Source organism: Triturus cristatus, chromosome 4_1, assembly GCF_964204655.1.
Source record: "Triturus cristatus chromosome 4_1, aTriCri1.1, whole genome shotgun sequence".
Taxonomy (NCBI): Eukaryota; Metazoa; Chordata; class Amphibia; order Caudata; family Salamandridae; genus Triturus; species Triturus cristatus.
The window spans coordinates 632223508-632295596 of NC_140585.1; positions in this window are offsets into that span (position 1 = coordinate 632223508).

Sequence of the window (72089 nt, forward strand, 5' to 3'; positions counted from 1 at the left end):
AACACTTTCAGCCAACTAAATTAAAGCCTTTTTATATAAGGAGTTAACCATGTTATTTTTCTGTTTGATGGCTTCATCTTATTACCTGATATTACATTCTCCAACTTCGATTATACTGCTGCGTCTTATCTTAGAATATATATGTATACAATCAGAATAACCAAGCTCTTTTGTTAGGCAAGTTGACTCTTTGTCGATGTACCAAGCACCATGGGAAATTAAAACATTTTATATGATTAGGAGATTCACAGTACTGCTGGAGTGAAAACTCAGCACATTAAATTAATGTTATTGTGTGGTAACGCCCCCGTCTCTGCTGTGCAGTGAGTCACTCTGGAATGCCGAATTATTTTGTGGATTCAGTTTTACATGGAAGCATTCCACACTTTTCCCTGTTGTGAGGAGATTAATGATCGCATTTACCACCTGCCCTGAGCAGGTGGTAAATGTGAGCTGGAGGGCAAGTCAGTGAGGGTGGATTGAGAAGATGAAGGAAGGAAAGTGGGAAAGGATGCGCTGGCAGTGGGGAGCATTCCATGTGCCCCCATTGCCAAATACAAATGCTTGGCCATGGATGGGGACAGAGACTTGGCTTTTGTTGCAGCCAAACTCTCAGGCAATTTTACCAGCTGTGTTTTTCTGGGTGGTAAAATTGAGATCTGGTGTTTCTGCAATTGAGAAATCGGGGGGGGGGGGGGGGTAGAAACACAGGCCCAGCTGTGATCAGTCAGAGAAGAATTCTACACGGCAATTCCACTCTGCCAGACTAGTAATCGGGGCCTTAGTATCTTGTTTCAAAAGCTGGCGAGCCCTTCATAGTCACACGAGAGAGACTCACTGCTCTGATACGCATTAGCTCCCCTGGTTCATGTGAATGAAAAGACTGAAGTCTGCTGATGCCAACAAGCTTGCCACCCTTTCATCCATGTACAGGCTTGGACGTCAATTGAGAGCTTTCATTACGTAGCAAAAGAAAACACCATTGCCTTGCTGTTTGGTACCCAATTCACTGCCCTTGCTAATCTTGGTCTCCGGGGTCTGATATACTCACAGCAGTTTTCAATCCTTCCACATTAACTCACTCTTCAGTACAATACTATGTGAGACCAAAGTGGGAAAAGTTATCAACTTTGTGATCACACCAGAAGGCAAAAGGTGCCTAATGCCACTTCTATGAACTCGGGCAGTTCAACAAATTGATGCCCATGCACATAGGCTTGTTAAGTCTATACTTGGACTAGTGGGGTAATTAAGTACTTCACAGGTCGTGCATTACACGAGCGGGAGGAGAACAAACAATTCTTGCAGGGAGCATTTGTTTCCTGTTATCACAGTGTATTTCCCCAGGCAAAATTCTGGACTGCAACAAAGCAAGGGGAGATGCAATAGGCATTACTCTGAACGCATTCCTCTCGAGGCCTAGCTCTGAACGCAGGCACTTTGGTCTATAGTTATGCCCGACATGCACGACATGAGTGCACAGATACACGTGCGTGTTTAACACAAAGTGTACACCTGAAGCTCACATCCGATAAGAAAATTCACAATGCACATTCACAAAATGTAGGCTTTCACCCATCTGCACAAACGCTGAAGGAGAAGACATTTTTCGGAAATCTACTCAAATTTGTACCAATGCATTGCACTCTACAGAAACTCAGCATTCACACTACAATCGACAACTACCGACAGATACACAAATTAGTGGTCTGAAGACAGAAACAATAGTGTAGCACTAGTGTTTCACACATTTACATAATTGTATTCTTCCCAAAAATAAAAGGTGTCTCAACTATACCATAAAAAAAATCAAATCAATTAATAAGGGCACTGGAAAAGCTATCCTCTGTATACAACTCCAACTGCACCTGGGACCAAGTGATTTCACAAATGTTTTTCAGATTTAGGCGTGCACGTCACATTTTCATGCAGATTCCTCACAATGCCCCTTTTCACCTACATACTGCATACAGTTATTGTGTGTATGCTTATTGCCTGTGGATATCGATATAGATGATAATTCACATACAAAGTACCTTCTTGTTGTTAATTCAATAGTCAAACCTAATATTTCACCTATAAAGCGTGATAGTTTATTTTAGAATGTTTACTTAATATAGGGTGCATCACAATATGCGTATTAGCTTTGTTAATGACTCGGACAACTTTTAACAAAGAACTGTGTTTTTTTTATTGTAAACCGGGCTCCGTTACACTCCTTTATTCTGAGATCGGTGTAGGATATTAAATAAAAGTACGGTATTTTTTATTTGACCATTTATTTCAGAGCAGATGCCTTCCAGATAATCCTCCTTAATTCTGTCATTTGGGTCCTTCACTTGTTGGTTACTTCCTTATCAGAGATACCAATAGTCGTATTTGTATTCAAATGTTATTAGCTTGCCATTGGTTCATGAATTCAACACTATTAACTACTTTTGAATGAAAGCAAATTTTCTTTAAATCATTTCATACAGAAAATCCTATTACAAAGTTTAACGACTAGTTTCAACCTTTCTATGAAAGCAGAACATAAATAAATATGAATGTATTACATTGTCAGAGATATTAACCCTCTAGTTACGGTGAAGACTCCCTTTCCATGAAACATATTTTTGCTGGTTTTCCAATAACTGTGGCATCATTTGACGGATGCAAAATGAGGGAGATAATAACTTTAAGTGACTATGCTTTGGTAACTGTGCTAGAGTATTAGCTGCAAAGTAGGCTTACACCATTTTTGCCTTGAAACTAGAACTTTACCTAGAATAGAGCCTTTTTTGTCGTTTGGTGTAAATTCACGAAATCTTAAATTAATTTCATACCATATCTGCATAAGTGTGCAGTTTCCAGGACGAGCCTGGTAGCAATCCTGACTTATGTTCTTTGGAAGAGATAAAGCAAGACTAGCAGAGGGAAGCAAAATTACCATGATCAGGATCAGAGCAAGTACTTCCCTTGGACAGCAAGCACCCAACGGGTCTAACTTTAGACAAAAAAAACACAGCATCCATTTAATGTGAGACATTATTTCATATTTGTTGCACTTAGATTTTTGTTTTTTTTCATCTTCAATGTTCTTTACAACTCTCGGAAGCATTTAATTTACAGCCTTTTCTCACTTTCATTTGTATGGTTCATAAGTTTTACATACAACATTTGGGCCAATGATGGTGTGCAAACACAGTATGATGATTATACATGATGAGAGTCGTGAATTAATAGAAGAACAGATGCAGTGCAATTAGTAAGCACAAGCTTTTTATTCAAGGCAGCAAGCAGATCATAAACATTCAAAACCTGTGTTTCTTCAAAAGAATATAATGCAGAGCAATTGTACTTTATTTCTTTGAGATATTTTTCAAATGAGGGGCCGTGGATTATACAGTGTTAAAACACATTGTTCCTCTAAGGAGATGAATGCATATGATATAAAAGGAGCTTAGCAAAGATAAAGCACATTTCTATATTGAGGTACTGTGGGTAATTGTGAAAAGAGGAAGCAGTTAATTGTGAAAAGGGAATGCAATTAAGATAGGAGCCTTTTAATGCAAACTTTGTTGAAACATGGGTCTGTTTTTAAATCTGTGTAAAGCCATTAAGGTATTGTCTTTCTTTGGTGACCATTATTATAGCCAAGTTACTTCTTATATCTATGAATGTATTATGTGCCAGAAATGTCTTTGAGGATGGACAGAGGACTGAAATGTGCCATATTGCAGGTTGCAAATCAATTGAATTAGAGGTAATGCAATTACAAGGCTGAGAGGGGTCTCCATTTGATGACATTCTTACTCCTCAATGCGGGGGGAACCAAGATAGACATATATTTCAAAGTAGTGGTCGTCATTGTTTGGTTAAGAAGAGTGTTTTTTGTTTCGCTAATAACTTTGGTGCCAATCTGATGACACTTCATAAAACTTTCCCAAAAAGACAAAACATTCATCAATATCTGCTCTTTGCTCGAATGTTTTGTGCAGATCCTTTAAGACGGGGCCAAGAAAAAAGGAAGGTCCAAACATTGATTTACCATGTTTTAAAAAAATATATTTTTGTCCTCATTTGCCTCAAAGCCCCAATGAACAAACACGTTGTCCGTACCAATTCTCAATGGCTCTGAGAAGAATAGGCTTTAGATTGGAATCTCGTGAAAAAGCCCACGTAAAGGTACTTTGACAAACTTGGATGTCACTAACCCCAGAAAGGGGCAAGGGTAACTCTTTATCTAGGCCCACAAGAGCCTGATGTACCTCATCGTTGGCAATCAGGATATATGGGGGTGCCCAACATAGTCCAAAGAGTATCCAAGAGGCATAATCATAGGACCCCAGAATAATTAAACCAAAGATGTGCCTCTCATTTAAATTAGGCTCTTCTCCACTTTAGCAGCAGGTCCCAGAATGCTGTATTTTTCCTGCTACAAACTCTAGACAAGTCCATCTTGGATGTTTCAAATAGCAAAGCCAACCACTCAGAATGCATAGGAGTGGAGGATTCAATCCATCGCTTACATATTTGTCTTCTGGCTAGCAAAATAGCATAAAATAAGAAGGATCTCGCTGGTCCTGTGACCTATTCGGTGAGGCCAAAAATGATTAAAGCCAGGTCTATATGAATTGGGAAGCCCAAAATATCCGCCAAAGACTTCCCAACTTCAACCCAAAAAACTGCGATGGCAGGACAGTCCTTGAACATGTGTATATCCGAGGCTGGGACCAACCCACATTTCTCACACCTGACAGGAGTCCCCCTCGTGAATTTATTCAATCTCAGCTGAGAGAGATAGGCCCTATGTACGGTGAAGAGGTGGTTTCTCTTTAACCAGGCAGGTTTTACTATACCAAAGAGAGTCTTAAATGAATCCTGCCATAGTTGCTCACACTGTTCATTTGGTAAGAATTCGCCCATTGCTCATCTGCAAGCTTGAATTCACCATCCACGGCCTCCTCCATAGAACAATACTAAAAAGAGACCACCCTTCTCCATGGTGGCCTGGCAACTAAATGATGTCCCAGGGTGTTACCCCAGCCAATGGGATTCTTCAGGCTATGTTGTGTTTGGACCTAGCTCTGTAGCTGAATATACTTAAACTCTGAAAGGCCCTCACCCACTCGTTCTCTAAGTTGCTCCCATGAGATACGTGTACCCTCATAGGCCAGGTCTACCCACCCCATCAGACCAGCTTCTCCGAGAGGTAAAGCAAGTGTGGCCCTCAAGCATTCAGGTACACCCGGTGAATCCCAGAGTGGGGCTAAACTTGAGAAGTAATTAAGGCCTACAAGATGCTTTAATCTGGCCCATGTTCAAACCATTGCCTGGAGGACTTTGAGTCTAAACTTCTTGAAGAAATTGAGTTCACCAAATTCAAACAGAAAGCCCTCTTCAGGTAGGCCAGCTCCCCTCAATATAGCCAAGAACATACCTCCAATCTCAGTGCTCTCTGGCATTTTTAGCAGCATCCGAGAGTGTGATAACTGGAAGGCCCAGGCATAATATTGCATAATATTTCTCTCTCCTACGCCTCAGCATCTTCCCGACTATTCTGGTAGTTCTATATACCCAGACAAAAGAATTTATGGCCTGCTGAAGTTTATCAATAGCTGATTTCTCAAAATGTAGGGGGATTGAATTAAAGAGAAAGGTTATCTTAGGGAAAACCACAATTTTAACCAATTTCACCCTCCCAAGAATAGTTAAAGGGAGATGTGTCCAGGATTTCATCTGTCTCTGACACTCCCTTGACACTTGTGCTAAATTAACTTCTGATTTTTACCTGTGTCCTGGACAATTCTAACACCTAAATATCGCATACTGGGGCTGACCTGTAGCTGACTCCCCTCGAGGTTCCACGTCATGACCTCAGTCTTCCCGGCATTTACCTCATACCCAGAAACCTGCCCGAATTCCTGTGCCAATCTAATCACCGCTGGGAAGGTTGCAGCCAAGTTTGCGGAGAGAACTAAGAATTCATCTGCATACACGGCCACCTTCCTTTCCCACTCTCCTTATTTAAAGGGCGTGATACTAAGATCTTCCCTGAGCCTCTGAGCAAAAGGCTCGATATAAAGATCGAAAAGGAGAGGGGAAAGGGGGCAACCCAGCCTGGTTCCCCTAGTGATCTTGAAGGGTTTGGTCAGATTGCCATTGACCAGCAGCCTGGCTGATGGATCTTGATATATCAGCCGAATGGTCTGACAAAACTTCTTGCCCAAGTTAAATATCCCTAAGGCTTCCAACAGGTATACCCAATTGACCCTGTCGAATACCTTGGTAGCATCAAGTGTCAAGGCCGCAAGAGGAATTGAATAAGTAGTGGCAATATCTATCGCTCCGATAAGGTTGTAGGTAAGATCTGATAAATGCCTACCTTTAACAAACCCCTTCTGATCGGTGTGAAGGACATCACCCACCACTGACCCCAACCTAGTCGCCAAAATCATAGTGAAGATTTTATAATCTGAGTTCAACAGCGAAATGGGCCGATATGACCCACAATTCACTGGATTTTTACCAGGTTTCAAAATCAGGAAGACTGTAGCGTCGTTCCAAGACTCTGGGGGCTTAAGGTCGTCTGATAAGACCTTATTAAATATTTGAGTCAAGACCGAAATTATCACCTTGCCCAAGGACCTACACAATTCAGCTGGAAGCCCATCGGGCCCTGCGGCCTTCCCTCTCTTGTAGGCAGTTATAGCCTTCCTTACTTCTTCCTGTGTGATGACCTGTTCCAGTTCTTCCTGCTGTTTAGGACTCAAAGAGGTCACTGTGGTCCTATCCAGCCAATCTTTAGCCTTGGGCCTGTCCACACTGCGGTCTTCTTGATATAGATCTTGAAGGAAGTTAAAGAAGGCTTCGACTTTTTCTTCATCAGAGGATAAGGCCGGTCCCCCATTATCTACAGTGATTTCCCTGATCTGATTACGATGCCTGTCCATTTTTGCCTTCCATGCCAGAAGTTTTCCTGCCCCTTGCCCATACTAAAAATGGGCGATCTAGTTTGCCTCTCATCTACGCATAAGCCTTATTTGAAGAATACTCTCCAACTGCTCCTTTAATTTACTACGTTTATCCAGAGCTTCTTGCTGCCTTCCCAACTCAACCTGACCATTAAATTCCATCTCTACTACCTTCATTACTGCCTCTAAAGATGCAATCTCCCTTCTTTACCTTTTGTTCCTGAAGATCACCCGACTAGTAATAAGGCCCCTTAGGAACGCTTTGAGGGAGTCCCAGACAGCGGTAATCATGGCTAGCCCAAATTAACCTTCAGGAAGTATTCAATCTCCTGGGTTAAAAAGCACATCTCTTCCTCCTCAAAAAGTAACGTTCGGTCAAACGACCAAACTCTGGGCTGCTGGGCGTGCCCCCAGTCAAGGTCTAATAATATACCTGAAAGGTCTGAAAGATGTGAAGTCAAATATTTTATATCTTTGACCTTGCCCTTTAAAAGATGACTAACCAGAATATAATCAATTCTTGATTTGTGTCGATGCTTGTTGTTACAGTATGAAACACCCAGCTGCTGACCTGATCTTTCTCTCCAAATATCACAAAGGCCAGTTTGCGCCATCATGATCTGTAAATATGTTCTAGATTTAGAAGGGACGGCTGCTCTACTGCTTACAGATTTATTGAGAATTGGATTCAGAACTATATTATAAGCACCGGCCATAATAACCGGATCAGAAAAATCAAGAAGATGTGAAAAAATGGTATTAAGAAAGGAGGGGTCATCTTGATTTGGACCATAAAAGCCAATCAAAGTGAGCAGGAAACCTATTAAGGTGACCTTCACTATTACCCATCTGCCACATGGGTCTTCCAAATGGTGTACGATCTGGGCATTTACTTGTTTTTTTAAAGAGGATAAGAACCCCTCTGATGTTAGCAGTCTGGTTTGTACAGATAAAGGAGTCCACTCATTTGTTATTAAAAAAAAAATCATTAGTCTCTTCCTTAAAGAGATGTGTTTCCTGGAGGACAATGAGCTGCGCGGATGAGTCTTTTAAATATTGCAGAATCTTAGCTCTTCTAGATCTCATGCGCAGGCCATTGACATTCCAGGACAGTATCTGAATTATTGTCATGGTGGACTAAATCTGAGACCCCAGATCCACCCAGAACCGGAAAACGACCAACACCAAGTCCATCTAAAAACAACTATCTGGGCTAATTTTGAAGCAAATTACGTGTTTTTTATGTTTTTTTGCCCCCGTGCTCCCCAAAGAACCCTTCCCCCATTAATCTGGACATATATAGTCCAGGTGTTGCACCCTGGAACGACCTATCTCTGTCCTGTCCTAGTGTATATAAAATTATATAAATCAAGAAAAAAGAAATTTGAACCCCCCCAAAAGAAAATTAGTGCATCTTATAAAAATTATGATAAACATGTAGTACTTTGGTCCTCCTCTGTACCACTAATACTAATTTTATTTAGAAGCAAAAGAGAGGAAGATTCAAAGATTCAAAGATAAAAGCCAAGCTAGTCCTCCCCCATTCCCCAAGGAAATGGCTAAGGAACATTCTTTCTGATGTTATGAAGCAACTCGTCTGCCTCCTGAACTGTCCTTATGTTATGCATTTTATTATTATGCATAACTTTCAGGAAGGCAGGAGATTTCAGCTGAACAACAGCACCGAATTTCTTAAAGTCATCCATCTTCCTGCCTAATTCCCACTGCCTTTCAAGAGTAGCTCTAAAAAGATCAGACCGAATTTCAAAGGAGAAGTCCCTGGCCCTTAATGACTTTGCCTTCACCGCCAAAATGAGGATCCTCTCCTTAAGTGAATAGGTAAGGAAGTTGATAAGAATTTTTCTTGGTTTGGTTCTGTTAGGATTCCTGCCAAAAGAGCCTCTGACTCTTCGAGCTGCAAAGATTCTTTTAGCAGTGTAATGATGTAAAATTTAAGGTCAGCCCCTTCGCTCCCTTCTGGAATATTCAAAAGGCGAAGATTATTCCTACGAGAGTTGTTCTCCAAAATCTCCATCCTATCACGGAGGGCTAATTTCTCCCTTTTTAACAGCTGAATGTCAGCTTTTGCAGACCCAAGGTTATCTTTTAGATCCCCAACAGTGCTCTCTATGGTCTCAGTCCTGGTGTTTAAGAAGTCCACCTTCCTCTCTAGTGACTCGCAAAAATTTCTTATCTCCCCCGATTAGCCTCAGACACCTTGAAGCCTTTCTTTATATCCTCTGATAATGTAGAGAATAGAGCTTCCAATGAGGCTACTGAGGACCCACTAGGTTCCTGAACCCTAGGGCTTTTATCCACTCCCCTGCTATCTTGTCCGCCAACTGCCTCGTGACTCTGAACAGCAAGGTCGATTGCTTTGTCCAATACTGCCACAGGCGCACTCTCACTGGCGATACTCGACTGACCTGCCTGGGGGGGTGAACCACTTACGATCGCTATGTCCAATGCCGCCACAGGCATACTCTCACTGGCGATATTTGACAGACCTGCCTGGGGAGGTACACCACTTATGGGCTCCATATTAGTAGTGACCGAAGTTTTGGTGAGTTGCCCCGTAGAACCGGTACTCAAGGCCTCACATTTCCTTGTAATGTCTAAAACCTCAGGTAATACCCTGAAATATGAATGTAAAGAAGGGGTGACCCTGATTTTAATATCCAAGGGGCTGCTTTTGGCCCTCCCGGGCTTAATACTTCTGCTTTTAATATGGTACGTTTGAAAAGCAGAGTTATTGGTGATTATGGCTGCATTTGTTGAGCTTCCTGAAGCTTGATTATTAGATTGCTCCTCAGCAAGCTGTTTACTAACATTTACTCTCACCTTTGCTTTCCAATATCCTGGGGTGCCCCCCCACGCTTCTTGCTCTTCTTGTTGCACCCCCTTATCATCCCAGCAGAAGCCGCTCTCACCTGTGCTGACGGGCAAACCTGAGCCTCCTGCGCTCCCTGGGTGACTCCCAGGATTACTGACTCACCCCCCTGTGACTGTCCAGAGGGGATCTCCAGCACAAAAGAAGCAACGGAAGGAACGGTAGATCCAGAGTTCGGCTCTTGCTCAGCCCCGTCATGCCTCGTAGGATCCAGGGAGCGGCTGGTACTGACGCTGCCTCCCCTGTCCCGGAGGAGCCCGCGAGCTTCTGCTCTGCGGCCCCGCCTAAGCTCCAGGGCACCCTCGAAGCAGCGCGGTGGGCAAGATGAAAAGGAAGTCCCGGATGCACCCGCACACATCCCCAACTGACGTACCACGAAGGCTCAGAAAACTATCTCTGGAGCAATATGTTTGGCAATATATTTGGCGATATGCCTGCGGCTCAAACAGCCCAGCGGTAAGGTGATAAATCGGGAAAGTTACGAAGGGTGAAAGGACGGCAGACAAGCGTTCTGGGTGCAAGTGGCTGCTCAGATAGCAGTCGCCATGTTCTCCCTTTGATTTACCATGTTAATTCACATAGAAATCATCTGTCACAGAAAAACAACGGAATGGAATCAGATCAAATTTGATAAAAAACTAGAACTCTAGTCAGAAAAGTGCTTTTCGTTACTTTGTGTAAATCCATACAGCTGATTGAGGAATTAGCTTTTAAATAGTTGCTTGGGGTGGTCATGAAGAGGTTAAAAATGTAGATATGTCTGGATGGTTTGTTCCACGAGAGTTCGCGGTACCGCAAATTAAAGAAAATAGGGCCTCTAATTGTCCAAGGGAGCTTTTTCTCCCATTCGCCCTTTGGTACTGTGGGACCAGTACTGCAACACCATACAATTTGATTGGCCACCTGCAACTTAGAAGAAAATGTTGTGGGTGGCCATTACAGAGAGTAAGGTACGGATACCCTAAACCCCAGGCACTTGTGTGGGAATCTAGATGCACACCCCTTCCCCGGAGACCAAAAGTAAAACTTAGGATCTATGAAATACAACAGTACTCCCACTGGAGCAGCTGCTTAAACTTCGAACCTATGCTACTTCGGAGTGGAGATTGTATGTCAGTACTTCTATCAATGATTTTGATACTGAAGTATGGATTTTAAGTATGAGGTTAAGATTATTCCACACACATAGTAGGAAGAGCCTGCAAGAAAGCTAGAAATTACTGTTGTGACTCACTACTTGAGACCATACAAAATCACATGAAGACACATTTATCTGTGTAGAAACTGTAGAAACTTATGCACAGCGACAAATTTGACTAAAAAATGAGAAGTAGCCAATCACGGATCTTGTATTCTAATAACTTTGCCTTACAACAAACAATGTTCACTTATTAAAAATCAGTGCTAATCTTATGCACATTCTGGTATATACCAAATCTCTTGAGAAAAAACAAGTTCCAGAAAAACACTTTGGGTCTTGCCCATGAAAGGGCACCAACCATGTGGCAATTGTAGCATCTGCAATCTCACAACTGCTACTAAATAACATTGGTCATATTTACTCCAGAGTGCTAAACCAACACACCACATCATATCAATACATATGGTATAAATTATGTGGGGATGACCACCAGAAAAGTTAAGATTACAATTGCTAAACACAGGCGCAACATATGGTGGAAAAAGTTAATGACCAAACTAACAACCATTTTTTGGAAGCCAGTCACACTAAAGAACAGACCCTGTGGGTAGTTCTGGATAAACCATCAATAGCAAGTGATAATAAGAATGTGAAAAACATTGAACTCAAACAAGAACATCGTTGCATATTCAAGTTAGGCACACACCTGACTGGACTAAATGGTGAATAATGTTATTTAATCCATAAGATTATAATACAAGAAGTCATCTATCTTTCATTGCATCTGAATTTCTACATTCTGAGAATTTCAATATTCTATAACTATAAGAACCTGCGTAAAAGTTTCCGTCTCCAACTACGCTAATGTAGACACTAATGTATTTATCAGCCTTCCTAAAATACATATTCACTAATGCCTAAAAAGACACAAAAAGATGAGTCCTGGCAGACCACATCAAAGCTGGCTTCAACCACATCAAGGAACTCTTCAGCATCAACAGAGTTTTTCTGCCTGTCAGACACCGAGAAAATGATCTTCCCTCTCAGGAACTGTGCAACACCCTGGCGGACTACTTCCACAGTACGATTTCCACCATCTACAGAAACTTCAGACCCCAACCCACTGACCTCTACAGCATCCTCACACAAAAAGACACCACCCACAACCATCTGCTCACAACATGGGAACAGCTCACCACCCATAGCACCACAGCCATCACGAAGTCTATCCACTCTGGAGCAACTCAGACCCATGCTCCCACCACTTATTCAACCTAGAGAACAAGGAAATGAAATGCATAGTCACCTCCATTCTCGACACATCCAACCACCACAGGTGCCTTCTCCCATCAATGGAAACACCTAGAGGTCAGACCCCTCCTCAAGAAACCCTCTGCCGAACCCAGCACACCCCTGAACTACCACCTCATCTCTCTGCTCCCCTTCTCCACCAAAGTCCATGAGAAGGCCATCAACCGCTAACTCACTGAACAACTGGAGAGCAACAATCTGCTGAACATCTCCCAAACCGCCTTCCATGCCAACCACAGCGCAGCGACCGCCATGATCACTGCCACCGACAACATCAGAACCTTCCTCAACCAGGGAGCTACAGCAGCCCTGATACTCCTCGACCTCTCAGCAGCATTCGATGCCGTATCTCACCACACCCTTATCAAGAGACTCCGCCACATCAGGATCCAGGGAGATGCCCTCAGATGGATCACATCCTTTCTCACAGGAGGAACCCAAAGATTCTGCCTACCAACCTTCACTTCACTTCGGAACCCAAGAGCATCATCTGCAGTGTCCCTCAAGAATCATTCCTCAGCCCCACCCTGTTCAGCACATGGCCACAACATCATATCCTATGTGAACTACACCCAGCTCACACTCTCACTCTCAGAAGACCCCCCACCACTAGGACCAACTTCCACAACTGCATGACAAGTGTTGCTGACTGGATGAAGACAAACCGCCTGAAGCTCAACACTGATAGGACAGAAGTGCTGATCTTTGGGAAAAACACCTCCCTGTGGAACGACACCTAGTGTTATGTTATATGTTATGTTATGTTATTGTGTTTGTAAAGCGCTCAACTCACCCTGGGGCATCTCGGCGCTGACTGATAGACTAACATCCTGAAACAAGCCAGCAGAAAGGAACTAGATGAAAGTTCAGAACAAAAAGGCTTTAAGCTTTTTCTTAAGAAGTTCGTATCTAGGAGTTGATCTCAAAGCATAAGGAAGCTGGTTCCAATATTTTGGGGCTAAGTATGAGAACGATCTGCCTCCCGTCCGGAGAAGACGGAAGCGGGGGACCTGTAGTAGGCCGTGAGAGCTAGATCTGAGATTCCTTGATGTCCCCCCCCCCCCCCCTCCCCGAAATTGGACCAAAACCCACACCAACAGACCAGGCCTGCAACCTTGGCATCATCCTGGACAGCAAACTCACAATGAAATGCCAGATCAGCACAGTCTCCTCTGCCTGCTTTCACACCCTGTGCATGCTCCAAAATATCTTCAGATGGCTTCCTGTCAATACCACGAAATCTGTCACTCAAGCCCCAGTCACTAGCCAGCTGGACTATGGCAATGCACTCTATGCAGGAATCACCACCCAACTCCTAAAAAGACTCTAGCTAAGCATTCATCTGCCAGACTCCACCTCCCCAAATGGACCAACCTCAGCAAGCTCCAATGTCTCCCTATCCAGAAAAGATGTCAATTCAAGATGCTGATACACTCCAACAATGCCCTCCACGATAAGTGACCTGCATGCATCGACCACTGCCTGAAATTCCACCAAAACTCCAGACACCTAGGCTCCGCCTTCTTAGCCCACGCTCCCACATCCGCTGATGCTACAGTGGAGGACGCTCCTTCTCCAACCTCGCCGCCAAGTTCTCGAACGACGTTCCCCTTCACCTCTGAACATCATCCTCTCTTCTTGAATTCAGAAAGGGACTCAAGACCTGGCTTTTCGACTAATCCCAGCAAGGACCTAGCACCTGGAAACCCTAGCGGGTTATTAGCCATGCTCTACAAATCCAAGGTGATTGATTAATTTTATTTGTTACTTTTCTCTTTTTCTCGATGATACTAATCATCTTTATTTATTTGAAAGAATTATATTGAATAAAGGTTTTTACATTAAACATTTAGACTCAGAAAACAATCTTTATCTGCAAGATGCCACAATAATTTGATATACACTTATACATCACATTAATACTATGTTGTCTAGTGTAGTTTAGTTCAGTGACATCCCCAGGCACACGTACATCACTTACATGATTCCATGACACTATGACGTGAGACGTCCGGAAAGCCATGATCTTGCTACGTTGAGAGCTTTGAATATAGCAGAAAATGGCAGAGGGGTTGACATAGCAACTTTAGCGGCATCTGTCCCATGACGAACTAAATGGGGGGATTTATTATTTTTTAGCCCGATTAGAGCACAGCAGGTTATATAATTATTATATAACAAATTCAATTATAGCTGGTAACTCAAACACATTGGGCCCAAAATATCTCCTACTTGGTTTTCTATCATTTATTACATACTAGGACTTCAACACAAAATGCCATAGACTGATGATATTGTACTATCTAACAGTTTTTAGTGACACAACCTTGGTAACCATTTACAACTCAATATCATTCTATCTTATCAATGATTATGATTCATTTGGGATCTATAAATGTTTCCATATAAATCCTTATGTATATCAACCTGCCAAGATTGTAACTTTACACGAATGAAGGTGATCTTTAAAAACAATTGTTTCCCCCAACACAATTTTGGACTACATGGAGATGCTCCTGTGCACACCCCAGGTTTAGAAATAACCTTTAACTACTGGATAAGTCTGGTATATGACTACTAACTGTCTATATCAATCCTATCACAGTTCTTCACATGTTGTGTGCAGTGCCTCATGATTTGCTATGTCTCTCTTTACTTTAAAATAATATTTCCTGGTTTAAATTTCCATATTTCAATATCTTTGTCCTTTGCTGTCATTTATATGTTTTAACATTTACTTGTCATGCATATATTGTTTTCCACATAAATAAAATCCAGTGGCTAAACTAAAAGCGACTAACTACTCTTGTTTGTCTTTTATCAGTGTTATGACTCTCAAGAGTTGGAGTATTTTTGGGATCTAATGCCATGATGAAGGTGTTGTCCTATTTCAGGCAGGAAAAATCAGCCAAAATATTTTGACTTTGAACAGATTAAAGGGTGATAATATCCCAGGACCATCTCAACTGTAATTCCTAATCCAGTCATGGGAACTAGAGAATAAATCAAGCAGGGTGGGTGTACACAATAGACAGTTTTAGCCCCAGTATCATGGTCCCCAAATGCAATATATTGTGCTCTCAAGTACTGGTACTGGTGGGTGTGAAATATGCCCTATGATGCCATAAAAAGTGGGTGAAGGCATTTCAACAAAACTAGGGGGATCTTTGATAATATGAACCATACCTTCACTCATTCATATTACTGTGTTAAATGATTAAAACAAACCTCAAATTCACACAAACAACAGAGGTTAAAGTGACATTATAGTTAGGTTATGGTAATGAGATCTTCCCTTATGTTGCAAAAGCTTCACAAATTTGCTTAAAATAATCAATGGTTAAAGTGACATTATAGTTAGGTGCTGAAATTAAACAAAATTAATAATCAAAAACACTGAAATTCACAAGTTATAGCTGACAGAGCTTGCTCTGCTTATGACTTCACGTCTTGCATCATTCATGACATCTTGAATTACATAACTGATGACATCATCCAGTCATTCTCACAGCATCCTAAAGGGTTAGTGAGTTTTAAGCAATTCAACATGGTACATCTACAGCCAGTCACATTATAACGGACATAACCTTTCACCACATGCTGGACACAGAGCATACCTTTCAAGTCATCCACATTGGATTGATGTTATCTTCTTTTAGCCGGTATTTACTGGGGTAGCATAAAATGTTTGAATTCTAATCAGTTTATCAGGATCACCATTGTTAAAGGTTCACATGGCCCAATATTTTAAGTTAAGAGGGTGCCAGGAATGCATGTGCCACTAAAAGGACATCTTCTGCCAGACCCTCTGAACAATTTCTGTAGTTCGGTAAAATGTACCATACACATTCTTGAGGTGGGCACAGTGGTCTAACACCTCAGAGCTAGGTTTGCAACTTCAGTGAGTGATGAATCATTTCTTAGTTGGATGCACAATTTTTACTTTATTCAGTAATCTGCGGTGCATCAAAATTTTCTGAGAAAAACATCCACACCTTATATGCATCCTTGTTTTATAGAATCTTTCTATAGCACTGTACTGCAACTGTTTAAGTTATGTTGTGCCCAGATATACACTGGTCGATATTCTATTGCCGCTAGTAGGTAATTATAGGTAGGACCCTGTTTCCATAGGAAAAATGTTTTTTGACTTGACTATATCTTCATGGCCATTTGACGAATCTTAACCAAATTGTCAGGAAAAAGTCTCCCAGTGATTCTAGTTGTGCATGAAATGTTTTGGGGTGATCCGTCGAGCGGGAGCCAAGAAAAAAGGAGGGTAAAAAAGGGTGTGTCCCATGGTAATTCCCATAGGAACTTCAGACACGACTACAGCCTGAACCACTGGATGGAATTACAACAAATTTGACAGAAGGCTAGCTCTTTGTCCAGAAAGAGCCTGATAGAAATGGGGGTCTCTAGTTGACAGAGGTGGGTACCTTTGTCCAAATAGGGACCCTTGCCTATAGTCAGGGTAAGGAGGATACACTCCTAAAATAACCCCTGCTCACCCCCTTGGTAGCTTGGCATGAGCAGACACTTATCTCTGTCTAGATCAACTTGCTCCTCTGCCTCTCTCTTTTCTGGATCTGTTAGCGCCAAGACGCCGCGGCATTCGTGCGCTCTACAAATACTTCAATCAGTCAGTCAGTCAGTCAGTCATCTCAGAGGCAGTGTGTAAAGCATTTGTGAACACATACAGTAATACAGTGAAAACACTACAAATGGACACCACACCAGTTTAGAAAAATTGTAAATCTTTATCTGAACCCAAAAGACCAAATACGATAAAAGTCCAACATACAATACTCTTGAAAAATAGTACTTGTGAAAAATAACCTTTTAATTGCAGGAAAATCAATAAGACACAGTTCTTCTGACTCGGTAGCTCCTCCTGGGGCTACAGTGATAATGAATACTACAGTCTGACGATTCCAGCCGACTGCGTCGATATGGGCCAGCTAAAGCGTCAACAGACTCGGACACAGTACCCTTCTTGTTGCGATCAACACTTTGTTGCGAGTCGTTCCGGGCAAACGTCACGGTTGTGTTGTGAAGCGGAGCATTGCGGCGGCCGATGTCGTCACGATTTGGTGCAGGCAGCTGCTCGTTGACGGAGTCTGTGAGACTAGGGCCTGTGTTGAAGGGTGAGACGGTGCTTGCTGCGGTGCTGGCAGGTCGCGGTGAAGCGACGGAGCCGGTCGATGTTCCGGTCGGGCAGCAAAGGAGTCGGTGACGTACTTGCAGCATGTAGCAAGCGTTGCGGAGTGCGGTTCCCAAAGGACGTGGTGCAAGCAGCGGCTTATTGATGGAGTCGGTGAGACCAGGGTTGTGTTGTGAAGCGAGGCATTGCTCTCGGCGGTGCTTTCAGGACACGGAATCCTGCGACGGACTCCATGACCGAGTCGGTTACCCTTTTCTTCTGCGGCGACGATCAGAGACGGTGCACACCGACACGCTGAGGTCTTTGCTGTTTCTGAGAACTCTAGAACAGAGGACAAGCTCAATTCAAGCCCTTGGAGAGCTTTTCTTCAAGCAGGGGACACAGCAAACAGCAAAGTCCTTTTCTCCTTTCCTTGGCAGCAAGTAGCCAAAGCAGGCCAACCCCAGACAGCAAACAGCACAGGGGCAGTATTCCTCCTCAGATTCTCCGGCTCTTCTCCTTGGCAAAGGTTCTTCTTGAGTTCCCAGAAGTGATCTAAAAGTCTAGGGTCTGAGACCCTCTTTTTATACACAAAAATCCATTGTTCTCTGAAGACAGAGAGTGTCTGTACCCAGCCAAAACCAGTTCTGTCCTCACTGGTGCAGCTTCCTGGCAGGGGGTGGAGACAGCATTGTTGAAGGCAGACCAGGCCCATTCAGGTGAAAGAAAATCTCCTCCCTCTATGCTAAATGCAGCCCAGGTCTATTCAGCCCAGCCCTGACTCGTCAAACTTCTGGAGCCACTGCCCCTCTCCAGCCCCTGTCATCCAAAATCCAGACATGCAATACACAAACCTAGCAGAGGCACACTGGATGGTTAGGCAAGAAAAAACCTACTTTCTAAAAGTGGTAATCTCAAACGTAGAATGTAAAAATCACCTTCACTAAAAGATGCATTTTAACATTCTGAGTTCAGGCAAACTAAACTTTATTTTTCGACCTTGTTCCCAGGGCCAGTTATGTTTCTAAGATGCTATAAACAAACTCCCCATTCTGTCCTATGGGAACAGGTAGCCTTGCAATAGTGAAAAACGGAATTGGCAGTAATTCACTATCAAGACATGCGACAAACACCAGGGTAGGTCCTACCTTTCACATACACTGCACCCTGCCCACAGGGGTACCTTGGGCCTACCTTAGGGGTGTCTGGCATGTAGGAAAAGGGAAGGTTAGGGCCTGGCAAGTGGGTGCACTTGCCAAGTCAACTTGGCAGTACCAGACTGCACACAGGCTCTGCAATGGCAGGCCAGAGTTACATTTACAGGCTGCTTCTGTGGGTGGCACAAACAGTGCTGCAGGCCCACTAGCAGCATTTGATTCACAGGCCCCTGGGCACACATGATGCACTGTACTAGGGACTGACTAGTAAATCGAAATAGCCAATCATGGAGACACCAATTCATAACAGTAATTTACAAAGGGAGCACTTGCACTTTGGCACTGAACAGCAGTGGCAAAGTGCCCAAAGTGTCTAGACCAGCAAAATGGAGTACAACACATAGCAGAAACACAGGAGGTAAAGGTATCAAATGCAGGGGAGACCCCACCAATGGTGCCAGGTCTAACAGAGCCCTGCTTGGTCTTTGGTGGAAATCTATTGAGTGGCTTTAGAGTTTTAAAAAAACTAAATTTGTATATATAGGGACACAAAGGCTCCGTAAACCTGCCCGTTCTCGTGCTGAGATCTGATTGGTTGCCATCACTTCAACCATAAGTGTTGGCAGCCATCTTGGAACTCTGTCTCAGCTGAGTCCCAAACAAAAAGATAAAACAAAAGAGAAGGTGCAGGGTTGGGCCCCTGACCACTAAGCCTTGGTTCTGGGTTCTCGCAGGTACCCCACCAGGACAAAGAACCTTTCTTTTTTGTCCACCAAAAATCGCGAAGGATCCATGACTTTTTAAAAAACAAAAAATAAAAACAAGCATGGGCTCCCGTGCTTGTTTTCAATTGAGCCTCTGTGTGGGACAGGTCCCGGGGCATTAAAAAAAAGTAGGAGGTCTATTTGAGCTCCAGGGACCACCATCTCCCGGGGCTTTATTTTTGTAAAAGGTGGAGGGCCGCATGGATCCCCCTAATGGGATTTGTAAAAGCCTCGGGGACTACCACCTCCCCAGGGTTTTTTTTTTTTTTAATAAAAGGAGGGGGGCCATGTGGACCCCCCTCCTGGGCTTTGCAGAGGCCCTGGGGACTACCACCTCCCCAGGGTGATGAGAATTACAAGACTGGGAGGAGGGCCATGCAGCCTCCCCTCCCAGGCCATATACGGTCCCGGGGACCACCGCCTTCCCAGGGCCAGCCTGTGAACACAGAAGGAAGGAAACCACATGGCCCCCCTCCTGGAGCCAGTGATGGCACTGGGGGACTGCCTCACCCTTTCCCAGAGGGCCAGCTCCCTATGTGTTGAGGAGCCCATCCCCAGGACATAGCTTTTTTCTCTGACTTGGTGGGAGTTTTGACAGCTCCTACCTAGTCAGAACAAACACAAACCCCACTCCCAGCAAGCAGGAGCTGTCAAACCACTCCTGATTGCTGGGAGTGGAATTTGAGTCTATTTCCCTGCCCACTGTCATGCGGCAGGGAAACAGAGAAAAGGATTGCTCCCACACAGAGGGAGCTGCATATTTAGCAGCTCCCGGTGTGTGGGACCAATGCTGGCTCCCGCTGGAGGTAGGGAGCCTGCAGGGACCACAGGGACAGTCAGGCTCCCCCCGTGGTCCCAAACGGGACAGTCTGTGTGCCTTGGGTGGGATCCAGGGCATCCCGCATAACATGACCTGGCCTCAGGGGATGGGGCCGCTGAGGCCAGAATCGGCGTGGGGATGGGGCCACGTGCCGCCTTCCCCGGTCAATTGTGGTCAAGCCTCAGGCGATGGGGTCCCTAGAGCTGAAATCAGCCTAGAACTTGATTTCCTTTTTTAAAGAAACTGTGTCTTAAAAAAAATGGTGTTTGACACTTTGGTCGTACCTGAAATTCTTTTTGCACCTTGCACTTTTGGGCCCTACGATCCCCGGTCCACCACGGTCTTTAGGACCCATTGTGTGGAGGGACGTACCTCCTCCTCCTGCCCTCCTCACTTCCGGGGGGGGGTGTATTTAATTCTTATGAGCTGCAGGCCGCACAGCGGATGCATGCAGCGGGCGCGCCAAAGGCAAGCCCGTCTGCACCCGTTCGCATCCGGACAGCGACCAGGGCCAGCAACGCTGCCCGTTGTGCCTCAAATTACATGATTAGATGGTCCAGAATCAATCTTCTTTCCCTGAAAAGTAAACCCTGCTTAGGTATGCTTGACACTAACATTGTCTTTGACATGTATCCCAGCCCCTGTGCGAACTGTCTATGGACTCCCAAGAGTATGACAGAGCACACGGTTGCCAGTAGTAGGGAAGGCTATGAAGCAGAATGTAGCAAGCAAACAATTACTATTAAGGCGTGTCTGATCAACTGCAGATCTCTGGTTAAGCATGCGATGGACATATGGCTACTACTGGAAGAGGGCAAATGAGATGCCATGTTTCTGACAGAAACATGGCTTAAGGAGGATGCCACACCCGCAATTGCCTTGGCTATCCCCCCCGGCTTTCAAATCTGCTGTGCACATAGGGAGGGGTCCAAAAGAGGAGGGGGGGTGGCGATTATATTTAGAGACGCATGGGAAGTTGAGTCCTCAGGGATGCCTAAAATAGGCGCGATAGAAGCTTTTGCCTAAAAATTGGGCCCTCCATTTCACTTTCAGCACTCCTGATCTATAGACCCCCTGACTGCGCAGCTAGTGCCGCTTCATAAGTGTGCAATTATATAGCTCAGAAATCCTTGGCATATGCTAATTTTACGGTACTGGGGGATTTCAACCTTCATGGGGATAACCCGAATTGTACCCAGGCTGCTCAGCTGGAAGCTGCTCTTGCCGGAATCAATTTGGTTCAGCAGGTAAAACTTCCGACTCACAAGGCAGGGCACACCCTGGAGCTAGTGTTTACAAACTTGCCATCCTTGAGTACGAAAGATCCCTGCCAGGTGGTATGGTCAGACCACTATTTGATCCCTTTTGTAATCTGCCTGGGTAAAGAAAGGCAGTAGGCCGGCTCACACATGGTCCGAAAAAGGAATTGGAAGAAGCTTACGGTAGAAAATTTAGGACCAGCTCTTCAGGAGAGCCCACCTCCATGTATGTTTGACCCTGATGTTGATGCTTTGTAATTTCACAATTGGATCTCTACGGCAATAGATACTGTGGCTCCGTCCAGACTCACTAAATCACGGAGGCAACTGCCCTCGTCCCCGTGCTTTTCTGAAGCCCTCGAACTGGACAATAGTAGATGTAAGCGCCTTGAACGCCAGTGGCATACTAACTATGGCGCGATAGCTAAAGCGGCATACAAGAAAGCCCTTAAAGAGCTACACAAAAGTATAAAAATTGCTAGAAGAGAATACATAGCTAAATGCATTAAGTCAGCAGAGAACTCAAGTAGGGAATTATTTAAGGTTGTGAATGCCTTCCTTAAGCTCAAGAAATGCAAACTGAAGCCCAATCCTCTTCCTTACTGTGTGAGAACATCACCGACTTCTTTGATAATAACATTCGAATCATCTATAACGCCTTCACGGATTATGTTGCAACGATTAAAACGGACATGTCTGAGAGCAACCATTCACAAGCCTCGCTCAGCGTATTTTCTCAGATTACGCTGCAAGACGGAATGGCTCTGATTGTTAGTTGCAAATCTGGTTCACCAGAGGACCCCTGCCCCCCGAAATTATGGAAGGTAGTGGCTCATTCTACAGTAAAGATGCTGATCCACATTTGAAACACTTCCTTAACAACTAGCATCTTCCCTGAGTCATGGAAACATGCCATTGTTCTACCTCTCCGAGGAAAAAACTTAATGGAGTGCCTGGTGATTTGAGCAATTATCGCCCTATCTCTCTTCTCCCGCAAAAATGCTGGAGAAGTGGGTACAAAGGCAGCTATCCTTGTTTGTTGAGGAATTTGGCATCTTGCATGATACCCAATCTGGGTTCAGATCGGGCTTCAGTACCGAAACGGCCCTCCTGGAGGTATCAGAATCAATAAGAATGACAGTGGACGCAGGGGCATCAGCGATGCTGGTGCTCCTTGACTTGTCCGCTGCAATGGACACGGTAGACCATGCAATATTGCTACATAAACTCAAGGATATTGGCTTGGGGGGGCTGGTTTTGAGCTGGCTGAACTCGTTTCTCTCCAACCGGTCACAACAGATTGCCCTGCAAACACACAAATCTAAACACAAGCAGATCCGGTGTGGAGTCCCTCAGGGATCAGCACTCAGCCCGCTCCTTTTTAATATCTATCTGGCCCCTCTGTTTTTGCTCATAGCCAATTGGGGTGTGAAGGCTATTTCTTATGCCGACGACACCCAGTTGGCGTTCTCTTTTAAAGATCAAGCGGACAATGCCTTTAAGAACTTTAAGGGTTGCTTGACATGTATCTCCTTATGGATGAATAACAACAAACTGAAGCTGAACGCCGAGAAAACGGAGGTACTATTTTTGGGAAATACTCTTCCGCCGCCTGCGGACCTATGGTGGCCGCAGGAAATGGGTCCTCCACCCACCCCGGCAAAGTCTACTAAAAATCTGGGGGTCAAATGGGAGACGGATCTCTCGCTTTCAGCTCAGATCATGCAGGTGTCTTCGACCTGCTTTGGCAAACTTAAAAGCTTACAAAAATTCATCCATTTATTACCTGAGGACTGTCGCCGAGTGGTCATACATGCCACGGTGACGGTCAGATTGGACTATGCGAACATTCTATATGTAGGTTTACCTGCATATTTGATTCAAAGACTGCAAATGGTCCAAAATGCGGCTGCGAGAATTAATAGGCGAGTACCCTACCGCCATCATATCTCTCTGCACATTAAGTTACTCCACTGGTTGCCCGTGGCCAGGAGAATTGAATTTAAGGCCCTGACATTTGCTTTTCGTTCCCTACATGGTAAATGCCCGAGCTATTTGAAGCAACGCTTATGTATCTATAAACAGAATAGGCTCCTGAGATCTAATTCCTATAACCTATTATGCGTTCCGAGGTTTAAGAAGGCACGGATTGGAGGGAGATCATTCATGGTTGCGGCTACTAAGCAATGGAATGCTTTGCCTAACTTTTTGCGGCAGATTGAATCTGATCAATTTTTCAGGAAAGTACTGAAAACCTGGCTTTTTAGCCTAGAACCGAAGGACTAGGTTAGCGTGAGTAGTTCTTGCTGCTCGCACTTCTGTCTTGCTTCAGCGTCGGGACACCTCTGCTTGAGGTAGCTGTTCGCGCTTTTACAAATGCTGTTGTTATTAGGGAGGGATGGGTCGCACAGCCTACATGCCCATTTTGTTTAACAGTATGCAAAGGTCTTTTCCCTTTTCCCACATCAATGGACAGTTTAACAAAAGGACTCAGAGTTCATTTCCAGCTGATTTTGGTGAAGCATTATTGATGCAGAGGAATATGAGGACATCTCCACCAAACAAAGAAGCACTTGCTTTATTTAGTCAACAGGAAGTACCCTTGTTTGGTGGCGATTTACCTCTTTGTATTCTCGTCTTCTTCGCAGGACAAGGATTGAAGTCAACACAGATTTGTGGATGAAGATGCTCAAGGAACTATCATATTGGCGAAATTAGATGCACAGAAGTTCAGTGGAAATGTTTTATTTGAGTTCCTTTATGCAGCTGTAGTGCAGAATATGCAAAGTATATTTACTCTACGAGGGTAGAACTTAATAATTAACCAAATGAAAGTAGTCCAGTTGGGTAGACGTTTTTGGCAAAACTGGGGAAAATTGAGGTTCTATTCTGGCCCTGGTGCGCATTTCACCTAAATTTGACCTCAAGGGGAAGCACTTACAGATATAAACATAGCAGGTGCCCCAGTTGAAGCTCCACTTCAGTAAAGCACAAACACTCATAACTTCTTGGCGATGGAAAATCAAATGGGTTTCCTCTTGTATCCTTAATGGAGGTGAATGCAACATTGATCTAATGGAGCGCAATCGGATCAATAGTGACTGTGATGAGTGGTTTCTTTCTTGTTGTCTCCTGGTGAGAGCAGAGTCCATTGTTCTCCATTTTAATTGCCCCAAGTGTGCAAATACTCACAATCCATAGTGCCACTATCACACACACTCACAGACACACACAGACACTCACATGCCCACTTACAGACACATACAGGCATTCACACATCCACACACAGACCCATAGTGTCACTCAGACACCCACTCACAGATCCATACATCCTCTCACTGACCTATACAGCCACTCACACACCCACTCTCTAAGTTTACAGGTTAAAGTTAGGAAATAAAATATAGAGAAAAGTAGAATTTCACTGAAAAAAAGAAAGGTTATAGGATGTTATTGTTCGGAAACAGAATTAAAAAAAAAACAAGGATTACAGGGACAACCAAGTGTTCAGGTTCTTCTTAAAACTGGCTTCATTAGTCATCAGTCGAAAAAACAGGAAGTTGGTTCCAAACCTTGGAACCCAAGGCAGCAAAGGATTTTACTCTTATAGATTTTAGTCTGAAGGTAGGAGGATTTAATAGATTAGAATTTGAAGATCTGAGGGTCCTCTGTGTCCTATAGTGGCAAAAGCAATCAGATAAATATTTGTATATTTAGGAAATAGAATAAAAACCTTCAGAATTTACTGAAAAAACAAAGTTTACAGGGACATTATAGTTAGGAAAAAGAATGAAAAATATCGTAGCTATCGTAACGGAAAGTTTCAATTCTATTAAGGACTCGGAGGCAAGGATTATCCCACCCTAGGGTTCTGGATGAAGAGTTCCCACCCCGTATTGGAGTAAGTAGAGTGTAAACTGTTGATAATTTTGATTTGTTATCATTTATGAAGTCTACCTCACTGCTTTTTGGTTTCTAGGTTTAACGTAGACCTGTTTTTGGTATGACGATGTACCTTTGTCCTCATAGGTTCTCATGCGAATAAACAAGATGCATGAGTATAATCTAACGGCTGACTTCGCGTGACGAAAGAGGATGAAGTGAGTACAGACTACGTCAAGGATGGAGTGCCCTGATTGGAGAAGACAGAACTGTTCCTGATTGGACATTTTTTCTCTAACTACAATTTTCACAAGGGTTTTTGGGAAATGTAGCCTTGTGGTTTTAAAATGCTGTTTTAAAATGTGGCTGCTGTTAATAAAAGTGAAGAGAGGAGGCATAATCCTCGAGTCCTTAATAGAATTTAAACTTTCGGTTATGATAGCTAGTAAATCTTTCATTCATAAATGCAAACTGCACTGGTTCATGTTTGGCTGTTGTGTGCTCTGAAGCAATAACAAAGACTAAAAGATTATTCATTGGTGCCTAGACCCTACCTAAAACAACTTTGAACCTCAGAAGTATACTCCTTTCTTCCACCTAATTTTGAATTCTCTCAAAGCAATATCCTTTCTAGGTTCTTAAATATTTGGTAAATTAAGTTACATGCAGGAGCACCCAAACCTCCCGTTTAGAAAATTGTGATGATAGCAGAATAGTATGACTGGAGAGAAAGGATTAACTGCATGCAGCACAATCCGGGATAGCATAGGATCATACAGTTTGGGATCATATTTGAACAAATCTAATAAAACATCATCCACACTCACAAACTTCATTTTTGTTGAATTATCCTTGGCCTGCAAAACTTCTTATCAATTCTGTGAAATAGCTCCCACTTCTTTTTAGCCTAGAGCAAATTAGTATCAACAGACATAGTATTATGAACATGATCTTTACAAGCATATTAGGATGTACAGTGCCCATGCTAACAATCAGTGGAGATATCTATTTCCTGCAATTTAACATCTGCATTGCCTTGCCTAAATAAACAACACTTCAAAAAATTAGCAACCTCGTCCTGGCACTGAGTCATGGATAGTTCATTTTTTGTGAGTTTTTGAGCATGTAAAGTTAAAACAGTCTCATTCCAAACGACTAGTGTCCTTCACTGTAGCATGTAAAAATATAGATATCCCTTTACTAAGCCTGTGAGAAGCCTTAATAATGCTGAAGTTCTGAGCCTTATCATCCAAGCACACTTCAATAGTCTGCAATGCATGATGAGCGACATGCAGACAAGCATAATAAATATATAAATCTTGCCATGTAATATGCTGTACAGATTGGCTAGAGAAACAGCAATCGAAGTCTGGCAAGTCATATTTTACTTCTCACAACACTGCGCTTATTATGAAAACTCTAAGGGCTGGTAACATTACTAAAAAAGAGCACATGTTTTTTAAGAATCAGAATGCAATCTATTACAGACCTCCTCCACTGATAGCAACAGTCAATTATGCTTGAGCTCTCATTTACATTGCCTAAATTATAAAACGCCATAACTCAAGTCAAAAGATGCTTATCAAGTCAATCATTTGTAAACATTGTGTGAATAGTCCGAGAGATCTCCAAAAGGGATAAACCATTCCAGTAATCACCCCCCTACCAATTTTCAGAGTGAAATCTCATTGTTATCTAGATGGTAAATCTGAGTCTTCACTAATTTAAGAATGCAGCGGTTGTCCAAAATTGCATTCAGAAAGCACTCTCAATTTTAAGGTACCATAACAGTTTACTATTAATGACCATGATAGTTACCAAGTTTTAATCCGTTTTAGACTGCATAACTTCAATGGTCTGTACTTTAAGACTATCAAGAACATAATATTTAATGACGGAATTTAGAGTAATACACATGATTAGAGCACTACAGGATCGACCCAATTGTGAATACAATGCTACAGTATAAAATGTGTGAGAACTATCAAAAAAGAAGTTTCACAGAACCTTTCCAGAAAAGAATAAAATTTGAGTCAGGCATAAAAGAAACAGCCAGCTGGTAAAAAATAGACTGTTAGCAAAGCAATATTTCATGAAAGAATCAAAATACCTAAGCAACACATGCAGATTGACGAATCCTGAACAGTATTTGCCTTATAGAAGAAGTTATTTGATTTGTTTTAGGGTACAATGTCTAGGAAACTCCTACTATCTGTGAATCAATGACCACAGAAATGGGTGAAAAAGGTGTGCCCTGGGGAAGACTTAATGGATAAGCCTGTCCAACAGGCATCAAGCGCATGAACATCTGGATATGCCGAGAGAACTATGCTGTGCTTTGAAATCCCTAACCTCTGCATGGCTGGAGTGAAGTGTAGCTCTTTATCCTGAGAATATCCTGAGAGCGCTAGATGGGTGACATGGTTGGACACATAAATGTATTCTTTAGGACTTCACAAAGGGGCTGGCATGGGAGGACTGTACTGGTCCAATGAAGATTTATTAGCCGAGTCTCAACACTAGTTGAAATTAAGAACTCTACCTTCAATCCATTCGTTGCAAAGCTGATGCATGTGTGAAATGGGTTATGTTCCTAAGCAGGGGGCAATGAATCCGGCCTAAAACCAGCTGCATGCAACCATAGGCCATGCACCATGGTTTAAGTTTAGATGAGAGGTGGCCTAAGTGCTTGGTCGAAGGAAAGGTGGTATTTGATGATAACAAATATTAGTTCGTAAAACAAAACATCTGTAAATAAAATACACGCAAACAAAATCTAGCTTTGTCAAAGTTAAAAGGTTTGATGTTTGTATGGCATGTGGATTGAGTGTTCACACACTGTCCAAACATCAAACATACTATAGTAAGGCACATGCAAAAGCATCTGAAAAATTGATGTATTAGACTGGTCAGGCATAGGGTTGTCTCGCCTATCCAATCTTTTTGCATTCCTCCTTTATTTTTCCTGATCTAAGTTAATAATAATGTGCTTGTGCTCTCTCCTCTAAACATGATTACATTAGCTTATCCCCAATTGGCATATTTAATATACTTGTATATCCCTAGTAAAGTGACAATATATGTGCCCATGGCCTGTAAATTAACCGCTACTAGTGGGCATGCAGCACTGATCATACCACCCACTGAAGTAGATTTTTAAACATGCCTCAGGCCTGCTGTTGCAGCCTTTCTGTGTGTGCAGTTTCATACTGCCATTTGGCCTGGCTAAATATTTTTTTACCTGGCCCAAAACTTCTTTTTTAGTACATATAAGTCATTCCTAAGGTAGGCACTGAACAGCCCAGAGATTTACATGTCACGGTAGTACAAAACTCTTAAACTTTTACTGCTGAAGGCCTACCTCTCCCATAAGATATCATTGGAGTTACCTTATTACCATTTAGAAGTGTAATTCCCAAATGGGACTAGGTAAACAGTTCATGTTTGGTGTCTCTGAAATCCTAATTTCAAATTCTAATTTATGGTGAAGTGAGATTTTAAATTACAATTCTGAAAATGCTAATTTTAGAAAGTTGGCATATATCTACCTTAGCCTGTCACTATTCACATGAGTGGGCATAGTTTACAGTTGGACTTTGTGTAATCCTCCTAGCATTCACACACAATAGGGAGCTTAGGCGTTCTTGGATGAGCCATCACTGGCAGGATGGGAATGAGGAACTGGGCACAGCCACACTTGAATTGGCTGCTTCCTGCCTCCATACAAAGGGCTGCATACCCCTTGCTGTTAGTCTGGAGCAAGGACAGGGAAGACAGGATGCCTCAGTACTTCAAAGGGAAACTTTTAGAAGCTTCTCCCCCACTTCAGACACACAATTGGGTATAAATACTGGACCTCAGACATCACCACTTAATTACAAGTCTGGACCTGTGGATACTTTGCCAGGAAGAAGGACTGCTGTGCTGTGCTGACCTGTATGCCCTGCTGCCTGTGTGAGAAAGACTGGACCTACATCTCATGAAACCAGATTCCCAGAGTCACTACAAGGGCTAGTTGATTGACCTACTGACTTGAGCTTCAGTGACAGAAGGCTCCAACAACCTTGATCCTGCACCTAGGCTCTGCCATCTGTGAGTATATCCTGCCATGTTGGGCCACCCCAGTCCTGGACCCTTGGAAGTGGACGTAAGGTGTTTTGCGAGTCTCTATAGAGCCAGCAAAACAAACTCACCTTTTCTGCTGCACGGTGCAACCCCGAGCAGAACCGCATCTCTGCTGCTGCTGAATGAACTGGACCTGTCACAAAGGTTTGCATCACCACCCCAGTCCAAGGTGAATTCTAAACTGCCACTGTGTGACGCATCCTTGTTGCATCTCTTCAATGACAGCTTCAACAAATACGACGGGCTCTGCATCGCACCCTCCGAATCGATGCATCACACCTACTGCATGATGCCTCCCCATCTCTAGAATTAGCAACGCAAGCCCTTGTCGATGGGATCTTCGATGACTATGCAACAGGATCTCGCACCACAGCCTCCCTGCATCTCGGAACTGACGCATCGCTTCAGCTGCTTGACATCTTCGAAGCAGATTTTTGCAATGCTCTGCAAACTAAGATTGGAGGTTCTTTGTTCAGTGGGTCTAACTGGGTCCCTGTCGCTGAACGCGCTCCACTGCAGTCTGTCTGAACTTGTGACTTTGTACTGGTCTGGCGCCACCAGATATCCACAGTTGGCACTTTGAGGCGGTTGGTGCTATTTTTACTAAAACCTTTAAAATCAATTATCTCCAGTTCCACTGATTGGATTTTTGTTGTTTTGGTCTTGTGTTATTTAATAAAAAATACTCTGTTCTTCTAACTCTGGTGTGGGCTCCTTTTGTGATGTATTATCACTGTGTTACTGTTTGAAGTGTTGCACAAATACTTTACACATTGCCTCTAAGTTAAGCCTGACTGCTCTGTGCCAAGGTACCAGAGGGTTGAGTACAAGTTAATTTAGGGTATACTTGTAACTTCACCCTGAGAAGAATTGCGGTTGCTACTTGAGAAGGGTTTTACCTCCCTCAACCAGTAACCCAATTTCTTATAGGATGCTATAGAATATAAAGCAAGCCTTTCTTGCAGCATCAATTTTTCCAATGAATTGTCAGTTCTTGCTCCCTAGTGCTTCTGGGCCACTTGCCGGCTGATTTCAGATGTAAAACAGTCCCTTGTGCTTACTAATGGAGGTTGAAGTACACACCTAAATAGTCAATAGAAAAACCGTTAAACTAAAATGCTTCTGTAGACTGATTCAAGATGACATGGAGAAGGTCTTAAGCCAATAACTGTAGGTTCCTGAGTAACTGTTAAGCTGAAGGAGGCAGACCCAAAGTAAGTAGTCATTACAACATGATTGCCACAGAAGAAGCAAGCATCGCACTCGTCAAACCTAATTACTCCGTATCCATGGTGACCTCAGAGATTAAGTCAACAGTTAGCTGATAACGGAGGTCATCAGGGATGCCATCAATGTTGTGATCTGTGCTGTCATTTGTAACAAGGTTTGCACAGCTAATCATAGCTGGACAATTCTGGTGGGTTTTAGATTATGTTTCGATTCCATAATGTGTTTTAACAGTTTTTTCAATGTATATTTTTACAGAGTCAGTGATAACTCCATAGTTAAAATAACTTCAGTATTCAAACAGCCAAAAAGAGAACAGCAACTGGGAGGTGGGAAGTGCTATGCGTGGACCTGGGGCGAGGCCTGGGCACAAGGCTTCAGTATATCAGACTATTTTTAAATGTCACATGCAGAAAGTATTGTAGCATTAATTCATTTCGTAAATATATACCTTTCATACATTATTATTCATAAACAGTTTAAGGAAGTATCTGGTTTGGGTTACGTCACCCTAATTTGTAACTCTATTTTGGACTAGTGTTTACCAGCTCAGCATTTTTTAGAATTTCCCAAAGTGAATCAAGAGCATTCATAGCTACATTTTGCATTATCCAGCATTTGACGATCTGAATCCACAAATAAAATTCCAAAACAAGACATTCAGCTCTATGAATATTTCCTGAACATCCACCACATAGTGTTGGCTTATCTCAATATAAATCAAAATATTTAAATGTAATCATAAAAAAATGGTCACAGCATTGTTGTCGTGCTCTGAATACAAGTGTGTTAGTAACTATACATAGTTCCTGAGAGGAACAATTGCATTATTAAATCACTATACAAGTGATATGCGCTTGGTGAATAAACACCTAAGTTACTTTTCAACCCTTTGAAAACAAAAGTGACTAAGAGCAACGGAGAGTGTCACGGCAGTGTAGCCCAACAAACTGTACATCTTTTACATTGCAATTATATTAGATAATTTACACAGAAATAACTTGCATTTTGTTTCAATAACGACCGGGCACTTTGTTTGTGTCGATGCATTTTTGTCCTGCTTGCTAATTTTGGGACTTTCCAAAGGAGTAAATGGGCAGTGAAATGCACTATTCAATATGAAATTGCATGTTTTCCCTCATATTGTTGCAGTAGAACAATCTAAATTGAGTTTGTTTGAAGTCTCTTCCAGACTACATGACTGATCACTATTCTCTTATACTATAGTGTCTTCATCTTGAAGGTGACAGAATCATTTCATTGCCTCCATATCTTAATTAAGTTTCTGCAAAGGCTAGAAAGAGGTGCCTCGCATAGGAGAGACTTCACCTTGCAGGTGTCTGAATTGTTTGGCAATGAGGAGAAAATGAAATCTTTAATCTTCTTCCTCATAGGTTGCACAGTGATGCTGCTGTCCACATTAATTATTTACAGTTAGTAGTTTACAAATCAAAGTCCCCAGTTCAGCAGTCCTCTGCCTTTTGGCTATTTTCACGCTATAAAAATACCGCATACACACCTATATAGCATTACAAGGCGACACATGTCACCTGTTTCTGTAAATCTAAATTTGAAGATGACTAAGAGATGAAGGATATGGCATTTTATAATGGGAACCACTCAACATTTGTTGTGGGACTCATGGCTCAACATGGTGACTATGTAGTAAGGATCAAACACTTTTCTCATCTATTTCAAACATTCGGGATAGCAAGCAGTAGCTGCTTAGATATTTGAATTTCATAGGGATTCTATGACCCATGTGGGAAATATACAAATTTGCGGGTCACTTTACACAGGGTAGGGAAAAAAGTAGGTCCTTGTAATCGCAGACTACTGATCTTCATAAGAAATCCCATTGACCGAGGACATGGATGTCTTGGGTGCACCATGAACACAACACTTCACAGCTGGGCCATCTCTGTTTGTATTCTGTATAGGTCACAGCCTCAGGAAATGTATTGCGCGTGTGGCACTATGAAAATTACACCCGTACAAAGCCATGACAGAATTTCATAGGTTGCTTTATATTACTATGGACACCATTTAAATAATTGAAATCCAACAGAGGAACTTAAATATATGAACTCAACTCCCCACTTTAATGCACCACTCGTGAATCACAGTTGCTCAATGAGTCCTTACTCCCCTAGATGTACAGAGCAAACTAATTAGGAAAAATGCAAGACACCAACGTAAAAATAGGAGTAAGACGAAATTCATCCAGAAAATGCTCTTCAAAGTTAATTCTTAGAGCTTTCTAAATCAAAATGTAATGCAGGAAGTTCAGCGGGATACAATTTAGGTATCAGAATAAGCAGGTGTGTAATATTGTAATAATATACAGGAGACAAATTATTTAGCAATGGCGTTCTGTAGACCACTGACATACCATCTTTCAGTTCAATCACAGCAAACTTTTATATAGATGATATAACCCCCTAAATGGAAAGGATGTTCTAGTATAGTTGGGTCAAAGAAGCCTAGGTCAATATTTTGTAGTCAACCAGTACCTTTCTGCTACTTGACTTGATGCAGTACTCAAGAGTGAGAATTAGACTGGGAATTAAACTGATAATAAGGAAGAGAGGAAGGAAAATAACATAGTTTGTGGATAGTTCGAGTTTGCCTGAATAGGAGGCATGCCCCCAAATCGTCCTCCTTCTTCTCCATATACTGCCTTTCAGTGCCATAGTTTGATATTCCTTTCTATTGTATACCAGATAAGAGCATGAGGCAATCTTCCTCACAATTTTACTTTTTATACACAACTTGTCCTCATTTTTGAAGAGGTTTGAAAAATGTGTGTGAGCAGTGTTTGACCCCGACATTGGTATTCATGGATCAGCTTTGTGCCCTTTTCCTTTTATGTCTAATTGTATTCAAACAGCAACCCAGAACAATAATGTTTTCATGAGGTCTATTTTAATGGAATCTTAGGGACAAAATCTCTGTGCCACATTCAAGACACTCCATTGTCTTGAGCATTGAGTTAGAGGGTTCAGCCTCTCTATTTTTGCCATCTGAAAATTAGTGGGAGGGTGATAAATGGATCTGACATCCCAACTTGGCACTAAATGAGGTACAAGATTGACTGGTCCTTTACTCCAGTAGGCCTTTGTCCACAAAGCACTCCATATTTAATTTAATGCAGGCCTCATCTTGGTGCCATTCAAGGACTTTTAAGATACGCCAAAAGTGGTGTTTTCATTTACTCGCCTAGTAATCAAGAAATTCTGAGGAAAATCTCTAACTTTCCCTGCATGTGTCAAGTACCTGTTCCAGAACTTGAGATTCCGCAGGAGCAGATGAATGATCCTCAATCCCCTACTCAGCTACCGCGAGATAAGTTCACAACTAGCCAAGAGGGGGAAAGGGGAATTGGAATGAAAAAGAGAGACTGCCAAAGACTGCTTCTGCTTCTGTTGGACTGGAGTCTTGCTTGACTTCTATGTCTCCTGAAAAATAAATGGGGTTATGAAACAATAATCCTTTCCTACATTTCCCTCTCCATCCCAGAAACAATCTTAAATACCTGTCCTTCTCAATTGGCTTGCCACTCTCTTGTAATTCTAACTGTGGGCTGGAATTCTATGTATTCGTATTTGAACTGTCTTTCTCAATAGAATTCTGTGGAAAATAAATCTTATTAAACTCTCTCTCCAATGAACTATAGGAATTTTTGTGTTATCATTTCTCTCCTCAGTACAGTTACCTGAACTTCCCACTTAGTATTCTTTTGAATATTAACCCTCTTCTTTTCTGGTTAGGTGCAGGAATAAAGATGCTGAACTTCGTTGATTAGTTGGTAAGTATACATATATATATGTGTATATATATATATATATATATATATATATATATATATATATATATATATATATATATATATATATATATATAAATAACCATAGCTGGTTCCTCGCTGTTACTCCTTCCAGTTTTGTTCTCTGCTCTGTACTTTCCTTTAGAATACTCAAGCAAAGACTTGGACTGCTACAGCCTTCTATTCCTTCTTCATAGATTGCCTAGCAAAAGTCTTTAAATCTATGTTCTCCAATTTGCACTGAAGCCACACTTCTAACTAAAAGGGTGACTCTCCTGTAGTCTACAAATGACACATCAAACTTATAGTCCTTTGTTCTACTTCAAAATATCTCTGACTTGGCTCTTGTTATTCAGCTAATCTTCTTTAGCCCCAAAATTACCAGAAATTCCTTCCGTGTAAATTCCGCGAAGAGTCTGACCTTAAGTCACAGTATACCTACTGTGACACCTTCGGCAAATGAACTCTGTTTAATTCTCTAGAAGCACACTAAATGGTACAACGAAAGTCTTCCTCAGAAGCGGGAAAAAACAGCCGCGAATTAGATACGCAACCGTTTCCTCAAAATTCACCGTTGAAGTGCGATGAGCTCAGCGTGATAGCGTTCAAACTCAGCTGAAGAGGAATCTCCAAAGAACCGCTAGAGCGGCAACTTGTAACATCTTGATTGGCGTTACCGGCGGCCATCTTGGAATTCCGCCGAATTGAATCAAAAAGATTACGAAATAATCTGGTCATCATTCTCAGAGATATTACTCTGCGAGGTTTAAATCGGTGGCTCCTGTACTCCACTTCACCCAATAGACTTAGTCTAAGAGCACTACAGGACTTGTCTTGCTCGGACCTGACAGCATGGAATTTTTTTAATCTGCAATATAATGTTAAAATTAAGTCTCAGCCTGGTTTCCAGGTTTTGCACCTGCTGATGCCATTTTATGAGGTATTCACAGACCAGGTTAGAAAACAGTATAGAGGGCTAGATAGAGATTCCTCTATCCAGGCATAGATGTGATCTAGACATACAGTGGTGTAATATTTATTCTCTGGTTTGTTGATTAGGTGGATAAAGATGGTGTATCAATTGTGTGCAGTGTGTGGCAGAATATGTGTTGATAATACATACATGTGACATGCAAGCTAGGCTTAATTGTATGTAACGTGAATGTGCTAATGCTATAGAGTGTATGTGTTACAGTCTTAGTCATATAAAGCTAATTGTTAAACAAAAATGGTAACAATTGTGTGCTTGTTCGCTAAATTTTATTCAAAGCTGCATTTTTGCATTCGACGAGTACATAACACAGATAACTAAAAACATTCTGCCCTGTGAAAGCTGCAGAGTTCTGTATAGTTAGGTCTCTAGTAAAGTGGTACTACATACCATGTCCCAGGGTCTGTAAATTAACTGGTACTAGTGGGCCTGCAGCAGTTGTTATACCAACCACTAAAGTAGCCTATTCTCATGTCTCATGTCTGCCATTGCAGCCTGTGTGTGCAACTTTAATCTGCCATTTTGACCAGGTAAAAAACCTTCCTTTATAACACATTTAAGTCCCCCTCTAGGGTAGACCATAAACAGCCCTCAGGGCTGTATTGAAAAAGTTGGACATGTACCTTTAAAGTTTACATGTCCTGGTAGTGAAAAACTCTCAAATTTGTTTTTCACTATGTGAGGATTACATCTACATTAACTTTTGTTCGGGAGCACATTGGGATTTCTTGTTTGGGGTATAAGGAATTGTAATTTAAAATACTCTTTAATAGTAAAGTCTCATTTTAAGTCACAATTCTTAAAATGCCATGTTTGGAAAAGTGGCATTTTCTTGTCCTAAATATTTGTATTCTGGGTCACATGACTAGGTGTAGTTGGCAGTGGGTCTTTGTGGATTCTTCCCAGACAGTATCACAATAGAGGGCCTGGATGTTGGCAGAATGAGCCATCCTGACTTGACGGTGGAGGAGGTCAGCTGGCACCTGTTATACTTGCACATCAGAGCAGGGGTGTAAAACTGGCCCCTGCAGCCCCCGCAGTGCGGGGGGGCAAGCTCCGTGGGCCCCCTCAGCACAGCACTCTGGCAGGAGAGCTCTTGATTGAGCCAGGAGGGGGCCCCTTCACATTTCTTGCAGAGAGGCTCCCCTCAATTTTCATTACGCCAGTGCATCAGAGACACTGCAGCAGCTCACACTCAATGACTTCACACTAGACTATTGAGCTTGTGGACAGACTGGGGCCAGGGCAGGGAGGCAGACAATTCCAGACACCTCTGTAGGGGGAGAACTCCAGGAGTTTCTCCTACTTCAAAGGGAGCACCAGGTATAAAAAGGGGACACTCAACCCCACTCTTGAGTACACTCCTGGACCTGTGGATACAACAGAAGAAGGACTGCCCTACTGCCAGAGGGCCAACCTGCTGCTTGAGGACTGTCCTGGTTTCTGAGAAGAAAGACTCATTCTACTCACTTTAGCCCAGGCTGAAGTGACTGCAAGGGTGAGCTGCCTGGCCTCCTGTTCTGAGCTACAGAGGCACAACAACGCAACCTTCAGAGGCTTCTCTGCAACTGCCGAGCTGCCCTGCTGCAATGAGAACCCACTGGAACTACAAATGGATCTGCCTGAGCCCTTCTGGAGTGAGTTATTGACCACGAAGAGGTGCCTCCCAGGTGCTGGACCCTTGAAGTGGCATCGGTTGAGCTCCTCCTTGAAGAAAAGGAGAAATCTTGAAACTTTGGGCTCTTTGTGACTGTGAACAGGCCTTGTCATCCCAAGATCTGCCATCCACACTGACTGCAAAGCTCAAGTGAACCCAACTCTTTGCACTACAGTGACTGCCAGCGGTGACCATCAACGTTGCTGCACTTTGTGCTACAGCATCGACAGCCCATGGTAACCACCAACACGAATCTCCAACAATTAGCCTCCAGGATGCCTGACTGGGTATTCAGGCTACAGTGATGACTGTCGGCGATGACCAGCCTGCTTTTGTTGCTACAGCGATGACCATCTGCAAAGCTCTCCCACCGGACTCCTCCACCGTCAATTGGATGGATTCTTCTCACTGGACTTTAGACGGAAACTTTTTCAGCAGGACTCTCCTGGTTCCTGTATCCAGCATGCGCTCCATCACAGTTGACCTGAACTTGTGACTTTCACCGGGTCTCGCACAACCAGATAACCGAAAGTGGTGCCATATGCTTATAGGCATTGGACATACCTGAAACATTTAAAATTGCATGTCTCCAGTTATGCTGACTGGGTTTTTGTCACTTTGGTGTTAAATAATGTATTTGATTTTACTCTATTTTTCTAAATTGGTGTGGGTTTTTTCTTCTGTTGTGTTTTTAGTTAAATACTGTTTAAGTGCTACATAAATACTTTGCATAGTACCTCCAAGTTAAGCCTGGCTGCTTTTGTGCCAAGTTACCAGAGGGCTAAGCACAGGTTAATTTAGGGTCAATGCTGAAATTCCAGATGTTTATTCGAATTACTTGTGCCGCAGTGCCAAACTAATGAGAGATCAAGGAGAATCAATGAGTCCTGGGTACCATCATCAAACGAGTTTAGAATATCCTTTTTATGCAGGTCAATACTGTTTCTGCATCTCTACACACTTTTTTACCTGATCAACAGTTCAGTTTCTTAAGTAAGCCACTTTATAAACTCTGAGTTTGCCCAGAGTTTTTGGAATCCAGAATCCTTCATGTGAAAAGAAACTCCACACTGGATGGTAGTTGGCCATAATCTGTATCTTCCCATTAGGGTTTTGAGAGTTTTAACTTATTTCATGAATTTGATTTAGTGTGGAGCTAGATCCAAGGAAAGATGAATCACTTTGTGATATCCCTGCTAAAGTAATGATTTTCCCTACTGTGAGAAACCAGGACCTGTTTGCAGTGTTCCCCCACTTTTCGCCCCCATTTTGAGTACTAGATGCAGGTTTTCTGACTTTGATTGTGCCCTGGGCTCTGCTAACAAGAACCAGGGCTTGTGCTCTGATTAAAAGTACATGGCAATTGAGTATAATTATAATTGGTACTGACAACCTACCTGTATGTCTCTAGTATATGGTAGGACATGTAGGTTTCGTGGCCCAGTAGATCTAATGTATTTAGGTGTACACTACTGTGGTGCCTGCTGTCATTTTGAAAGTCAGCACTGCCTTGCAGGCTGCTTTTAAACTTAAATTATATGCAAATTCGACTTTGTAATTAAAAGTACTTCCAAAGTCTCAACCTACCTTATTTGTACATATAAGTCACCCTTAATGTATCTCCTAGGTGCCACAGGGGTAGGGTGCCTTGTAACTATAAGCATGGACTTGATAAAATGTGTTTTATATGCCCTGGTGAGGGAAAACCTGCTAATTCCATTTTCCCCAATGGCTCCATAGGCTAACATGGAAATACTTCATTATAACTATTGAAAGCGAGGAGCTAAAATTATACTTCAGAGTATCAAAATGAAAAAAAATAACCATTTAAGTGGCATTTGCTTCTAAGCACTTTTTTTTCTTTTAATGCTTACAAATTCATATCTGTGGTACCCTACTTTGGATTTTTGTCATTTTGGAGCCATTACAATCATAAAAATATATCCTATTTTTAAAAATTGGCGTTGGATTTTTATTGGGTGGTGTGTCTTATTTATTTAATGTATTGGTGTTTTTAAATGCTTTACAAACCTGTCTCCTAAATTAAGCCTGCCTGCTCATTGCCAGCTACCAAAGGTTGAGCAAGGGAGTCCTTTGAGACTCTTACTGGACCTTTTATTGTGCTTGTGGCCTTATTTCAAGTTTCAAAGCTTTATTCGACAGCATGTCATAAAAGCAAATAATCATCCTAACAATGCTATAAATACTATATTAAGACTTCAAAATATGTTCCAAACAGTAACTCTGTTATGAACAGATACAAATTACAGTCATTTCTCTTTTAAATGACTGTAATTTGTATCTGTTCATAACAGAGTTACTGTTTGGAACATATTTTGAAGTTTTTTGTGATATGGATTAGAATTACATGAACAAAAACACCTTTAATATTTTGTCTGTTTATTTCATGATTGTTTTCACTGATTTTCTTGAATGAGTACAAAGATTGTGTAAATCCTTGCATTTGCTTATATGGTTTATGTGCACAGTGGGCAAGTCTCTTTGATCTTGCATTAAGATTACACTGCTAGGTCAGACCACGACCATGTTTATTTAAATCATTGGTTCCGTTCACTCATACTATTAAATAAGTTCACATTTACTCCTCATCCGTACTTTTGCCCCATCAATACAATTCAAGGATCAGAAACTTCAGCTCACTTGACGGCTTTTTATTACACCTGTACATCTGTGGTCAGCTGGTCCTCTTCTGCGTAGGAGACCTCAATAAAGCATCTTGTGCTGTAGCTTTATTTCAGGCCAGGTTTTGGCTGTGAGTCCCCGCATCAAGATGTTCCATCCATTGAAGCCTGGACATGCAGCAGCGGGGAATCAGGGCACTGGTTACTTACCAGCAGCCACGTGGGATATTTTATTCTCTCACAGGCAGATAGGTCCTCAGCCTTGCGCGATAGCAGATACACGAGGGATGCTCTGCAAACTGCCATTCACGATTGCCCTCGACCAGAAGCTTGCTCCTAGGGTGGGATTCCAGCGGTGTGGAGGCACCAATGCGCATCTGCAGAGGGGCAGCCTTCTCAGAGCCCTTGTTCCATGTACTGCTGTCACTCAGGGCTACATTTACACCAAATTACCCAAAGACATGATTGACAAAGTCTCCAGCCAAAGGGTGAAAGATGCTGGTTTAAGTATGCCTTTGCTCTAAAGGGGGGGATCCCGAACCCCACTCTACGTTTATCGTTGAAAATAGGTGTATTTTAAAACTAGGTGTATTTAACAGCTTTGCTCTCATAGCCAAGACCTAAAAAGGACTACAATAACACAGATTTTTTTTTTTTTGCCTAAATAACCTTTTTTTTTTTATATATCTCCCACAATTTACTACAGCAAAATAGTAAATAATATCTCTGGCATGCCTTCTTTCATGATCATTCTCTTCAGTTACGGTCATTTGGATGATGCTAAAACCCTGCAGACAATTCTACCATTTCTTGCAGCCGGTATCTTTGTATGGAAATGAACGTTTCAAATGAGTTTCATATCACGCTGCGTTCATGGTTGCTAATAAGTGCCTTGTAGTACAATTATTTTTTATCGTCTCTGGCTAGCTTGCACTAAACAGGAAGTTCCTACGAGATTAATTTACACAATTTGTAGTGAAGTTATAGCAGGGAGAAGTTTCCATGTAATGCCCATGACCCCTTGAAACAAAGATACATCTTTGCCAATATTCAACGCTGCTGCCATGGCAAAATATTTTAGAAAACTCCATGATGCGTTTCTCTAAATGGCACATAAATAAACCACAACTGAGTTGAAGGGGAAATGTATTCTGTTCAGTCGGCAAAATACTCTAATCACTTCCTGAATATAAATCTAACCCTAAAGTGGTCACAGTCCAAGTCGTCGCAGAGTGCATTTCCATACCATTAATAATACACTTTGCTGAGCTTGATGCCTCGTAACATAGTTACTAGGCAATGAATAGACCACTACTGTTCTCCCCTGGAAGATGATTTATAGATATTGAAACGTGTCTATTTCCTTTTGGAATGAAATGAGAACAGACCTCCCATCTCATTTCACAGGTACCAAGGGATACAGCAGTTTGCATTTCGGGTATCATGGAGTGTTTTCTCTTACGGGGTTCTGCATGGATATCCCTGTTCTATACTCAACGATTTAGAACATACTTTGAAACTGCCCATTTTATGAATCTCTTTAAAAGGACTTATTCACGGTTTAAGTATAGGATTTTCGGAAAAGGCAATGAACTTAAAAAAATGTCGGTCATGTTGGAGCATTTGGGATGGGAGAAAAGCATTAAAATTTGTACGTAAATTTTCTTACGTGCACATAATGTTCATGATCGTTAGAGGGTAGGCAATGTATCGGCCACTGCCAAGCCCATGGGGCAAGGAGGGATTACGAGGCTACAAACGTGGTGTTTGAGTTCTTTTACCACGCTTGTCCTGGCCTTGGCCTGCTACGGCACTGCGACCTGAACACCAAGTACGCACTTTCAGAACTTGGTCCGCAGAGTAGCCGGGAGCAGAGACTCAGAACTCAACAGTTACCAAAAATCATGCAATAGTGAATGTCCACGTCAGTGCTTATGTTTTATAAAAGAGAAGTACGTAATTATAACAAAGCAAAATACCACAGAAAGGGCCATGTCCCTGGGCGCTGGTTGTTTGTAACAGGTACTACAGGGAAAATTGTCAAAAACATCAGGCTTAGAATAATCTCGGAGGTACAGGTTCTCTGTGAATAGCGGAAGCAGACTTCTGTCAGTGGCACTTAGGGCACTCATGCAGTGGCCTAGTCACTGTAACTAAAGCTGCCCTGTCTCCATCTCCCTCATCTGACCACATCAAACTAAACCCAAATCATGGGAATGGCAACAATCCCCTTTGCAGCCTGGGAAGCGTTGCTTCTCCTCTTCAATCTTGTGCCATGCCTTATCAGAGGGCAGCCCTCGACTGCTATCTTACGCTATCCAACTCCATAAAGTCCCTGGGCATCACTCTGGCAATGAAAGACAATATCAACAACTCAGCCAAAGGAGCGCTGTACACCCTTGAAAATATCAAGAAAATGAAACCGTTTATTCTGCTGAATGATTTTAAGACGGTAGTGCAGTCTCTTGTCCTCTCAAAACTGGATTATGGGAACACCATCCTCACAGGAACTCCAAAAACCCACCTTGCACCCCTTACAACAGTTCTCAGCATGGCTGCTCGGCTACTCACAGGTTTTAAACAATTTGAGCACATTACTCCGGCTTTAAATAACCTCAACTGGCTTCTCAATGAAGGAAGATGTATCTTCAAGGCTGCTTGCATCACCTACAAAGCCCTGCATACCCACAAGCCAAACTACCTTGATTCCAAACTCTCCAAAGCACGAAGAGCCAGGGTGCTGAGAAGCTCCAACTCACTTCTTCTCATCCCTCCCAAACTGAAAAAGAAATCCTCACAGACTCGCTCATTCTCTGGTAATGCTCCTAGGATCTGGAATACACTCCCCAGTGACCTCCACTGTAACCCATCCTTTCCATGCTTCAAACGGGACCTTAAACTCCTTCCACGCAACAAATACTTCAATACTTATTCTAACTAAGCTTTGCTACCAACTAAGTCACACAATCATTCCAGGCCTTATAGGTAGGCGTATGATTCTGATGTTTTTCAGTTTCTTCTTTGTCCTTCACCTTAATCCTGTTTTTAATGTCCTGTAACGTTCTTGACTGCATAATCTATTCCCTTGACATTTTTTTTTATATTTACCTTTATGTTGTTGATCGTTCTATTGTATTATGTTCTTCTATGTAACGACCTGGAACGATATGTAAAGCGCTCTGATACCTTTGGGTCTAGCTAGCACCAATAAAACCCATAAATATATAAATAAAATCCAAAATACACCCCATTAGCCTCACAGTCATATACTTTCATTCATTATGAAGTCGCACTACCAGCCATCCTATATACTCTCCATGCACACACCACTCACTCAGAGATGTCAGAACAGGGTCCGGGCATAAATAACATGGTAGTGGAAATTTACAGAGAGCCTGGTAACCATCTCACTTTTCAAGAGCAGTAAACAGGCTTGTCATGTACTACAGATGAGAATAGCATGATGCCACCACCCCTTCAGGATTATGTCCAGGGACACCAACAGTAGTCCAATGCGTAGTGCTCCCATCCGCAGAACCATGTTCTGATTCTCAGGACGTTCCATCCAGCCTAAACCTCTGCACTTGTGCATGATTAATACGTTGTGATACCAGTGAAAACAACAGTTGAATTACCCAGGGCAGAGGCAAACATCCATAAAGCTATCCAGGGAACATTCCCATCCCTGTGATCTCAGTCAATGTCCGCGCTGTTGCATCGAGTGTCATAGCATTGCATTTTTCTGCTCCGCACAGCTTATGTACGTTTTCACTATTTCATGAAAGCCGTGTTCCTCAGTGTAAAATGTGTGTGAAATGTGGGGAAAATCTGATATTTTTAAATCTTAAATTGCCCTCTGTAGAACTCATATTGAAACATAGTTTTCTGCACATAAATACATATAAGCAGATAATAAACCCCCTTCTCCGAAGAAGATGCACTTTATTTCGGACCAGAGTAGTCTCCAGCACCTTAACACAGATCACATTTCATATAGCACACAAGAAAGCCATTCACCTAGATAACATACACCCGACATCTGTAGGCAGCGCAGCTATCCACTGGCTGACAGGCATACAAGGTCAAACATAGATACTAGAGCAATCTTTCTTCTCCATCTCTGAACACATCCTGCCCTATATATTGTAGACACTTGTTGGGATATTTTTTCTATGTTGCGACTGGGGCGAGATTTGCTGAAAGTTATAAAAGAGTGTGACTGGGTCTGATGCCCAAATACTCGGATCTTAGTTCTGGCTTCTTTCAAAGGGAGGAAGTTCTCTCTCATCCTTCATTATCAGTGGTATTGATACCTGGAGATGTTGGCTGGCCAATTCTTTCACTATAGGAGAAAATAAATCCTTATTTTATTAAAAAAATTAAATAGAAATACTCATTCTGCTTTTAAAAGGAAAATAGCAGACCAAAATTGGATAGATTCACACCAAGCTGCACTAAAGAACAAGCATTGGCATAGCCAATAGGTCTCGCCTTTGGGACTTTTATAAGTGTTTAGCCAGAGCATGCCTTCCGACGTAGAGTCGTCATTGTAGAAACACAGCAGCTCAAAACGCCTGGTCAAAAACGAATGGGCCACAGAGAAGATATTTTTGCAGCCTGTTTATGATGGGGGCATCTACCATACTTAAAGTGAAAGTGCGCCGCAAGATGCTTAACAGGAAGCCTCATAGCAGCTGAACTCTTCAATAGAGAGTTTTGCCAGAACTGCTCTGTTGAGCAGCGTATGCTTACGTGTGGAGAGGCGTATCTGTAGGTGGCCATCACAGGGTCATTTTAAGTAACAAGAAAAATGTAATTTTTTTATGGCTTCTTTGACTTTGATTGGAGACTCCGGTATCCAGGAAGTTCGTGGAAATAAACTCTTGCAGTGTACGGGAGGAAAGCTGGAGATAAGGAAGGATGGAGAGATGTGCGCCTGGAGAGATGGATGAAGGGATGGATGGAGAAAAGGATGGTTGGGGAGAAGGATGGCTGATGGTTGATGGCGAGGAGGGTGAATGGAGAGAAGGATGAATGGGTGGATGCAGAGATGTGTGGATGGAAAGAATGATGGATGAAAGAGGGATGAAAAGGGAAGGAAGGGAGAAGGATGCACCGGAAGGAAGGTGGATAAAAAGAAAGATGAAGAGAAGAAAGGGTAGATGGAAAATACTGAAAGGTGGATGAATGGCAAAATGTACAGAAAGGATGGAAAGAAAGCATGATGGAAAAAGTCAGAAAAAGGATGGAAAGAAAGACTGAAAGAAAGCAGCATAGAAGAAAGGAAATTAAAGAATTTTAGAAACCCCTAATGGGGGCTATCTCCCAAACGACTGCCTGGTTCGCTTGCCGCATCTACTTGCTCAGAGCTAGCTGGGACATGGCTCAAGGTGGGGTGTGTTGTATTTTTCTGCCTACTCCCTTGCAAGCGATTCCATGTTCCTTTCATGGCTGTTTTTTACCCTGCGCTTTCCTCAATAAAGACTCCATTCTGAGAGTTACAGGGTTGGTTGAGTTAAATATGACTGACACCTAAAAGCAATGATTTGGGAAAGGAAACCGGGCACATGAAACATAGCATCTGGTAACACAGAGTCAACTGGTAACCCGAGATCCAATTTCTAAAGTGATTTCATGAAGAACTGATAATAAGCGAAACAAGCCTTTTGTGCTAGGTATTTTGTCTGAGGTTCAGGGGAGACGTGGGCTCGCAGAAACAACACGGGATAGGGAGAAGGTGTGATCACAGCTAAGGACCTGGAAATTGGATCTATTTTAGCACCTACTTTTCCTACCTCTTTGCCCTCCTGAGACTCTGAGGGCAAACAAAGGCTTTGTGTGTTGTAAACAAACACTCGGGACAGCTCTTTAAATAGTGTGTGAGATCCCTCAGAAACACATGTATGGGATGGGGGGAGGGTGGGGCTGTAGGGAGTGGGACAGGGAATGGACGGCGCCAGGAAGAAAGGTAGAAATGCATCGACGACGACGTTCACCATGCGGTTTAACGCGCACCTTTCTGTGTCTCATCTGCCGTTTTGGAGGTACAAAGAACAGGTAATTTCAACAACAATGTATACATCCCTGAACAACTGAATAAAATTAATTGATTTAACCCGTCCCCTCTGCCCCCTACAGCCATTGAGTTCATTCTGTGTGCTTATTAATGTGAGAGTCCAGGAATAGCAACTTCTGTGGTTCAAATGCGGTGCACTGGCAGAGGTGTGCCCATGCCCCGTTACTGCAATTTCCCGAGTCGGCCGGCCAGTATAAAGAGCATTGGAGAGCTGTTTGCGAGTCTCAGTAGTATTGGAACGGTACGGGTGATGTATCAGTGTGAGGACTGAGGTGCCTCAGCAGAGCTGTGTATTTGGGCCCGATGCTGGGTCACATGTCCTGGGGGGTTAGGGAAGTGAGCGGTTAATTGTGGAGCGACCGTGGAATGCCTTTGCCCAAAGACCAGCCCCCCACTCCTCCACACCTCTAACAATGACCCTCTTTGCAGTTCGCTCACCTTCCCCTGGGAGGAGGCTTTCTCCGGAGCACCGGTGAAATTGACAACTCTACAAAGGAAATCAGAGTCTGCCGTACTGGGCAAAGTAAAACGGAAGGGACAAATAAATCGGAAGGGAAAAATACCGGCGCAATGTACAAATGAAATCGGTGTCTGACATACTGGGGAAAGTAAACTGGAAGGGAAAAATATCGGGGACATGTAATTTAAAACAAATAACATAGGCGCGGTTGTAAAAAGTGTCCCCTAACCTTGCAATCAGGAACACATTTGCAGCACTAGACTATAATTCACACTGGGCAGGCAGCAATGGTTCCGGGAGCCCTGGCACGAGTTACAAGAATCAAAGAATGCAGAATTATTTGTTCACTTGGTCTCTAAGCTTCCCTGTAGACCTTCTGATGAGGAATGCACAGCTTTGAAAAAGAGGCTTGGACACAACCCCTTCAGAAACAAGCTGATCGTCGAGCACGAGCAGAGATACTTATCAGCAACAGCTGCTCTGGTTTTCACATCCTGTTTGATGAGGGTCGCATTGCTTGTGAACAGCGACGAACAAAAACAAGTGACTAGAAATTGAACCCATATTCCGTCCTATGTAGCATAATATTATAGGCCATTATATCAAAACAGAGGCTCTTAAACCCACGTGCAACCAGAGCCCAAGCATTTGAAAGTTCTCATCTAGTGGCAAGGGACATAAAATACAGCCTTGCCCAGGATCACGCGCTTGGGAGAGCAGTCTGCTCATTTTCAAGCACTGCACTCATGCTTGTGGCGTGCCCCTGCTCGCTCCTGCAAGGTGGATGCCGCCACAAGCACGAGTGTGTGCTTGAAAATGAGCAGAGCGACGGCTAAAGGCCCTCCTATGCAGTGCATTCGCGCTGCGTAGGCGAGACCTAAAATAATGACATGCTATTTTGGAATCTTATTACGAAGTCCAATGGAAATAAGCAACTCCTATCTCCAAACCGTAATCCAACTTTTGAGCAGTAACTACTTTTCTATACTCTATGCTGAAAACTTTGGCAAAGATAAATGTGAAGCACTCCCATCTCCCTCACAAGCTTTAAGCATTCACCTCAAAAGAGTAAAACATCCAACAACTAAGCAGAGCGAGGATATACAGCAAGATATTTTGCAAGAATGATACCGGATATGATTCCTGTAAAAGTCCTGAAGGAGGCTCATAGAGCTTGGAGAACATTTATAGCCCCCTAATTTACACACTGCTATAAAAAAGGGGCAATTCTGTATTCCTGGACTAGGAGTATAGTTGTCCCACTGCACAAGAAAGGCTTCTGCTCCATACTAAGTAACTATCGGCAAATGGCACATTCTTGGCGCCATAGGAAAGATATTTGCCACTAGTATTCTAGAGAACTTCGAAAAGTGGGTCTACAAACCAGGCATCATTTCTTATGGTCTTGCCGGCTTTAGATCTAAACATTCAGTGACAGACAACATAGCGATTGTCAAACCCTGACCGAAAAAAAAAACCTTGTGTTAAAATCACAAATTGTATACACCATTGTTGTTGATTTTTCAACAGCATTCGACAGGGTGGACAGACTAACTCTGGAAGAAAATGATCTGACTAGGAATACCCTCTGATTTAGTAAGATTGGTCATTCCTTTGCACTCATTCACTTGGTGTAAAATATTAATGGGGGGTAATAAAGGTCTAACCCCAAAAATGACCACAAAAAATGGATCCATCATCAGGATCTTCCAGCCCAATTTTGTAACATTAAGACTGTTCCTCCTAGTATTGCCTCTCAAGACCTGTATTTTTTGTTGTTTGCAGATGACATGGTCATTTTTGATCTCATTCGGATAGGTCTACCGCGTAACTTGGATGCTTTACATGCGTATGCTGGGGATCATTTTCTGAAAATAAATATTGGAAAGACTAAAGAGATGTGTTAGACCTGACATCTTTGGCGTGGTTTCCCCTGACTTTTTTGCCTCTACCTCCTGTATTTTTGACGCTGTGCTGGATTTAGTTTTTGCTGGTTTAGATGCTTTGGGCACTTTGCCACTGCTGATCAGTGTCAAAGTGCAAGTGCTCCCTAGGTAAATTGCTATTGTAATTGGTTATCCATGATTGGCATATTTGTGTTACCAGGAAGTCCCTAGTAAAATGCACTGAGTCTGCCAGGGTCGGTGATTCAAATGCAACTAGTGGGCCTGCAGTACTGATTGTGCCACCCACATGAGTAGCCCTAAAATGGTGTCTCAGGCCTGCCACCACAGTGCCTGTGTACAGTTGCTAACTGCCATGCTGACTGGGCAAGTGCACCCCCTTGCCAGTCATTAAACCTTCCCTTTTCTGCATATTAGTCACCCCTATGGTAGGAACAAGGGCAGGGTGCATTGTAAGTATAAGGTAGGACAAGCCCTGATGTGTGTGGCATGTCCTAATAGTGAATTACAGCCATTTTCGTTTTTCACTATTGCAAGGCTACCTGTTCTCCATAGGCCAGAATGGGCAGTTTGATTATTACATCTTATAATCCTAAACTGACTCAGGGAACATGGTAGAAATTCCGGTTTAGTATGCCTGAACTCAGAATGATAAAATACATCTTTTACGTAAGTTGGTTTTAATATTCTGTATTTGAAAATACCACTTTTAGAAAGTAGGTATTTTCTTGTCTAACCATCCAAACCTGCCTTTGCTAGGCTGTGTATTCCTTGTCTGGAGTTTTGAGTGGCAGGGGCTGGGGAATTCCAGGGGGCTGGGGAATTCCCGAGACAGGGTGAGTCAGCACAGGGCTGAATAGAGAGATCTGCATCTAGATGAGAGGGAGGAGTTGCACCTGGGACCTGAATAGGACAGTGCCTGCCCCCCACAGTGGTGGCTCCACCCCCTGTGGTGTGTCTGATGTATCTGCCCTGCATTGTGAAAGGAGAGAAGGAATCATGTCAACAAAGTGCTCCAGGCTGTGCTTTCCCTCCACAATGCTGGCTCCACCTCCTGTGGGGCGTCTGATGTTTCTGCCCTGCACTGTGAAAGGAAAGAAGGAGTCATGTAAACAGAGTGCTCCAGAACTGGTTTGGACTGGGCAAAGGCCCCTCTGCCCTCAGAGGACAAAGGATTTTGGGGTATAAATATTGGGACCCTGATCCCAAGAAATAAGATCATCCTGGAATCAAGAAGGAACCTTTGCCAAGGAGAAAGCTGGAAGACTGAAGAAGAAGGACTGACCTGCTGTAAGGCTGACCTACAGTTGCTTTGCTGCCAAGGAGAGGGGAAGGACTTTGCTGTGTGCTGTGTCCCCTGGCTTGAAGGAATCTCCAAGGGCCTGAGTAGAGCTGGCCTCCTGTTAAGCAGTCCCAGGAACAAAAGGACTTCACCCCCAGCTTCCCCCTGAACTCTGCTGTGTGAGTTCTGCCCTTCCTAGAGTGCTTGATCCCATTGTGGGGCCTCTGGAAGTTGTGCCTGCTGTTGGGAAGCTGACCAAGAGAAAAGAAGTAAAAGATCTGCAACTTTTTCACGCACCGCCGGCTTAGCGAGAAAATTTCCGTTGCGGCGAAGATCGTCGCAGCACCTGTTGCCGTTGCCAAAAATCAACGCCGCGCTCGTCTTCGGAGCGCATTGCCCTCGGAGCAGGAAGATTTCCGTCGCTGCGAGTATCTGCATTTAATACAAGTAGTGAATAAGGCTTAGGCCCATTCAGATGCTTTTTATAATTCCTCTGGTAAATGCCATTTTAAGTTTGTTTTAGAAATGTATTAAGTGAAAAGCCAGCATATATTATCTTATGCACTTGAGTACATTCCACTCAATAAATGGCCATCTTTAAACTTTTCCAAATGGAAGATTCTTTGTAAATTTCTTTCTCTAGGTCAAGCAATCCTTGTTCAAGCACTCACCTGAAAATTGCTCGTTTATCTAGTCTGTTTAACTCTATCCACAGCAAATATGGTTAGATGGGTCTATAATTTAATACATGCCTCTGCCAACACTCTGACAGCCTTGTTAAAGTGGGAAACCTTGGATGCATGTACGAAAGATTACACTTTTAATGAAAATCTCATTGTAGCTCTGTTACGTCTGCAATGTTAAATAGCTCATCTGCAGTTGTGGAGCCCTGCCCAACTTAAGCTATTTTTGATAAATGCAACACATAGGCTCAGTTATTCATGTTGTACCACCCACCGTTTGTCTTTAAATATATAGAAACCTCTTCCTGAAATTGTTGCCTTCAAACAGATTCAAAAATATCTAATTATGACTTTGGATCACAGTATCAGCAGAATAATACTCATGCTCAGATTGGCATTTTGCCTTTGAACATTTACAAAGGGTTTTGGGCAGGTACCGGAAATGCGATCATTACTTGTGATCTGTCCCAGTGGGGCATACGACCTAAGGCATGTACTCTATATTTGTCCGAATACAGTTGTTAATGAAGCTAGGAAACACTATATACTTCCATTGTACTTCAAATGTAAATTAACAAAAGTGGAAGAATTGATCTGGAAAACTCCCTTGCAAAATAGTTAGTACACTATAATCGGTGTACATTTTTAAGGTCTATTTTAAAATAATTTTATCAGTCAAAGGAGTGGTACAGGATTTATGTATTGTGTTGTTCACATCCATAAAATCAGATGTTTTGTAGTAAGGAAAATTACATCTCTCCACTGTGTTTTAATAGTAATAGACAACTGTAGTTATGTTGATTGTATTTCAGTAATGTTTTTTTTAGGATTGTATGTGAATTTCTTTAATGAGTTTTCTTCTTCTTTTGTCAGTTAATTTTCATGATATGATTTTACCAGTGTACAGTTATTAATCATTTTTAGTGTTGATGTCAGAAGAGGTCTTAATCAATAAACGTAAAGTGGTACTGTGCCTTTCAGCAGCAAATTGCTCACTTCTGCTCAGGACCTATGTACTTCTACTATATGCATTGAAAGGAGTGGGGCCCACTACCAACATTTATAACCTGACCAAGGCATGAGGGAACCTGGGACACTAGTTTCCATCCTGTTCCTAGTCATTCTTCCCTAAGCAAACCTTTTACCACAGTAGTACAGATTCAGGGTGGGGTGGGTGGGGTGTGAGGCTTGCTGACCTCGCCTATCCCTGTGAGAGCAGGGGAAAGAGTGGAGCCAGGGGAGGAGTTACGTCAGCTTGAAGACACATTGTTCACACAACAGAGGCTACATATGCCGCAACTTAGCTCCTTATCCCAAGGCTGCATTGAGCAACTTTCTGGAATTTTCTGCCCTGCGCAGGCGCTGCATCTCCTGAGGCTTGAGCCGGGAGACGGCAGGCTGTTTCTCGCGCTATTTACTTGCACATTTCCACTGCTTGAGGTACTATTGCTGCTATATTTGTTTTAAGAACTTTTAATTTTTGATTTTAATTTGGGGCAGGAATTGTTTTTACTTGTATTTAATCTTACCTGAATCCCGGGGAGCTTCTACTTTGCTGTAGGGGCGGGGGCTGCCATCTAGGGGGAATCGCCGTCGGCGGTTCAGTCTCATTGGCCCTGACATTATTTGAACTCACACGACGCGTGCGAGCAGCGGGCGCGCCGTAGGCGCGCCTAAGGCAAGCCCGTCTGCGCCCGTCCGCGCTCGGATTGCGCTCTGCGCTAAAATCCCTGGTTGTACATTCATAGGTAAGATACCCTCCCATACTTACTCTAGCAAACAGTTATTGGCTCTAAATAGGTGCACAAGGACATCTGGCTGTGTTTGTTTTGAGCCTAGTACAGAGTCTGGACCAATAATAAAGACCTGTACGGTGTGTCAAACAACCCTCCCAGAGTTAGACATTACATATCTACCCAGGAAGTCTCTGAAGAAGGGTTTGAATAAAAAGGCTGATTTCGCACTTAATTGTCTACTGGTAAATGCACGCTCTTTGGTGAAACATAGTGTTGAATGCGCAACCCTAATAGAGGGTAGTAATGTCAAAATAGCCTTTATAACAGAAACATGAGTCCTCGGGCCCAGACCTTGTGAAAGCAACTCCTCCTGGATTTTTATGTTATACTGCAAATAGACCTTTTAAAAAAGGAGGTGGACTGGCAGTTATTTATCACAGTTCCATCAAAGCTAGTTTTAACACAATGTTTAATCCTTTTTACGAACATTTATCCTTCTCGCTCAGCCTGTCTGATCATCATATGTTTAGGGGTATCCTAATGTACAGACCTCCTGGTCCTAGGAATGCGTTTTTAGCAGAGGTCGGCACACTTTTGGAAGCTGGCTTGAGTCTTGACTCGCACACTATATTGGGAGATTTTAACTTTTATTTAGAGGCTGATGCTGATAAAGACATGTTAAACCTTTTAGATTTACCGAATAGTGTCGAGTTAAAACAATTAGTGAAGGGACCTACTCACTTGGCAGGGCACACATTGGTTGGGATTTTTTCAAATTTCCTATTCCTTTCTGTTACTAATGTATTACCTCTATCCTGGTCGGATAATGCGGCCATTATGTTTGAGCTGGCCATCCAGGAAGGTCAGGGTAGGGATCCCTCCTCTAGAAAAACAAAGGAAATTAGAGCCTGGAATAAGGTAGGAGGGAAAGAACTAACTGAGCTGCTACTTTCAACGCAGGTTTCTCTCTCTTTGGAGGTGGACGAAGCTTCCGTTGTGTATACTGCTTGGGTAGAGGATGCCTGTCACATTCTAGCGCCTAAGAAAGTAATTACTCCCAAAAGGACACAGCCCACGGCTCCTTGGTACTCTCAGGAACTAAGGACCCAAAAATTTCAATGGAAACAACTGGAACGGTCCTGGAGGTAGGACTATCATTCAACTTTATATAAACAAGGCCTCCTATACTATAAACAGATGCTTTTTTAAACTAAACGTGAGTTTTTTGCCGGACAGATTAAATTAGCTAGCAACTCTTCTAAGGAATTATATAAAGTTGTTACCAGGCTTGCACATCCACCGCCTGCAACTATTTCAACCAGCCAGGCATTCTGTGAAGAAATTGCTACGTTTTTTTCAATCCAAAGTGGAAACTATTTATAGCACTTTTAAGGACCCTGTCGGCAGTATACCAGCTGATTTGTCTCACGACGTCAAGGTAGGGCCTGGACTAAAATTAAGTATGGATAGTTTTCCTCCAATATCCTACCTAGACACACTTAAGCTTCTCGTATCTGCCAGATCAGGCTCACCCCACGATCCCTGTCCAGTAGCAATTGCTAAATTGGCTTCTGAACCTTTAGCCGGGACTCTTACACCTCTTTTTAATGCTATGTTTTCTGAAGGGTTTTTCCCTAAACTATGGAAAACTGCTTCTGTCCTGCCGCTTTAAAAAAAACCTAGCCTAGATAGTAAAGACCCAAGACCCAAGCAGCTTCCGCCCCATCTCACACCTCCCTCTGCCCTTCAAGCTGGTGGAGAAATACATGAACACTAAACTGAGCTCCTATTTATGTGAAGCTAAGGTTTTGGACCCCACCCAATTTGGGTTTAGAGAGGGACACAGTACTGAAACTGCCCTTCTTAAATCCACGGAAGAGATTAGGAGAGGGCTGGACCAGGGAGGAAAGGCGGTGTTGATCTTGCTTGATCTCTCCGCTGCCTTTGATACGGTCCATCATGGAGTATTGATGGATCGTTTATGCGATTGCGGAGTGAGGGATAAAGCCTGCTCTCTCCTTAAATCCTTCCTTTCAGACAGATGCCAGACAGTCTCACTGGGTGAGTTCGTTTCCAAACCTTTTTCGCTTCCTTGTGGGGTTCCTCTGGGGTCTTCCCTGAGCCCTACGCTCTTTAATGTGTATGTTTCCTCTCTGGCCCCTCTGATTGAATCCTTCGGCTTCTGCTTAACATCTTACGCCGATGATACCCAAATTGTGATCTCCTTGCAACCAGGTCAGGAGAAGGCAACGGGTGAGAGGCTTCATGACTGTATGGGGGCAGTGGGAGGCTGGATGTTACAAAACTGCTTAAAGTTGAATACTGGCAAAACAGAGGTGATACAGTTTGGGAATAACACTAATCTCTGGACTCCTAGTTGGTGGCCAGTGGCCATGGGGACTCTTCCAGTACCCTCCAGGAAAGTTAAGAACCTGGGGGTGGTGCTGGATGAACATCTTGACATGCGTGATCAAGTAAATGCCATGGTCTCTGCTACCTCCTCAACTCTCAGGACCATGAGGAAAATGTTGCCCCTTCCGCCGGCTGACTGCCAGCGTACAGTGGTTACGGCCTTGATTATGTCAAGACTTGACTATTGTAACAGTCTTTACTTAAGTATCCATGAGCGCAGTTTACAAAAACTTCTGATCCTCCAGAATTCAGCTGCCAGGCTGCTCACGGGAACCCCGAAATTTGCTTCTATTTCTAGCTCAATAAAAAAACTTCACTGGCTGCCTGTAAAAAAGTGAATACTTTTTAAATCCCTTTGTTCAGTTTTTTGAGCGCTTCAGGATACAGGCCCATTTTATCTGAAGCAACAATTCCAGTGGTATATGGCCGGAAGTTCATTACGTTCATTAGAAGCAAAACTCACTGTAGTACCCACCACAAAGAGAGCTAGATGGGGAGGCAGAAGTTTTTCCGTTGGGGCAGCTAAGGCCTGGAATGAACTTCCTTTTAGCTTAATAAATTCCAATAACCTATTTGCTTTTAGGAAAGCGCTCAAAACATGGCTGTTTTAATCCCTCTGGTCAGAACCTCAGTTAGGAGGACTGTAGCAAGCGCCGGGACACCTTGCGGTAACCGTGCGCTATATAAGTTTTACTAACATAACATAACATCTAGCAACGATGCGCACAAATGATGCCTAGGGCCAGGCCAACAGTAGACAAGAAAATTGGATAATGTATGTCATCAAGCCTGAGGCACCCCGCTTCATGCAGGTTCATACTTGAGAAGTGGAAAGGGCACTGTGAACAGATGTTGGTAGGACTCAAAATCCACAAAACACACTGAGCTCAAGATCAAGTATGAATAATTTGATGTGCTTTGATCTTTTTATGTCTGAGCTTCTTGCATTCCAAAGGGCTTGTGAGAGAACTCTGCTCTGCAATTCCATAAGCAATTGGCCTTTTAACAAGGTTTTCCTGGCCAGTGTTGGCTTAAAATGCAATATTATGCATATGGTTAATTCACAGTGGAACAAATGCATACCCTGGAACTTGACGGGAATCCAGATAATTCAGTAAGGCAAAATGATGACCACACCAAGCAGAATGTGCTGAGGCCCCTGAGTCTCCAATATCTCACAGATATTCACTGATCTTGGAATGAACGGGGCCTCTTGAAGGGTAAGGGAACCTCTGGAGTGACGGGGGCCCTCCTGCACCACAGAAGCTGCAGAGGCCTGATTTATACCCTTGAAATGAAGGTATTTTCATCCTCAAGAGTGGTGTGTGTTGTGCCGTAACAACTCAGTCTGGGGTTTCCATGTCATCCCACTTTGGGGAGATACGATGGGAGAAACTATGTATCAAGTCCTGGAATTTCCTTTCACAAATCGAGATCAGATGTGTCAAACATTTTTTTTCAATTGAAGCAAAAAAAGGCTGAAAGCCCGAGAATGCACATAGTTTAAAAATAAAAGGCCACAAAAGGTGACATGATGTCCTGACATGGAATCAATGTCCCATATATTTCTCTCAGTATCTGTAAGGTTTAGAATTTAAAGCCGTTCAATATACAATGAAAATTGTGTTGTCAAATGCACTAATCTTTTCCCATTTTTAGGTCAAGCCTGCAGGCAGCGCAGATGCTTTTCTGTTGCTTGGAGACCTATTGTATTTAAAACAAAAAGTGTCCTTGAAAGGGTTTTTAGCCCACCCATGACTTACCATTCGTCGGTATCATAATCACTCTTCTTAAATGCCTTCTTATTCAGCAGCCTGTCCCAGGCGTCAGTTCCTGCGTCGCTTCCCTTCTTTGCATGGCGCATGGATGAAGTACAAATTGATTTCTCTTAATTAGCGTCCATTCGTTGCTTGTGCTGTGATGAGGAACTATTTCCTCTTTCAGAAACAGGTCTTGTGAAGCGACTAGAGATGCTAATTGATTTGCCATTTAAAGTGAACTGTAGGGAAAGTGAAAGTAGAAACGGACAGGAGACTGTAGGCTTGTGGTTGGACCTTGATCACTTTAGACAACAAGCTTCTTTCTATAAGATGCCTGTTAGACTTGTCTTCCCCCAAATTTTGCTGATCTAATTTTTAGGACTCTGCACACTTTACCACTGCTGACCAGTGCACAAGTATGTGTGCTCACTCATTAAACCATGGTAACATTGACGTATTCCCAATTGGCATATTTAATTTTCTTTACAGCACCTAGTACAGTGGTAGTACAAGAAACCAGTGCCTGAAAATTAAATGCTACTTGTGGGCCTGAAGCACTGATTAGTGCTAACATTGGAGTTACATCTTTACATTTAATAAGAGATAATTTCCAAATGGGAGCAAGTGACTGGGAAACAACATTTACAACGCTGTCTCCACAATGCATGCCATTACAACGCGGTTGTTACAACAACCGCATTGTTAGTATGCATACCATTACAAGGCAAGTCACTACAACGACTTGCTGTAGAGGGCACACTGTGACCAGTTCATGTTTGGGGTCTTCGGAAATGTAATGGCAAAGTCAGATTTTACAATTACAATTTTGAAAATTCTACTTTTAAAAAGGTCAGAATTTTCCTGCCTTACCCATTTAGTACCTGTAGCCTATCTCCGGGTCACATGACTGGGTGTAGTTTACAGTTGGGCTTTGTGTATTCCTCCTAGACTGCCATACACACACAATTGAGACCCTAGGTGTGTCTGGATGAGCCATTACTGGCATGCTGGGAGGGCAGAGCTGGGCACAGCACTAGTTACACTTGATTAGGATGTGTCATGCCCCCACACAAAATGCTGCATACCTGCTGTAGTTATTCTCCTGCCAACGGCAGGGAAGGTAGAAAACCTGTGTTCTTCATAAATATTCTCTACAAGTTTCTCAGACATCACATCTTCTGTACACTTTTGAACCTGTGAATACTCTGCCAGGAAGAAGGACTGCTGTGCTGCTGAAAGGACTGCTACTCTTCTGGACTGCTACTCTGAAGGAACAGCTACTGCTGTGCTGATCTGCTGCCCTCCTGCCTGGGTCAGAAGGACTGGACCTGCATCTGTTGAACCCAGGACCCCAAAGTGATTCCAAGGGCTAGTTGGCTGTTCTCCTGACCAGAGAACCCGGGAAAGAAGGCTCCAACAACCTTGAAACCAGTTTCTGGATTCTGCCCCCTGTGAGTCCTACCTTTCCAAGTGGTGTCACCCCAGTCCGGGACCCTTGCAAGTGGGTCTGAAAGAGTTCTGCCAGATCATTTGTGGACACAGCTGAGCCGACACATTGCATCTACTGCAGGGGTTCTCCTGACGCAAGGGACTCCGCTTTGAGTTTGCAGCCCACATCGGAACTGCTGCTGTGCAAAGCTTCACCAACGTAGTACCTCACATTGAAAAACCTCATCAATGATTCAGGCTCTCACATCACAGCCTCTCAGCTCTTCAGTACCGACGCATCGCCTCATCTGCATGACACATTCTCTATGCCGGACTTCGTATCACAAGCCCTCAACCACAAGATCCTCGACTATGATGCAGGACCTACAGGATTCTTGACGATTATGCAGGACCTCACATCGTAGCTTCATAGTTCCTTGAAACAAACCCGTCACCTGGGATATGTGACGCATCCTCGGTGCAGGAACTCGCAACACTCTGCAAACCAGGATTTAAGGTACTCTTGTTCAGCAAGCCTCACTGGGTCCCTGTAGCCAGCCCACACTCTGTGGTGGTTGTCCTGAACTTGTGACTTTTTCTCGGGGCTGGCACGACCGGATATCCAGAGTTGGGACTTTATGCTTTTTGGCACAATTTCCACTGACATTTTTAAAACTATATGTTTATGGTTCCACTGATTGGATTTCTGTCATTTTGGTCTTGTTTTATTTTTTATGGAATTATCTATTTTTCTAAATCTGGTGTGGGATTCTTTCGTGGTGTGTTTTTACTATGTTACTGTTTGAAGTTTGCACACATACTTCACACATTGCCTCTAAGCTGAGCGAGGCTGCTCTATGCTAAGCTGCCAGAGGGTTGAGCACAGGTTAATTTAGGGTTTGCTTGTGACTTCACCCTGACAAGGATTGTGGCTTATGTTTTATCCCCCCCTCAAACAGAAACTCCATTATTTCCAAAGCTCAGTTTCTTTTGCCCTCCTGTTTCATCATGCAAGTAACAGACAATGCCCTTAACTTATTTATCTTCAATGCTGTAACTCAGACATGGCACACGAGGATCTGCATAGCACAGCTCAGCTCACAAAGTGTGTACTTTTTCAGGAATATTTTGCTCCGGTCAGACACTTTTCTTACTATGCTATCTTTCAGAACTGTGATCCAGCAATGCACCAGAAATATGCGGCCAACATGTAATCTGTGCTGTGTACGTGTATTGTGCTCTTTGAGAAATAGGTAAGTGGATGCGTGACACACTGGGAGTCACTGTGAAAGGCATCTTGCACACAGTGAGTGGCAAGTGCTGGCATAATTTATGCACAGGTCAATGTGAATCCTGCCAACCTAGAAAGTAAGTTTTTTAAGAGATGCTTGTTGATGTTGCCAAAATCTAGAGTATTTCAGATATGTGCGAACGTGTTGTGAACCAGATTGTGGATTTGTCTTGAAAGATTTGTGAATTCAACAGGAGAAGAGTACATCTGCACCAAACACTGTTAATAGTGGTTTTGTTCCATGGGCTAATACCACATATGTGATCCTGGGTATCTGGCATCCAGGGTGTGATAGTGGAGATTGATATTGTAACTTAACCTGTGACAGGGATGATCCAATTTTGGGACTGCGCAGGTATCTGGTCTGCTGTGGTTCCGCATAAAAGTATGGTTCTATCAATATTATCTTCCCTCTCCAGAATGAAAAAAAGATGTGCCTTCACTCGGCGCAGCAGTAATGTAATACAAAATGTTTTGGGCACCCTGAAGGATTTGATGAGGGGCCACCAAGTCTCCCAGGTTTCACAAACATTCAGTCAGTCAGTCAAATTTAACTTTATTCAGTTGATTATAGCCATCAAAGTACAAATAACAAATCAAATCTACAATCAATAAAAATCATAAAACAATTATTATTAATCTTCGTAGAGTCCTGCTCCACTCAAAGTTCATTATCCACAATGGGACAAAATACGCTCCTACGAATGATACAACAGTTCATACAAAAATGAGCACAACTCAAGAATCCATGACAGAAGAAAATAGCAACAAAAAAACTACACATAATTAGGCCTGGGAATAAATAAATAAATAAGATAAATAAATAAGATACAATTTGCCCAGTTTGGACTTATTCAACATTACATATAAAAAAGCATAACAATACATTTTTAAATAACATGATTCAAGGCCGTGTCTGACTTGCTCGAAGTTACATCCTCTATGCAAGGGAATAATACATTTTCTGCGCTGTGAGTTGTAATATGCGCAGGAAAATATTATGTGAAGAGTATTCTGGTCCGAGAAATTGTCACAAGGACAAGGATTTAATGTTCCCTCTTTGAAATACCCTTTGGGAAATGCAGGAAGCCAGGGAACCATATTCAACCTAAATCTTATCAAAACAAAAAGGTGGTACGGTTTGTTTATATATGATAAATATGGTTGCATCTGTCGACCCCGGCTCAGTATAACGAATCTTATCACCATGGCTTTTTTCAATTTGTTCTCCTCCCTTAGTACTCTTCGTCTATCTAAGAACTGCTGCTTGAGGTCTCTAATGGCCGATTTACCCAGTGCTGTGGGACTCAAAAATAAGTCAGGCGGCCAAGAATTTCCATCTGGTCCTTAATATATCTAAACCACGGAATGTCTAACACCTTTTCCAGGGTAAGACAATCTCCGATGACCGATTGATTAAGATTTGGAGTAGGCTGTGCCCAAATTCTCAACCAACGCAATAACGGGGCAACCGCAATCTGGTCAGAAATAAAACCTGCTCCTAATTCCTCGTGTATGTTAAAATCTGGCATAGAAGCAGGGACCGAAAGCAATCTACGGAAAAAAATGTTTTCAAACCCCTGAATTTCTCTGACATCTGTATAGCCCCAGATGTTGCTCCCATAGGCCGCCATAGGGAGACACTTAGCATCATAAATCTTCATAAGTGCGGGATTGGTTTTGAACCTATTCTTTTTGCAAAGTCTAGAGTGGCCCCCGATGCTCTAGCTAATACATTCTTCTTGTGTGCACGCTGCGTGCACCAGGAGCGCTGGTCATCAAAAAGTACCCCTGATGTTGCCAAAATCTAGAGTATTTCAGATATGTGCGAACGTGGTGTGAACCAGATAGTGGATTTGTCTTAAAAGGTTTGTGAATTCAACAGGAGAAGAGTACATCTGCACCAAACACTGTTAATAGTTGTTTTGTTCCATGGGCTAATACCACATATGTGATCCTGGGTATCTGGCATTCAGGGTGTGATAGTGGAGATTGATATTGTAACTTAACCTGTGACTGGGATGATCCAATTTTGGGACTGCGCAGGTATCTGGTCTGCTGCGGTTCCCCATAAAAGTATGGTTCTATCAAAATTATCTTCCCTCTCCAGAATGAAAAAAAAGATGTGCCTTCACTCGGTGCAGCAGTAATGTAATACAAAATGTTTTGGGCACCCTGTAGGATTTGATGAGGGGCCACCAAGTCTCCCAGGTTTCACAAACATTCATTGCGCCTGGGCTGAACGGGAACCCACTTAAGAGTGGGGCTCCAAATGTGTCCCCGGGGCCAGTGTTACGCCCCTGGCTGGCAGCACAAAAGAATTCATGAACTAACCAACAACTTCAGCCAATATCAACAAAGATGCCAACATAAACATTGAAAACCAGCTCCATATTTCCTGACATTTCATGATTCCAAGGTACTTCCTTTTCAGCAAAACTGCAGGTCTTAGATTAGATGAATTTCGCTTTTGTGGAAGCTTCTATTTGATCCTGAAGTAATGAAAGCCTTCTCTCTCGGTAAATAGTTATGCAGTATCCCGAATTGCATGGCTCATAGCAGCTAAGGATGCAAGTCGCACACTCAAACTTTGGTTATTACACCATCAATATTTTCCACATCACTCCAAGGGTCTGACTGTGCAGTACCACCTCTGCAGCACAGCTCTTAAAGCCTGACAGACATTATTTTTTTCAGACATTTTTTTCAGACATTTTTTTTAATTAGGCAAACTAGACCCTTAGAGTTTTACATGAGTACAAGTTACATTACACAAAGTTACTTTCAATTTGGCTTTAGTGTACTTTTGGGGCAGAGCTCCCCGAACTTTGTCCTTGACTGCAATTGTGCAAGGACAACTTCTTGTGTGTGCTTCTATTTTGTCCCTGTCGCCACACCACTCTATGCCACTCCACAACACTAACTTTTAGCCAGGCTGAACAGCAGCCCCACTGGTGTACGACATGGTTAAAACACATTGCCAAAGCCAATAGCTCTCGCATAGGTGAGACCCATTGGCTTTGCCAATGGTTGCTTAAAATATTTGGGGGGAGGACCATTAACAGCGGTCAGACTTGATCCGTTGGTGCAGTATTGGGGTTGGTATCATAACATTTGCAAGGGTCCCTTTTGCTTTTCAATGTGGCACGGTCTTTAATACCTGTAGGCATGTAGACATCATGTACACAGCCATCCTTACTGTAAGTATCTAGCTTACCATACGAATGATACATTGATCATTTTCATTTTTAAAAACAGATAGCTCACTTGTTTTTTCCCCTTGATGCTGTGTATCACAGGCGCACCAAAGGATGATGTGCAGGAAGAGGGACAGAGTGAAATGAGGTGTTTCACGGGAGCACAAGACTTGGTGCATCAGGAGAGCCCAAAGTGATCGTCTCCAGGGGAACATTTCAGAGGAGTTCATGGTGACATGCCTTAGGCAAGCACAAGAAAACGCGCCTTAGGTGAGCACAGGGTGAGATATCTCATGGGAGAATTGGGTGATTCAAAGCTCAGTGGCACAAGATAAAGTACGACGGCTGTCCAAGTTAAGGTGCAGTAGGGGGGCGGGAGCACATACACATGCCCCATATCAGGTTTGATATCTTCACCCTATCCTGGGCTTTGATCATTGGTATTTTGCAACCTGATATTTTTACCCCTTTATTTATACTTTGTAAAACATACCACAAGTCCCAGAATGCAATGAGCTAAAAGAAAGCATCACGGTTTGAAGATGGCCTACATGACATGAGCCAATTGACGGCTACCAGCTTGGAATAATGGAAGCATAAAACAGACAGGTTTTTGTTTGGCAAACTTGTTATCTTCTCTGTTTGCTGAAAAAATGAATAACGTGCTTATGACAGCTTGATTATGCTGCCATTTAAAGTTTATCCTGCTTTTTTGGTCCCCCTCAGTCTTAGGCAACAGTACCTCTTACATTTCAAGTATTTTCATTCATGGTGCTTCTTTAAATCATCTTTCAACCAGATAAAAAGATCCCCATACAACAATGGTTTTCTGAGTGACTTTGCCTTTATCGGGCAATCAACTGCTGGACTCTAATGATTTTGGGGAGTGGCGTAGATCGCAGTGGCGTAGACCGCAGTGGCGTAGAATGGAGTGGCGTAGAATGGAGTGGCGTAGAGTGGAGTGGCGTAGAGTGGAGTGGCGTAGAGTGGAGTGGCGTAGAGTGGAGTGGCGTAGAGTGGAGTGGAGTAGAGTGGAGTGGAGTAGAGTGGAGTGGAGTGGCACAGAGTGGAGCGGTGGAGTGTAGACTGTAATAGAGTGGAGTGCCATTGAGTAGAGTGCTGTAGAGTGGAGTGATGTAGTGACAGAATGCAGTGACAATAGAGTGATGCAGAGTAGATTAGAGTGGTGTAGAGTTCAGTGACATAGTGTGGAGTGGCGCAGATAGGTTGTGGAGAGTAGTGTGGTGCAGAGTAGAATGGCACAGAGTGCAGTGGCGTACAGTGCAGTAGCACAGAGTAGAGTGGCACAGAGTAGCGTGGCATAGAGTAGAGTGGCATAGAGTGCAGTGACAGAGTAGAGTGGCATAGAGTAGAGTACCTCAGCGTAGAGTGGTGCAAAGTAGAGTGTCATAGCAGAGTGAATGGTGCAGAGGAGAGTGTTGTGGAGTGCAGGGATGTAGAATGCAGTAGTGCAGAGTGGAGTGACAGAGTAGAGTGGTTTAGAGTGGAGTGATGTAAAGTGGTGCAGAGTACAATGGCTTAGAATGAAGTGGCCTAGAGGAATGCTTTCAAATGACTTTGTCAGAGCCTCAGAGTTCTCCGGGGTTCATAATGCCTGAAGAGAAGCCATTGTCATGCATTGTGTCAAGGTTTCACAGAAGCACTACTCTGGTGAGAACTGTATTTTGGGCAAAGTAGAAGAACACATCAGAAATAATATTTTACTCTGTATAATATTTAAGGGACAAGAAACAATGCTATAGTGTTTATTTGGAAGGCACGCAGGATCGCACACACTTTACAGTACTATGATATGCATATTCTGTGCCACAATGATGACCTATTCTCTGTCATATGTGAGTTGATTTGCATACATTGTTGAGTAGAAGGTTGGGAGTGAAAAGAAGCAACATGGAAGGGATGGGAGGGAGTTTACAGAAGCTACATGGATGGAGATACGGGAAATGGACTGACAACACAAGCAGTAAGTGCTTGAACCCAAGAAAAAAGTAGCTAAAAAAAAAACATGAGCAGTGGAAAGGCAATCACTTGGTCCATGCTCTAGGAGAAGGCCAAACACAAGAAGAGGCCATGACGCAGACATCCCAAGACAAACAGGAAAAAAGGAAATGAAAGCGACGCTGAAGCTAACAAATGGTAAGCTATCGGTGGCTGTAAGCCCACTGTATGTAAACAAAATATCTTGCGGAGACAACCCATGCACTGTCTAGGCGAAAACTGAAAAGGAGCAGAAGAATGGGAGGGCTGAGCCCCGAGGCCCATAAGGACCCCGGCACCAAACACACATGGGCAATGTGTGTTTGGTGCCAGGGTCCAATTTATACCCCTGGAGATCCCTAGATGACGTCCATGCTTATAAGCAAAAATCATTGTACTGAAGAATGACACTAACTGTTTTTCCAATCACAAAGTCAACATTGCCACTACTCACACCACCGCCCATATCATATAGTCCCTCCATTAGTCTTTGGCACATCCGAATGCTACAAGTCAAAGTGAATGATCAAGCAGGGCAAGGTGCTGAAAACATCACCAGTGATAAAATTGGAAAATGAAACACTGAATCTTGCAGATACACTCTAACACCAGTGCTTAATTTGAGCTGGTGGTTTCTGGTGCTCAGCACCGGCACTTTCGTGTCAGTACCGGATTTTGTAACAGCCTGCCACGTGGTGGCATTGTTTATCTGATTTTGTGAGGAGCACAACCGTTGTTTAATAATTGAATATACATTAAAATCCCTAATATCTACCACCCAAAGATATAAGAAGAGCTTGGGCGGCATGGGTTAGTCATATTTATTGTATATCTAAAGTCTGACTTGTCACACTTGTACGAGTGTGATGGTTAGTTGTGATGGAACTGTCTTTGGCAGTGCTAGTGAGGACAAACGGGAGGTGCGAGCCGCAGTGGCCTTCTGACAAGGGCCCTGGCACTTTTTTAACAAATTACCTACTGTCTAACGCACAAGTTATCTTCAGCAGTATCTTTAAGATAACTGCAAATTTCAATATTTTATGCTTGAATAATTATAAAAACCTAGGGCCAGATGTACGACCCTTACATTTTGCGAGTTGTAAATTCCGTCGCCTTGCGACGCGCAATTTGCAATTTGCAAAATGCAATTTACTACAGTGTCTCAGACATTCCTAATGGGGTCGCAAATTGCATGCCTCATTAATATTCATGAGGCAGGTGCTATTTGCTACCCCATTAGGAATGGCTAGCACTCCCAGGGATGGTGGCCTGCTGGGGTCAGTAGACCACCATGTCTTTGACTGCTTTTTTAATAAAGAAGAAGTTTTTTTTTTTTTTTAAATGCAGCCGATTTTCCTTAAAGGAAAATGGGATGAATCAAAAAAAAGAAAAATGAAACTTTTCACATACACTCACAAAAGGGGAAGGGGTCCCCTGGGGACCACTTACCGTTTGCGAGTGGCTTACCACCTACTTGAAGTAGGTGGTAAACTGCAAGGGTTTTGCGACCGCAAATGCAGTTGCAAAACAATCAGACTTTGCAGTTAGACTCGCTATTAGGAAGGAACGCCCTTGGTACGCCCTTTCTTAATAGCGAGTTGCAAACCCTATTTTGCCAGTCGGTAATTGGCTACCGACTCGCAAAATAGGGTTTGTACATGGGCCAGACCAATTTTGCGGGATGATTTCCCGTTTGAGACCGCAAAAAACTGTCTAACATCTGGCCCCTAATTATTTACTTTGGATGCATTCTCAGCGCATGAAGGGTTTCCTGGAGCTAACCACTTCAATGAGCAAACAGTACATCTAAGCAGGCTCAGCACGAACAATTCATGTTTTGCAAAGGTGTAATATATTAAAAGCGAAAAGAAACATGGAAGTGTGTAAAGGACGACCAAGTAGAAAAGTATAGACGGCTGTGGGAAGGATCACACCAGTTCAGACCAGTGAAGAAAACGAAATTCCTACGAACTTTAAGACGAAAAAATTCAGCGCTTCGTTTATTTCCTGCAATGAAACATTGCTGCATTTCCAAGTCACCTGGTTTCAATAAGTTGTTGGTGATAAGAAAGACACATACAAACATGACCCGCCTCTCTCATGAACATTTTATTATCAAATTACCACCTTGTAAAACTCCTCCTGCTCATAATCTAAAACCTGGGGCTGTAGATTTCCTTTCATTTTGGGCCCTGCATGAAAGCCACGGCGTCTGCGGCTTCACGAAAAAAGGAAATGCAATAAGAAATCAAATAAAATGTTTCACCTGCACATGAACAGTGGGTGTGTCATGTTTTAGTCCAGGACCATCATCCAATACACAAATCAGGCCGACCCTTAAATATAGGTTTCTTCTGAAACACAAACTGCGTCAAGTTCTAAACTCAGACAATGTACCTTAGAGTAAAGTAAAGCTTAAGGGAATAGCAGATTTGTTAACCCTTGCAGGAGTCTAGCGTTGGACTTCAAGAATAAATAAATTTGGGCAAACACTGCATAGCATGTTCTGCTTACAACAGGTGTAACATCAACACGGTTCAATGCATCTTGCACAGCACCTATCTCCACACTACACAGTGCCAGTCCCACCGGGAGCATGACGCTGTAGGAGAGATTCCCCTAGCATGTCTGCACATCTCTAAGGGACTCATTGAGAGTTCCTACCACCCTGCTGCTATAATACCGCTCCTTTCCTGGACACCCCAACACCGTGGGGTGTGGTAATTTCAAGTTGCAATATTACCACACCAGTACAAGCTTGTCCTCGAGAAATGGGTAATAATCACAGACATATGTGTTTCTGCATTGAAGCCTGCAAGCATTTCCCTAAATTTCGCCACATTTACCGCTGCAAATTTTCTTGGGGTGTGGGGTGTCCCCATTCAAATCACAAGGAATCAGGTTGTTAAATCATTACCGGTTTATTGGGATTTTGGTGTTTCTCAGTCAGGCTGTTTGTTTTTTTGGCACAGCACATACTTTTTGATACACATGGTTTTTGTCTAAATACTCCCTCATGTGCACCCAGTTTCCACCCCCATGTACCCCTTGCTGCTTCCAATGTAGAGTTCTCCAGATTTTCGGGATAAAATTAGTTTAATCTCTTACATTATGGCACAAAGTTTTCTGATGTTGCTACAACTGAAGAACTAGGGGTATGTTTGAAGGAGTCAAACTGTCTGTTCTTGCTCGTCACAAAAAGGCAGCCCAAAACAAAAGGGTGCTCTAAAACCTTTTGGCATGAAAAATAATGCTTTACTTTAAATCTTGAAGACACTAGTTTCTATTTATAATGATAAGTCATCAAGTCAAATCAAACAAAGGCTATAGAATCAACAAATCGGAGCATGATCCATATTTAATCCTCGCTTTTCCTATTATGAACATCACACGCCAGGTGTAGCTCACTTACAGTTTTCATACAGATTGAAACAAGTCTACATTCCTCAAAGGGCATAAAAGTAGTTGTTGGAGACGAGCATGTCAAAATTCCTGTACCATCATGAGACAAAGACGTATTAGTAAGATAGGAGTTTGATCATTTATAATTGCCTGAAAGAAATGGTTTTGACCAGACAGGCAGTGAAGAGGATGCTATACTCTCTTCTCAATTTACATCACTAATGATTCACCCATTCCTTGAGAGAACTGTCATGATAGCCCTGAAATAAGCACTTGAAGCCTCTGTTTTGAAATCTATGGTCCTTCTTTCATGGCTAATATGTGACTAAAACACACCTCCCCCTACACTTAAAATTCCTAAATAATTAGAATTGCATTGATTAAAAAGCCTTACCTATAATATGCACCATCTGAACAGCCAGAAGTTAATCAGATAAACCTTAGCCTCCACACGCTAGGATGATGGGTGTAGCATAACTGATAAAAACTGTTGAAGGTAGCAGCCGCTCACGGTGACGAAGAGATAGTCCACTGCCAGGTGCCACTTCTATAGATGGATGAATCAGTCTTGCTTGCACTTTCCACGAATGCTCTTCGGCCACTGTTGGAAATGATAGAAGCCTATTACTATGAAATTAACAACTAGACAAATAAGACCAAAAGAAAAACGATGATCTGGATCTCACAAAATGTCCAGAGAAATGTAAAAGATTTAAATGGGGATCCAACAGAAAAAGTGGAGATCTACTCAATCTGACAGTTACTTTCATGATTTTATATAGGTGGAATATGCATATAGCAAGTGCTTTCAAGAGGCTATTTTCTAAAAGTGATAGTATGTTCTGATACAGTGAGATATATTGATCTATATGCATGGCGTAAAAGATTTGGGTATTAGTTGAGGGGTGTGAGGACCAACCACAAATAATCATCACAATCCTTGTCAGGATGAACCACAACACTTACTAAATAAGCCTGTGCTTAACCCTCTGGTAGCTCGGCATAAACTATCTGGCTTAACTTCGAGGTAATGTGTAAAATATTTATGCAGTACTCAAACAATAATAAAGTGATAACACACCACAAGAACAATCCCGAACCAATTTAGAGACAGAGTACATTTTAATAAATACAATTACACCAAAATGTAAAAATCCAATCAGTAGAACCAGAGTTGTGTGTTTTCAAAGTTTTAGGTAAAAATAGCATCAAAAAGTTCCAACTGCAGGTATCTGGTCATGCCAGACCAGAACAAAGTCAAAAGATCAGGCTGACCATAGTAGGGTTCGGGCAGCATACAGGGTCAGGTTCGACCTACTGGGAGTTGTACATTCTATCCTTGGTGCGGGGCCTGCCCAGTGCTACGATGTGAGCCTCTACACTGCATCCAATAAAGCTGGTGATCAGGAGCAGTACTTTGCTGCAAAGCAAGGCTCCGTGTCGTATCCAGTGAGGCTGCCCATCAGGAGCTGTGCGGTGCTGCATTGCAAGGTCCTCGGTTGCTCTACATCAGATCCTGTGAAACCTTCAGTAAGTCAGGGAGAAGTATACTCTGACATCAGTCAAGAGTCCAGGACCTTGAGGACAGCACGAGGAGGTCAGGATTCACCTTCACAGAGGCCAGCAGAGGAGACCAGTTCAGGTGCAGTGGAGTCCGGCAAGCTGGAAAGCAGGAATTGCCTCTGGAACCTAGTTGCGTCTCTGTAGCTCAAACAGGAATTCATCCAACTGACTCTTGGAATCACTTCTGAGGTCCGGGGGTCAAGGCAAGAAGTCCAATGTTCCTTCTTCAGACAGCAGGGCAATCAGTCTTCTCAATCTTCTCAGGTCCAGGAGAATTCTGAGTTAAAGTTCAGTGGATGCCATTTTTATTATTCCCAGTGCCAGCCTATCGGCGGAGACACCCCTTTGTAATATCCCCAAACAGGGGAAAGGGAAGAACTGTCCAGATCATTTAGCTCCAGCCTAGCTAGTGAAACAAAGGGCAGGCAGGCCCAGTTCTGACCTGCATTTGCAGAGAACAGGGTACGATTCTTCTGACGTCAGGAAGGGCTGGGTACACTTTGAAATGCAATCAGGGCTGGGACACAACTCCTCCCCATCCATCCTATCAGGAGGACCCTCACTGTTCGGCACCAAGGCCATTTGTCTACTGTCTAGTAGGAATACACATTACACCACAGGAGTGCCATTTGCAGTCAGGTGACCCTGGATACTGGTAGAAAGGCAATTTGGTTTAGGCAGGAAAATGACAACTTTCTGAAAGTGACTTGACCATCAGGATGAATTTTAAATTCTTATTCCAATGAGTACTTGAATCATTTTTCTAGCTAGTCCCAAAGTGAAGTTATGCATTTTTAGGAATTATATTGTAAATCAGTGCTTACATATGGAAGAATCAGCATTGTTGCAGTGAAATAGGACTATGGAGATTCTTTACTGCCAGGGCATGCAAAACTTTAACTATGTATGTCCTACGCTGTTTTATGGGCTTTTAGAACATACCTTAGGGGAGACTTATAAGAAGTAAATAAGAAGGTTTAAACTGCACACACACATCTGCAAGGTCAGATCTGGAGATCTGCTTTCCAGGGCTACTTTAGTGGGTGGCACAATGCGTATTGCACCCAACTAGTAGCATTTCATTTACAGGCCCCGGGTACATGTAGTACCATATACCAGGGACTTAAAAGTCAATTAAAGGTTCCAATTAGGAATAAGACAGTTTACCAATGATTAAAAGGGGAAACACAAGCACATTACCTCTGGATGGGAAGGGTAAAATGCACAGTCTTTTAGGCAGCAGAAAGGGGTTCAGCATTGGAAGGCAAAAATATGGGGGGGATACCACACAAAAGAAGGTCTTCTCCAACACAGGATTATGCAGGATGAAAAGCAATATCATGCAGCATATTGTGTGGTACCTCAATAGTACTAGCTTAGCACCCAAGTACAGAAATAAGTAACAGAAAGGCAACCAGTTGATCTTTGGAAAATAATTTTCACTGCATGGTGATATGTGTTGTTGCATTTTTTGTACCTTTAGCACTGTTTTGAGCCCAAACAATTACTTTTTTTGTTAAAATATACATGGGATGCAGCGGATTATGTGGCAAATGCAGCAAATTCATAATTGTGTGGAGAATGCCACAAAATATTATAATTCCAGTGGCCCTGGCTGCATAATGCAAACATTTTCCAGCACATTCCTGAGATCCAGTAACTCTGTCCAACCCAACTAATCACTGAAGAAATCTAGGAATCATCCTCCACGACATACTCAACAGGACAGCACAGGGCAACAAGTCAGCTCCTCCTGCTACAATATACTCTGCATGCTTCACAATATCTTCAAATGGATACCACGGAATACGAGACGCATCTTCACACAAGCCCTCACCTCAAGCAGACTTGATTACGGCAATGAACTTTACACCAAAATCATCAACCCCAGACCATCCAGAACACCCCAGCAAGACTCATCCAAGCCCTCCCACGCTGCACGCACATCTGAGAGGGCTCCAGTGGCTCTCCATAAATAAATGGTGGCAATTCAACTTCCTGATGCACGCATACAAGGCACTGCATAAAATAGAAATAATATATCTTAACAACCAACTCCACTTTTATCAACCCACCAGAAACCTGTGCTCAGTCTCACTCACTTGCACACAACCCAGTAGCCACAAAAGCAGAACGGACGGTTTAGCATTCTCCCTCCCCACTTCATGGCCTCCTTCTTGCTCCTTAAATTCCGCCAGAGGCTGAAGACCTGGCTATTCAACTAATTCCCTTTGGCTGATTCAGGCACTTCACATGTCTGTGCTTATTTTTGTATTCCCCTCTCTCCCGCCACACAGCTTTGGATCCCGAGCAGCCACCTCTGTTAATTTTCAAATGAGGCATAACCTGCAGAATTATTTTTAAACACACCAATTTCCATGTTTCGATTCGGCAGTATAACGAAAAACAAAAAAAACCTTCATCACCCCAACCATAAAAAGAAACTGTGGTTGTTCATGCTAAAAGCTCCTTGGACTTCACCATGAGGTATTCTCAAAAACGTGACATGCATACATTGTAGTAGCAGCCACCTCTAGCGGTCTCATTGGTTCGCCCCATATACTTAAATACTAAGAAGGAAAGCTGGACGCTCGGCTCTTCCACCAAAGACTGGAATATTTAAAAAGACAGTGTGTCATTGTCCCTCATTTTTGGACCTGCACCCCTTAAAAAAATGTCACTGTCCCTCAATGGATGTAGCTCTGCAGGAGTAAGGTGCATCAGGTCCAGCGACATTTATGAGAATCGAACAGGGATTAGAAACAATCATTTATCCACGTGAGAGGGGCACTCTGGAGGTTTTTGTTCAAGTATATTTATCTGGAGAAAAGCTGTTTTATTGCTTGCAGTGTTTTACATTGTCTCTACATACTCACTAGACAACACCAAGTTTTATGCAAGATTGACTTTCAAGAAAGTTTAAATTACAGCAGTATTGTGTTAAGCAAGTTTGTTTTGACCACTGTGGTTATTTGTGGGACAAAGGTTAGATTAGGTTTGGCAATTGCTCCAAGTTTTGGCTTTCTGCTGGGGCCAAGGACGTCCTACTATTTAAAGTCAGTCAGAGGTCTGTCCCTGCACCACCCACTGTGATGACCTGATTTAA